This window comes from Cucurbita moschata, unplaced genomic scaffold, assembly GCF_002738365.1.
Source record: "Cucurbita moschata cultivar Rifu unplaced genomic scaffold, Cmos_1.0 Cmo_Scf00078, whole genome shotgun sequence".
Lineage (NCBI taxonomy): Eukaryota > Viridiplantae > Streptophyta > Magnoliopsida > Cucurbitales > Cucurbitaceae > Cucurbita > Cucurbita moschata.
The window spans coordinates 298290-370378 of record NW_019268594.1 but is presented as its reverse complement, the minus strand read 5'-3'; the positions used below and the strand labels follow the sequence as shown (position 1 = coordinate 370378).

The following is a 72089-nucleotide window of genomic DNA, read 5'->3' as shown; positions in this document are numbered from 1 at the left end:
TTGGACTCCTCTCGTTTGAATGTAGTCTTTAATTCATTCATATACAGGTCATTTACTCAGGTGTCACAATATATTACGAAAAGCATCGGAGACTGTCTACTTTTAACCGTGCTTATCTTCCTCCTTTTATAAGATATTATTAAAAAAAACTTCAAAAGATGTCTATTTTGTAAGGTTATCATAATTTTTTGAAAAATAACTTTTTATAAAATATTATTAAAAAAAACTTTGAAAGATGTCTACTTTTTTTTAAGGTTATCAGAATATTTAAAAAAATATGAACTTTTTATAAAAACAAATTATTTAAAAAGTTTATTACATTTTTGCTAATTAAAACACCAAAAAAATAAAAACGAACATAAAAATAGAATAATTGCCTTATGAATCATGATATTGGAGAAAAAAAAAAAAAAAACTCTACCAACCTACTAAAAAAGATAGATATTCGAGAGGAGATTTGGGTGACTAAAAAAGACAAAGGCTAAATGATGAAAATCGGATGAAATTTAAAGACACGCTCAAATTAAATATAAAATAAAATCTAAATATAAATTGATGTTATTTAAATTTGGGAAATAATTTCGGATACGATTACAAAACGAAATACAAAAGACTAAAAATATAAAGACGGACTAATGCTCTGGAATGACCTCCTTTGTATCCACGCAGCTCTCGAATGCTCCTCCACCTCGACTAGGAGACGGTGAGCACTTCAAATAAAAAAAAAAAGGAAAATGAGTGAGTATAAAAATATTTAGTAAGCAACCTATTTATAGGTTCTCATTGGATCGTTAATCCATTAGGTATCCACAAAATTTACTTTGGACTTTAAGAAGTTCAGGTCTAGTTTGTACTATTTTTAAGCCTCTAAGGTGAATTTGACTATTTTTAAGCCTCTAAGGTGAATTTGAAGTTTGAGCATTACTTTAGCTATTCACGCACCGACTTAAGGATCAAAGGAGGTGTCTTACCTTTACTTGAAATGTAAGGGGTATCATATTGTTAAACGTAGAAGGTTATATCTATACATAGTAGGAGAATCCTCTATTCTTAGAGCTGCGTCTCTTGGTTTGTTACCGTGGATCAAGACCCGAATATAATCTTCATTGTACACATCTCCTATATATATATATGGTATCAGAGCCAAAGTTTATTCATTAACAATGTCTACCATGTCTTCTTCTTCCTCCTCCTCCTCCCCATCTACCATCTCCAACACGATCTCATCTACCATGACGTCGACCTTTACTCCAATCCCTCTCCACCACGCTGTCACAATTCGTCTCATCAAGAACAACTTCATCATATCGCGCGCCCAGCTCCTCCCACACCTACGGAGTATGAAACTTATGGGGTACCTCGATGACACCATTGGCAGACTTGCCAAGCTGGTCCCTTCCTCAATCGCTGCTGGTGCTGACCTAGTCTTTAATCCGGACTATGATGGGTGGTATGATCAAGATAAACAGTTCCTTAGTGGTCTTCTCTCCTCATGTATGAGGAGATTCTTTGCGATGTGGTTGCCGCGACTATGTCCAAGGAGCGCGTGAGATACCCTCTAGCGGATGTTTTTGTAGTCAACTCGTACTCGCACTGTTTAGATCCGTGTTGAGCTCGCCACATCCAAGAAATACGATCTGTCTACTGCAGATTATTTTTGCAAGATCGAAGGGCTAACCTGTTAAGTTTTAATGAATAACTAAGCCAGAAACATAAACAATTGGAGTTTCAAGTGATGATATTATCGAATACTCGATTTTTATAGCTTTAGAAATAACCATAAATAGAAACTAACCACAAATATTGCAGAATAGTTAAACTAAATACCTAAAAAATAATGTAACTATCCAAATGAAACGATATTTATTTAACTATTTTTGACATATTCAAATTGTTCTAACAATTCCTCCCTTCAACTTATTCTTGTTTGCCAAGAGTTAGTTAAGTCAGAAAAACTCTGCACAAAGTTCTTTATGCAACTTCTGAAATGCTTCTAATTTTAGAGGCTTTGTCAACAAATCAACAAGTTGATTTTGAGTACCACAAAATAATAAATTAACTATTTTTCTTTTGTAAGATCTCTAGGAAAGTGAAATCTAACTCTTATGTATTTGGAACGTCCATATAGAACTGGATTTTTGGATAGCTTAATAGTTGAAATAGTATCACACATTAGCTTTGTTCATTCTATTTGAGAGTGACCAATCTCTTTGTGTATCCTCTTCAACCAAACAACTTGATATGCACAGGAAATAGCAGCAACAAACTCAACTTCTGTTGTTGATAAGGTGACTATAGGTTGCTTACGAGAAGACCAAGCTACTGCTCCTCCACTTATCATAAACACATAGCCTGAAGTACTTTTGTTATCTTCCATGTCTCTGGCATAATCACTATCAGTAAATCCAATTAAATCACTAACTCCTCTTTTCTATAAAATACACCATAATCTATCGTACCTAAAACCCTTTTAGCTATTGCAAAATGTTGTTGTGTTGGACATGTCATAAAGCGACTAATCAAACTTACAACAAACATAAGATCAGGACGAGTAGCTGTGAGATACATTAGACATCCTACTATTTGTTTATACAAAGTTACATCTACTTTTGCACAATTTTCATCTTTGCCAATATTCTGTCATGGAACATGGGATTGCAAACAGAATTGTAATTCACTATGTCAAATCGATTTAAAACTTTAGTAACATACTTTCTTTGACATATAAAAATATCATCTAATCATATCAAACTCTTTCTTCATGGAACGTTTAAACTCCTCCAATAATTCTTCATTGTTGATAACTCTCCATAAGTAGAGTTATATCAAGTCTTTATAGTTAATTTTGCACTTATACTCACTATTTTCTCATTAATTGCTTCATTTATTCTAATTAGTATACATGAAATAGTCAATTATGATTTAATATGAAAAGAAGTTCAATTTGCATAAATCGAGCTTAATTGTATACTTAATTGAGTTATTTAGTAAAATTCCATAACATTTATTCTGAACCATGATGCTGTAGCAAATCGGGAAACATCCTAGGTAGACGATTTTATCCTCTCTCTGTCCTAAATGAGAAGAAACAAGCATTATAAAAGGAAAAGAATACCTAAAATAGAGAGACCACACTTTGGGAGAAAAATCGAATTAGACAGCAGCCTACTCAGTCCTAAATGAGAAGAAACAAGCATTATAAAAGGGAAAGGATACCTAAAATAGAGAGAGCCACACTTTGGGAGAAAAATCGAATTAGACAGCCTCTGCTCTGAAATGAGAGAGAAAAATCGAATTAGACAGCCTCTGCTCTGAAATGAGAGAAGAAGAGAACCCTAATCCAGCAGCTGTTGACAGTAGAAAGAAAAGGAGACCAATAAAGATTGATTAGGTCAAAGAGGTGGACCTGAGAGCCCGAAGGGAACTTCCATTGACGAACGGCAACAAAGCGATATAACTCTCTATTTCCTTATTCTCTTTTCTTATTCCATTAATTTTACATGATTGAGATGCAGATTCCTGTTTAATTCAGTTTGTATGGAGAGCTAAACTTTATAGGGGAGGTGAGAGAGTTTTATATAGTTTAAGTACGTTGACGTTTCAATTTTAGTTTATTAAAGAGTTGTTATTAATGATTTACATGTGTGTTTAATTAGCTATTTTACATACATAGTTGTTCTCTTATTCGGAAGAAGAGGGGGAGCAATGAAATCCTCTTTAATACTTTAATTCCATTGCAAGGGGACTTGAAGGGTAATAGAAGGGTTGGGAATAATTCTCAAAAACTCCACAACTTATCTATTTAATCTCTCTTAGCCAAACCTTCCTCATTATAGTTGATTTTCTCATCATTTTCTGTTCTTCGGCAGTAGTGGCACTCTCTTTAATTTTGTTTAAGTAGTCAAAATCACCAACACTCACTTGAATGTTACCCAAAAACTCACTTAATTTCCAGCGATAAAATTAACCAAAAAGATAGGTTCTTTGTCGAATTGATAATTTACTTATTACTTGCTACTTGTAAGAGTGTATACTTGCACTTATTCTTTTGAATTTTACATCATTTTATTATATACATCCACGAGCGATCAATCGTCTCCAGTAAATAAAGATCATCAATATAAATGCTTACAATAAGAATTTTACCCCCCTTCCTCTTGATGAAGAGTGTCTGCTCACTGAAACTGCTTTTGAATCCTTCCTTGATGAAGTAGAAATTTATTTGATTAAACCAGGTTCTAGGTATTTGTTTTAATCCATAAAAAGCTTCTTGGAGTTTGTACACATCTCCTCACTCCCCTTTTTCTCATAGCCTTTTGGTTGTTCAACAAAAATATCTTCTTTTAACTCAGCCATATAAAAAAGTTGATTTGACATCTAACTGATAGAGTTTCATATCTTTTTGGGCTGCAAAAGCAATGATCATTCTCACAGTATCCATTTGGCCACAGGTGCGTATACTTCCGTATAATCAATTACATGCTCTTGTGTGGTAGCCTTTTCCAACCAATCTTCCATATAATCAATTCCATGCTTTTCGGATAAGCCTTCACCGGAATTATAATCTACTAACCATACAGGTAGATGTCGATTTCTCCCCTCCGTTATTTTCAAATCTGGTGCAACAGCTACGAGAAAATTGTTTTCAATAACTGGTTCAATTGTTTCAGCAACCGGTTCTGTCTTTTCTTCCGTGATTTCCCCTTCTTCAGTTTCAGCAACTCGTTCAATTGTTTCAACAACCAGTTCAGTCGTTTCCTCCGTGATTTCTCCTTCTCCGGCTGTGTTCTCATCAATTTCAATATTTTCCCCAGTCCAATTTTGTTTCACCTTAAAAAAAGTTTCCAATCTCATTCACGATCTTCCTCGAAAGCTACATTACGACTTACTATAATTTTATTTGTAGTTGGATTAAACATTCTATAGCCTTTGGATTCACTGCTGACTCCAAATAAAACACATGTTACACTTTTATCTTTAAGTTTGCTTCTCTTGATATCTAGAATATGAACATGTCCCACACATCCAAAAACTTTGAAATAATCTACTGATGGTTTCACTCTATTCCAAGTATCTTCTAGTGTCATTCTTTTACTGCAAAAGTGGGTGATCGATTCAAAATGTGAATCATCCACTTGACTGCTTCAGGCTAGAAATTTTTAGGCACTTTCTTCTTTGTGAGCATAGCCCTTACCAAGTTCATCACAGTGCAATTTTTGCGTTCAACCACTCCATTTTGCTATGGGGTATAAGCTGTGGTCAATTGTCTCTTCACTCCATGCTGTTTGTAGAAATCATTGAATTCTGCAGAGTTGAACCTCCTCTATCTGTCTTTAAACATTTTACAGGCATTCCAATTTCCTTTTCCACCATTGTTTTGAAACATTTGAAATAATAAAATGTTTCTAATTTTTGTACGAGAAAATAACTTCATGCCTTCCTTGAAAAATCATCTATAAAGCACAATAAGTATCTTTTCTGGCTACTTGAAGCTGGTGAAATCGGACCGCATAGATCTGCATGAACAAGACCCAATTTTTCTGTTGCTCTCCATTTACCCATTTTTGGAGCTGCCTTTCATACATCCCTCACAGGTGATGTTTGAAGCTACAATTTGCGACAGACCTTTCACCATGTTTTTGTGTTTCAAGGTGCATAAGCCTTTGTAGCTGAGATGACCATAACGATGGTGCCAAAGTGTTGACTGATCGGAGGCATCTTCCTTCATTTGTTGTGGCAAATGGTTCAATACGCAAAATAAGATTTGCGCTCATAATTGACTCTGTTATTATTATTATGACTCTGTTATTATTATTATTATTTTTTTGTGGATGATAAATGCTACATACACCATCTTTGAACAAGACTGCTACTTCTTTTTCTTGTAGTTATCCAACGCTTAAGAGATTACTTTTGAGTTCAGGTACCCAATACACATTACTAATAGTGTAACGAACCCCATGCAAAGTTAATTTCACTGCACCCTTTCCCATAACTTTCATACTTGTATTATTTCCAAGCTTGACTATATGGAAAAATGTCTTGTCTAAGGTTGAAAACATACCTTCACTTGCACACATATGGTTTGAGTCCAGAATCTAAGAACCAAGCATCACTCCGTTTTGCTTCATATCTTTCCATATGAGCCATTTAATTCCTTATTCATCTTTGGACATTTATATTGAAAATGACCTAAGTCATGACACCTATAACATTCAACAGTTGCTCTATTGTAATTTGATCTCCCTCTTATGCGTCCTCTGCCCTTGTAAGTTCCTCTTCCTCTATTACTTATTTCCGTTCGACCTTCGACTTTTAAAACTTGCTCCTCTCCATTAATATTGGATCTTTGAAATTTTTGTTCATGCACCAAGAATGAACTTTGTAATTCATCAATGAACATGTTATCAGTATCTTTGGATTCCTCAATGGATACTACAACATAAGTAAATTTTTCAAGCAGGTACGCAGAATTTTTTCTACAATTTTCTTGGCTGGCATATTTTCTCCATTGCTTCTCATCTTGTTGAAGATTATTATTACTCTTGCAAAATAATCTGTGATACTTTCATCCTTCTTCATCTCTAGGATCTCAAATTTTCTCCTTAATACATTAGAAAAAGATTTCTTCACTTTTTGGTTTCCACCAAATTTTCACTTCATTGGGTCTCAAACAATCTTGGCTGTGCGACAATTCAAGATTTGTTCAAAAACAGTACAATCAATTTCCTGGAAGAGGTAATGCTTTACTTGGTGATCTTTGAGTCTAGCATCATCAAGGTGACCCTTTTGTGCCTCAGTCAGTATTGTTCCTTGCTCTGGTTCTGAAAAACCAATCTCTACCACACTCCATAGACCCTTTGCTCTAAGCAAATTTTCCATCAGCTTACTCCAATGATCATAGTGACCATCAAAGTGAGCGATTTTCGTTAGAGTTTTGTCTTCACTAATACTCTCTCTATTTGATCACTAAAAAATTACTACTCTACAAAGCCCAATGGTGACTCTGATACCAATGGTCATGTTTTGACCGAAGAATTACTAAGCAGAAACATAAACAACTGTAGTTTCAAGTGAAGATATTATAGCTTTACAAATAACAAGAAATACAAACTCACCAAAATCTTGCAAAATAGTTAACTAAATACCTAAAAATACTTTAACTATCCAAGCTGGCCGTCGCCGGTGGTGCCTCGCAAGATGATGACATGATCGCGTATCTCCTTGTTGGTCTCGGCCCTAACTATGATCCCTTCGTCACCTTGATGACTACCAAGAGTGAAGCCCTCATGCTTGATGATGTGTTTGCACATCTAATGGTGTTTGAAGTTCGCCAGCTACAACACCAAGTGAACTTCAGTTAAATCCTGGATCTTCGGTCAATTAGGTTTGTCATGGTGGTTAGCAAAAGAACTGTGGACGTGGGGATCATGGTCGTGACCATTCTTGAGGTGTCGCGCCCTCTCGTCTGGCTGGTATTCATCGTGACCCTTCTGCTTATCCTTCCTACCAGATCTGTGGAAAAGTGGGGTATACTGTCGTTCGCTGCTGGTATAGGATGGATGAGTCTTATCAAGATGAACCTCCTTCTGTGGCACTGGCGACTACTTCCTCCTACAAGATTGATCCAAATTGGTACAGTGACACAGACGCCACTGATCTTATCCCTAGTAACCTAGATCGCCTCGCTGTGCGTGAACGCTATCATGGAGGTGAACAAGTTCAAGTCGGCAATGAAGCAGGTTTGCAGATTTTGCATACTGGTCATTATTCAATTAATACTGCTACTCGTCCTCTTGCATTGCCTAATATTTTGCTTGTGCCTGAAATTTTCAAACTTCTTCTTTCCATTTATAAATTTTCCTATAATAATGACATATTCTTTGAATACCACCTTGGTATTTTTCTATTATGAATCGACGATCGAGGAAAAGTCTTCTGGACAGGAGGTGAGTTTGGTCTCTATCCTATCAAGCCATATGATGTCGATGATCTCAAGCTCGGTTTAGTGAGAGCAGATCTACTAGTCACTCCCAATGACATGCACGTCTTGAACATCCTTCATCTCAAGTAGTGAAGTCAATTTTTCATCTCAATAATATTTCGTGTGCTAGTGAGTCACCTTTGCCAGTTTGTAATGCATGTCAGTTAGCAAAAACTCATCAGTTACCATATACTAGTTCTTTTCATCGGTCTTCGTCACCTTTGAAACTGATTTTTTCTGATGTTTGGGGTCCTACACCTCCATTTTTTTGGGGGCTTTAAATATTATATAAGCTTCATTGACAATTTTAGTAAATTTTCGTGGATCTATTTGATGCATGATCATACATAAGCTCCTCGTATACTTTTGCATTTCCAAGCTCATGTTGAGCGCATCCTGGATACAAAAATCAAGTGTGTCCAGTCTAATTGGGGCAGAAAATATCAGAAAATTCATAACATATTTTTTTGTTCCATTGGAATTGCTCATCATGTTTCGTTCCCTCACACACATGAATAAAATGGGTCTGCTGAACGCAAGCACCATCATATTGTTGAAACTGGCCTAGCCCTTCTAGCTCATGCTGATGTACCTATTAAATTTTGGGATGACGCGTTTCTTACAGCCACATATCTCACAAATCATCTTCCTACTTGTGTCATCGATAAGAAATGCCCCCTAGAGTGTCTTTTTCATACTTCACAAAATTACTCCTTATTAAAGTTTTTGGGTGTGCTTGTTGGCCTCATCTTCGCCCTTATAACAAACAAAAGCTCTCTTTTCGATCCAAGGAATGTGTCTTTATAGGCTACAATTTTTTTACATAAAGGGTATAAGTGCCTTGACACCTATTCAAGTTACCCGTTACTCTACATACATTCAATTTTGTTTCACCTCAAAAAAATTCCAATCTCATTCACGATCCTCCTCGAAAGCTACATTATGGCTTACTATAATTTTATATGTAGTTGGATCAAACATTCTATAGCCTTTGGATTCGCTGCTAACTCCAAATAAAACACATGTTACATCTTTATCTTCAAGTTTACTTCTCTTGGCATCTGGAATAAGAATATGTCCCACACATCCAAAAACTTTGAAATAATCTACTGATGGTTTCACTCCATTTCAAGTATCTTCTGGTGTCATGTCTTTTACTGCAAGAGTGGGTGATCGATTCAAAATGTGAATCGTTCACTTGACTGCTTTAGGCTAGAAATTTTTAGGCACTTTCTTCTCTATCAGTATAGCTCTTACCAAGTTCATCACAGTGCGATTTTTGCGTTCAACCACTCTATTTTGCTGTGGGCTATAAGATGTGGTCAATTGCTTCTTCACTCCATGCTGTTTGCAAAAATCATTGAATTCTACAGAGTTGAATTCTCCTCCTCTATCTGTCATTAAACATTTTATAGGCATTCCAATTTCCTTTTCCACCGTTGTTTTGAAACATTTGAAATGATAAAATGTTATTTTTGTACTAAAAAATAACTCCATGCCTTCCTTGAAAAATATCTTGAATGTGTACCATATTCTCATATTTTATTACAATTCCAAAACATAATTCCTCTAATTCGAACTTATTGGGATGACCCTTTTTCTTTCCATCGACGATTCCTCACTTACGAACATACTTATAGCGTTGAGATCAATTAGATTGTGATATAGGAAAAACAATTAGATTGTGATATGTAGGAAAAACAAATATTTCTTACTCGATGTGATAGTGTTTTCAAACTGTATTTGTGACACTCTATTTTTATACTAAAATATAATTGTTACTACATGGATAACATGACAGTAAAATATGGATATCTTAATTTAAAATAGTTCATAAATGATGCTATGAATTTAATGTTTGAAATAAAATTCTTAAAACAAAACGAAAACAAGTAACATAAAATTTAAATAAAATAAAGAAAATATTGAAACAATGACTTAGATCTTACTTAAGAGCTGCAAAATAGATATAAATGTAGCTACCTTGACACTACTTACATAACCTTTGTCACGACGTCGCCGTTATTGGTACAAAAGTGTCTTACCTTTACCTAAAATGTAGGCTGACGAATATTTTAAGAACTCTTGAGTAATAACTCAATTGTTTAGGGCATTAAATGCAAAAAAACATGCAACATAGTTGGACCTGTCATTTTAACCTATCATAGTATGAACTTATGCTGCTCTCATGTTTGGGTAAGCATGGATGTGTACTTCTCTACACATGACCCATGCATGCGAGCATGGCTTCATAAGGCAGGATCACACACCCCCTGGGGGCCTGACTCATCAGACTAGCACTCGTTAACGGGCTCTATGTTGAACACTATAGAAAGAAATGACCCACATAATATCATGGTGAACATAATGATGTACATCATAAGTTATAATGTATGCATATGTTCTCTTCATAATGGGAAATATCCCAATGCACATGTCACACAAATATGCATGAGCCATAGCTTACAACCATGACATAATGTATGATGCAAGACAAACGGTAACGACCCAAAGTTTTCTATTTAATTTAATGTCGTCACTGTATACATATCATAAAAATTGAATGCGGAAATATTTCGTTTAAACTTTCATAAATCATCACCTCCATCTTAAGAGAAAACACCTTAAAAATAGGACACAACAAAAGACTAAATAAAATAATAAACATTTAAATTAAAAACATCATATTCTAGCCTATGTCTAAGAAAATAAATACGACTACCTTATGTGTGTGCCATGGTCTCAACTTGCGATGCCGTCGTCAACCATAGAGGAATGTTTTGCCTTAACTTGAAATAGAGGTAGCACACGACTTGAGTATTTACAGCAATACTTAATAATTGACCCCCACTATCGGAGGTTAAATGCAAGAACATGTGAATGTAATGAGGGGACTTATCATATCAGTCTGTTTTCCTACGGCACTATATACTCTACACACAGTCCATACGTGCGAGTATAGGCTCACCAGTCGGTTCGCACACCATTGGGCCCCTTTTCTTGTCGGGCGAGCCTGCTTTGGTGGCTCCTTATGCTAGACACCCATTAGAATTAGTAACCGTCACGACAGCATTATGTAAAACATAATGATACTTCACCTACCTAATGGTTTACGCGTCTGTGACCTCGTGATGACATAGGGGTATCCTCCAATGCATGAGCACACATAATGCATGAAGTCCCAATATTTTTCCGTTTTCAACATTATTAAATATAAATCCACTATCGTTTTTCATTCATATCATATCATTTCTAATTTTTCAATGCTCATATCATACATAATTCTAACGGGGTTATATTTCATGCCATTTATCGCGATTTCATGTCATTCATATCATGCTATATACACAAAATTTAGGAGACATAACATAACGTTCCATGATTTTAACATAGCATTTCATCACACATATCATACCATAACATATCGCATCACAATATATCATATCATAAATATGTCAATTTATCACATATCTCCTACCATAACATATTTTATATCCTATCCCAAATATATATATATATATATATATATATATATATATATATATATATATATATATATACACATCATTCACATGTCGTATCATAATCATATCAAATCGTAAACACTTCATGGTCATATCGTTCTCTAATATATCATAGCCTTAATGTCCTTATACATATCACAATTATATCGTTACATGAATGTATCTTAGTCATAACGTTATAGGAATGTCCTAACACAATCGTTCTATCAATATATCATAATCTTATCCCTTTCTACCCTTAATCTAATCGTATTCTTTTATCAGTCGATTATGACCATATAGTTTTTATCAATCTCTTATATCCATAGCATTTCGATACGTAACCTAACCTTAACATGACATGAACATATCTTACTCCTACTATTACATTATGTTTAGTGCATCATTCTCATATCCTATCTCAAACATATCATTGATCACATTGTATCGTAAGTATTATCATACAATTCACATATTATAACATATACATAACATATCATAAGCATATCGATCCACAAACAATTTACACATATCAATATATATGACATGTGCAGAACTACGGGGCACGTGTCAACATCAAATATAATCATGTCGATAGTAAGACCACTTACTTAATTAGCTTAGGTTGGTGTCACCAATTTGTAATTAATGAAAATTTAATTTTGTCCTTTGTATTCAAGTCAATCTATGTGAACCCATAATATCAATTTCAAGTTAAAGTCTCTATGTTTTAGGATGATCTAGTGTTAGGTTTTATTGGATGAGTAAAGCTGGGAATGTTTAAATATTGGTTATTTTTCTCTCTCTTTTACCCAATTTAAGCCATAAAAGAATGGTTCTTCTTACATGGAAAAAAGACATATTATAATGAAAACTCCTTTTGTTTTTATATTTTTTTGGGGCCACTCAAATTATGGATGGGCTATAGTCTTCTCTGCTTTTCTCCGGTATTCTAAATCCTAAATCCTAAACTCTAACCTAAAATATCATACATATAATAAGTATATGGAAGGAGTACGCGTCATCACACATAATACAATTCATCCAATCAAACTGATAGAAGCCACTTACTTGATTGTCCTATACTAGAATCACTCAACTCCAAAGAGTAAAAAACATAGAGATTAATACCAAAAACTTTATTCCGAACCTAAATGAGCTGCTTAAGCCGAGTGTGAGCCGCACACAGGGAATTGAACAGATAAGCGAGCTGAGATGAGTCACCACTGAGCGGCTAAATCACGCACACCGCACATGGGTTACGAAGAAAGCATGCAAGTTGTGAGTCGAGTCATTGGGTGGATCGAGAGTGCATGCGGGTCAACTTTCGCAATATGCTGGATTGGCCAAAGACACGTTATGGGACGGGCTCGTGAGTGAAGATTGGGCTACAAATAGACTCTTTCTTAGAGTTGTATCAATTACCACCCTAAATTTTTACAAGAAAATCAATTTAAACTCTTTCTTAGAATTTGGTTTTAAAATTGTTAAGGCATAACTTTTACATGCCTATACAACTTAAATATAAAAGATTTGAGTAATTTTTTCTGGAAAAAAAAAAACTATATAAATAGGAACAATCTTCCATTAAATTTGAGTGATTTTTTGTTTGCTCTTCTTCCTCTATTTTTCTCTACTTGATAAATTTTCTTTATACTTTCGTGGAATCACGTGACTATGTTCGATTGCATTTATCTTCAATTAATTATATGAAAGTTGCAACATATGTTTCTAGATTTAACCTTTTAAATTTTGTATAGGATAGAATTAAGCTATATTCTCAACAAAATTACACTATTTACTATTATATAATAAAACTAAATGCAAAAGTTAAAAATTAACTCGTAAATAATTATAATAAAAAAGACACTTTCCTAAAGTAAACATTCCTATTCTTATTCCTATCTTTAATGTAAATAATATAAAGAGAACTTTATCTTTCAAGAAAATTACTATAAAAGGAGTATGCCTCTAAAGGGTTAGTAGGCATTGGCTATCAAATACAACCCCTTTTGGCCAAACAACTCAACAAAAGAGTAAGCTAAACATTTCTGATGGATCAAGTGTGTCCTCCTTGTAGGTTCTTCCTATCACATATTTTTGTAATTATTTTGAAGTTGTTTCCAAATGGTTTAATAGAGCGGTTTGTAAACTTTGAGGTTGTTGTTCGAATTATCTATGAATATAAATAATATTGATTTTCTTTCCGACTAAATAATAACATAGATAGACAATTTTCCTATAAAATAAGTGATTTTTTTTTTTTGGAGAATAATAATATTATTTAGATTTTTTTTAATTGATTTTAACTAAAATCAAGTGAAAATAATTATCACTTCTTATGAATTTTTATTTAAAAAAAAAAATTATATCGTGTGAATATGCTTGCATTGAGATGTATTAACAAATTTAACATGAATATTTGTTTTAAATAGGAAAAAGTAGATGGCCATGCTCAAGTAATAGAAATGGAGAATCCCAACGTCAAAGCACAAAAGATTCAAGTTGGGAGTCCAAGAATTTTAAATTTCAATCCTTCACGAGTTTGGGTTGATGTCGATGATGATATAGTTGTTTTGGTTCCTATGGTCGGTTAAAAATATATACATGTATTAATATAAAATATATGAAATTACTAATAGGGTAGTATCCAACTACCACTTTTAATTATTGAATTTTCCGATGCTCTTGCACTATTTATGCTAAACTACTACGTTCTAATTCACCCCATCAATTTCATTAAGAATTTATGTTTTATGTCATTTGAATTATATTGTAACGATCCGAAATTTTCTACTTAATTTAAGGTCACCACTGTATACATATCATCAACATTAAATGCGAAAATACTTCATTTAAACTTTCATAAAACGTCACTTTCATCTTAAAACACAGTCATAGACGTATGTGTTTTGAAAATACCTTTAAAAACGACACAACAAAAGACTAAATAAAATAAATAAACGTTTGAATTAAAAACTTCCTATTCTAGCCTAAGTCTAACAAAATAAATACGACTACCCTATGCATGTGTCATGGTCTCGAGTTGCGATGTCGTCGTCAGTCGTACAGGAATGCCTTGTAATACACAAACTCCGACGAGAAACTTAAAACCTAATTTTTTCCCTTGAAGTTAAACTTCCGAAATTTTATTGAGGATCTTAGAGACCAAATTTTGAGATGAGGTAGAAGAGAAAAATGCTTAGGAATATCTATGAAACTAAAGAAAAATATATAGAGAAAAAATGGCCAAAGTCAACCCAGAGGGGTAATTTGGTCATTTTTCCATCTTCCTCCTTTAAGAACCTGAAAGGGAGGTTAGTAAACGATGAATAAAAGAAAAGAAATAAAAATGTGAAGGAAAGAGAGGAAAAGAAAAGAAAAAAAAAAAAAAAGTTCTCTGAGAGGAGAAGTAACTGCCACTTCCGATTCGATCATGAGGAGTCCAATTCCAGCTGAGATTTCTTCACAAATTCTTTATAGAACCTATCGAAAGCATTCTGGATCATTGAGTCGTCCAATACCGTCAAGGAACGAGGAAAATTCGTAGGTAAGTTCTTGTACCTTTATTTTCGAATTTTCCTCAGATTTGTGTGAAATATTGAGAGTTAGATTCTAAAATTTGAATATGTTAATTTAGAGAGGATTGCGCTCATTATCCGTGAAGTAGGTCTTGATCAATTCAGATCAAAAATAGGAATTTCGGCTTTCACCAAAGGAGGTAAGTATTGATGTTTCTTGACAACTTTGGACTAAGTTTATTACCTCTGTGGTTAGAAATAAATTACAAGAAAAATACCTACATGTGGAGGGATATGAGATCTACAAATCTTGTGAAGAAATTATGTTAATTCGAGTTGTGTAGAAAGAAATACGAAAATATAAAAAAAAAATAGAAAATAATTGGTTTTTTGGTTAATCGAAGAGATGAGAGGAAGGAGACGAATGACGGAGAGACGTGTGTCAGGCAAAGAGAGGGCCGCGCATCGCCGGAATGATGAGACACGTGTCAACGTGTAATGGCAGAGAAATATTGCGTCAGGTAGGGTTTAAAGGCTGGTGCCCGCTACCAGATCCGTGAACCCGCGTGCGACCCGAACCCGTCAACCGACCTGACTCCGCATTCGCCACGCATCAGAGTGGGAAAAACCATAGGTATCCTCCAGAATCGAACGCACACCGTGGCTCTCAGTGGACCAGTTAGCCCTCGCCACATGGCGACCCCTCAGCGCGCGACTCCATCCTCTCAGCGTGTCCGCACACGCGCGTTGGAAATCCCTAGCTCTTAATTAGCCAAAAAGTAAGCTTTGAAGGGCACGCTTCATTCTTGTAAGTAACCACACAGAATTAGGAAGTAATACTTGTAGGGTGCACTTGACTTTGCATACATCCCTAGCTCTTAATTAGCCAAAAAGTAAGCTTTGAAGGGCACGCTTCATTCTTGTAAGTAACCACACAGAATTAGGAAGTAATACTTGTAGGGTGCACTTGACTTTGCATACATGAAGGGCACGCTTCATTCTTGTAAGTAACCACACAGAATTAGGAAGTAATACTTGTAGGGTGCACTTGGCTTTGCATACATGCTAGAGCAAATTACCCCTAAGAGGCTAGATCTAATGATCCTTTGTACTAGGGAAATTAAATATATACTTGTTGTACTTGCTGCCTTAATGAGATTTCGTACTCGATGTTTGTATGTGTAACACCCGCTCATCGTCAACGCGATTCACAGGAGCTACCACTGACATCGATAATAAACTCTGACAACCAATCATAAATTTCAAAATATTTCTAAAAACATCCCGTAAAAACATTTAAAACCAGTACTATTTAAAACTTAAAACGACCAAAGTAAGACATGGATTCCTAAATAGTCTCTAGCCCGCTGGTCTCGTCCTCGTCCTCGGTTGGCCTGCATCAACTAAATCTGGAAAGAAAAGTTAAAAATAATTTTGATGAGTAATTAAATTACCCAATAAGTAGTGAGCTTATTTTTCATGAGTTCATAACTAATCTTTCCAGGTGTTTTTAAGTTTTATTAGCCATTGACTCCTAGTTTCTCTTACTAGAGTCATCCGTTTATTAATGAGGTATCTCAGCTACCGCCAGCTTAGGTTACTGACTCTCTCTCGATATGCTTATCTAAAATTTTCGGACTCGTATGTAAGACTCGCTCTCGGCCAAATACAGCCCGTCTACTAATTTCTCGGGCGACCTGTTTATCTCATATACCAACGGTCAGGAGTACTCATGCTCCCTGACTTAACACACAGTGCGTTGGGTCAGGAACTCCGCGGGAATTAGTAGACTATCGTACTCATATAAATAAGCTATGGCTCAACAACCAATAAGCATATCCTAGAGTCATAACCTTTCCATTAACATGCATAACATACTCATTTACTGCATGCTTTCATACATTTATCATGTTCAACATATAGAACATTCTAGTAATCATTTATATCATGCTTACATCACAGGCAAGCAATCACGATATACAATAAACATTCAATATCATCAAAGCTCATTTTAACATACTAAGCTCTTAATCAGGTAAACAAGATACTCACATGTTGTCAACAAGTTAAGAACTAGTTCAAGGATGGATATGCTACTTACTTGGTTTCGAATCCCTTTCTCCCTGAATGTACGTTTAATAGGGTATTTCAACACAATTTCCTTCAATTAGACCTATATTTCACCATTTACAAGGTAAGTATAGGTCAATCTAGATAGAACAGGTCAAAACGAATCGAACAGGACAAACCGGAGGCCGAAATGAGGTCTTACGCGCCCTCACGCTCTCGGTGTGTTTGTCCCACGCGCCAGGAGAACTCCCAGTCGCAAGCCCATTTGCGGCTCCTCACGCGCCCTACGTGTAGTGCACACGCTCCTTCTTCTTCCTTGCATTTTCTCAAATTTTCCCAACTTTTCTATTAACACCGATTATGTCCTGAAGCCATATTCCACCCCTACAGCCCGAATTTCATCCCGACTTCCACTACAACTTTATAGATCTCCTTATTACAATTCTAACAAGTCATATTTCATAACTTATTACCCAGTATAGACCAAGATATCAGAATTTAAAGATTCGGTCAAATGGGTTTTCTTACTTTCGAATAAACGCGTAATATGGCTTATCCCTTTGAGCTTCCAACACTGAGGAATTTCTCAAGCTTGCGCCCCGACAGGAAATCCCCAAACCATGAGGAATTTCGAAAGAGTCACCAATTTCAACTCTCTTCCCCTGTTTACTGTTTTTCCTTATTTTCTGTTCTTAGTTTTTAATCCCAGAACCATCCGCACCACCTCACACTTCCCTCTTTCTTTCTTTTTCCCCTTTAAACTACCTGTCCATTCCTCCTTTCTTCGTGGCAGCCGCTTCAGAAGCTACTGTCTTTCTTTCTTTTATTTTTATTTTTATTTTTTTTATTAATGAATTCATTTATTTACTTATTTCATAATTATCTTTATAATAATAATTATCAACACAAAAACGTACCTACCTAAACACATATTATTTTTATTTTTGGGTTATTACAATATGCTTGTTGGACTATCTTACTACTACTTTTATCTATTCATACTATATTGGTGGATGGGAGGATTTGTGTATCTGTGCTCTAGGTGTTGATGGATATTACCGCCCCGTTGAGCTTGTATGACTGAATGCATTGTTAATCATACATAAACTCCTGTTGAATGATTGTGTGAACTTATGATATGAATGATAAGTTGTATTGTTGTGTTATGCCTAGGGTGTACTATTGTAGGGATTGAGTTGGGTTTAGATGGGGGACCCTCTTGATGTTACGGTCAGTGGTGTCGTGAGGGACGCTTAGAGGGAGAGACCCTTTAACCTTGGATTGTTATGGACTTGGAAGTCTTGATTGAGTGAACCTGGAAGCCAGGGCCCCAAACTCAATAGTTTTAACTACCCTTGAGACATAGAGAATCACGTTAGAACCACCTCTTAGCCAACAGTAGCTGGTATAGCGTTCGAGTATACTCCACTTTCCTTCCTACTCCAGTGTGGTACTGTTGAGCTAGGCGAGACACCAGTTAGGGAGGTGTTACTCTTCCCTTCCTACTTTGGTGTGGTACTGTTGAGCTTGGTGAGACGTCTGTTAGGGAAGTGTTACTCAGTGGTAGATCGACTACTTTGCATGGGGATCTGTCTTATGGTAAGATGTTGATCGCGAGGGTGGGTCAAGGTTGCCTGCATGATGAATCCGTCCTGTGGAAGGACGTTGACCATGCAGTGACTAATTCTAGCTGGGTTGTACGAGGGGTACATGTAGTTATGAGGGAGCACCTCATCCTCAAACGCTGAATACCGCTTTAAAGGTTAAGTCCTTCCACCCCAAACCTGAGAATACTGAGACTCTAGGGTCTAGAGCATAGTTGGTGGTTCTCTCCAAAACTTGGATGCGATTAAAAGCCTACAAGTAGGTTGCTTACTCATTATATTTTTATACTCACCTCGTTTCCCCTTTTTTTTCAGGTACCAGTCAAGGTGGGGAGGTGTTCGAGAGCTACACTATCATAGAGGGGGGTCGTTTCGAAGCATCAGTCCCATGTCGGTCTTTTAGAGTCTTTTGTATATTTCATTTTATATTTGAAATTTCTTTTTTAATAATTTATAAAACAATTAAATGGTATTTTTATCTTTTACTTTAGTTTTCTTTTCTTTTTGTTTGTTTTCGATTTCTTCTTTTGGGTCATGGTCCAAGTTTCGAAGCCTCGAAAATTGGGTTGTGACATGTCTTGTCTTAACCTGAAATAGAAGTAGCAGGTGGCTTGAGTATTTTAAATCATATCATGCACATAATATATCATATATCATAACGTGCACATAACATTTCAACATACAAGCTTAGGCCAACTAAATAAGTGTCTACTACGATAACATACATCAAGTATCAGAGTGCAGATACACAAAATTCCCTTCTCCAATCTAGCATGACAATATACAAGCAGTATAAAAGCGAACAATTCAACATACAAGGTTCAATTCATCCACATCCAAATATAAGAGCATATAATCATGTGATTAACCAATACTCCTAAGTACAAGTTATATCGGGCTAGCCCTAGGATTGGTTTTACTAGTATGCATGCAAATCTAAGCGATCCCTACAAGTATTATTGACTTCTCCAAACGATCCCTACAAGTATTACTTCCTAGAAGTCAGTGTGGTTACTTACAAGTCTGGCGAGTGCCTTTCCGAGTACGATTTCAAGTCAAGGTGTCCAAAAATTCCAAATTTTTGATTGAAGGGCCAAGTTCACATTAAATAAGGATGGCATTGAAATCGAGATGAAAAATTGATGAATGAGAATCAGACAAACCGAAAACAGGGCTTAATAGTCTTCACAACCTACTTCTCTAATATAATTTTCTTATATTTTCGGTAATCATAGGGCTTAATATTCATGTTTAAACTTGTGGAAAAGTGTGTATTCTTACCAAAAATGTCAACTTCAAATACATAGGTTGCGACGTGATTCTTGGACGAGTGTCAACACGAGACTTGTGTGAATCCTTTGCTAGACCACCATATACAAATATTAGATCCTAAAACTATCTCCTGTTCTTGGAGAAAAATCAGAAACTAGAGACTCCCAAGGGTGTGGTAATAAGGCAATCCTAATCTTCAGCCCAACGATCCAAGCTTTTGTTGAAGCAAGAACCCTTCAATCAAAGTAATTAACACCTCCCCATACGAATTTTGGATCAACCAAGAGATAAGACTAGAATTAGATTAACTCTTACGATCGAAGATCTAGAAGCAAGATTTGGAAATCTTGTTCTAAATTGAGTCACTCTACAATTGAACTTGATCAAGGCTTGATTGAATGGCTCGGGTGCAATTCTACCGCAAGAATTGCTTGAAACTTAGAAATGGCAAATATGATGCTCGGATTTCTAAGGAAAATGTCTCAATTTGAGATCTGAATTATATTCATCCACGAATCTGAATTTTACGTAACATATTGTGGGTATTTATAGTCTCCCGACAAAAGATTTTTGTGGACGGGATTTATTCCCGTTCCCCTTTAATCTCTACAAAAGAATTGACCATTTGACTTTTACATAATGTATAAAACTAAAAATAAATTGTTTTAATAAATGTTGATGTGCTTGAGTAGCTAATGCAATAGGTTCAAAATCAACTTAGCTCTGTAGGTTTGAATTTTTTGAATCGACATTTTTTTTAATCTTGGCAAAGGTCCATTTGGAACACAGTTATTTTTTGGAATCTTCGGCATTGACATTTTTTTAATCTTCTTGGTAATAGGTTCATTTGGAACACGGTGATTTTTTTTAATCGACATTTTTTGGAATCTTCTTGGCGTCGACATTTTTTTGAATCTTCTTGGGTCCATTTGGAACACCGTGATTCTTATTTTTTGAATCGACATTTTTTGGAATCTTCTTGGCATCGACATTTTTTTGAATCTTCTTGGCAATAGGTCCATTTGGAACACCGTGATTCTTATCATCTTCGTCCTCGAATCAGAATCTGTTGTTGACATTTTTTAATCGACATTTTTTTTAATCTTCTTGGCATCGACATGTTTTTTAATCTTCTTGGCAATAGGTCCATTTGGAACACCGGGATTCTTATCATCTTCCCCCTCTTCAAAAGGATTCGTCCTCGAATCAGAAAGTCGAATTCATCCTTGAATAAAAAAAAATCATCACCTTATAGGAGTATACAATTTTTTTTCCTTCACCTCCTTTTGCAATGTTTTGATCAAATTTTCACTCACAAAAATATTAGAACATTTAGTTTCTTTGCATTTTAAACATTTGCTACAAAACTTATGGATATCGTGCTTTATCTTCGGCCAAAAGAAGTGTTTATGCAACATCTTATAAACTGTATTAATCCTGAGATGTCCCATTAAGTCTCCACCATGTGCTTCTCTCAAAAGCAAATCTTTTAGAGAGCATTTAAGAATACAAAGCATAAAAAATTTATGAAACAAATAATAATCATCCATAGCTTTTTTTTACAAGACAAGATGTATAAGTAGCTCTAAAATCTTGGACATCTCTATATAATTCGGTAATATGCTCAAGTCTAAGAATTTTTGCACTAAGAGAAGTAAAGAGATCATACCTTCTAGATAATACATCAGCTACCATATTATCATTACCTTGCTTATATTTGATAACATACAAAAATATTTCAATAAATTCCACCCACTTTGCATGTCTACGATTCAGTTTGCTTTGACCCTTCACATACTTAAAGCTTTCATGATCAAAATGGATCACAAATTCTCTAGGCCATAAGTAGTGTGGCCACACATGCAATATATGAACTAAAGGAAATAATTCTTTATCATAGGTAGTATTTTTGAATGTTGGCCCATTTAATTTTTCACTAAAATATATTAAGTGCTTTCCACCTTGAATTAAAACAACACTTATGCTCAAACCACATACATCACCTTCAATTTTATTAGTTTTATCAAAACTAGCCCAAACAAATAATGGTTGACTTAATTTCTTCTTAAGAAAATTGGATGCATTCTCTTGCATTTCTCCCCATTTAAAAACAACTTTCTTTTTCACTAAGTCATTCAATAGTTCAGTTATGGTTCTAAAATTATTTATAAATCTCTTATAGAGGTTAGCTAACTCATGAAAACTCTGAACTTTACGTGCACTTTTTGTTGTTGGCAAATCCATAATGAATTTAGCTTTGTTTTTATCTAATGCTGCTCTACTTTTACCAAGAGAGTGACTACACATATTAAAATTAAATTTCTATTTTCTATGTGTAATCAAAACTAATTTAACATGCGTTCACATGCTCAAGCAAAATCTTCAATAAATTATAATACCATCAATATAAGCAACAACATGTTTTCTCATATAACATGTTTTCTCATATATTTTCTCAAAACATTATATATTAAGTGCATAGGAATACTAGGAGCATTAGTTAACCTAGAAGCATAACAAGTCATTCATACAATCCAAACTTAATATTGAAAGTTGTTTTCCATTCATCTACTACGTGCATTCTAATTTGATGATATCCAGATTTCAAAATAATTTTTATAAATAGACACGAATCATTCCATAAATCAAGCACATCATCTAACCTAGGAATAGGATGTCGATACTTTACCGTGATTTTGTTGATGACTCTATTATCCATGCATATGCGCCAAGTTCCATCTTTCTTTGGCAACAATAAGTCTCGTATAGAACATCGACTCAAACATTTTCGTACATACCCTTCTCCATGAGCTCCTCCACTTGCCTTTGAATTTCTTTTATCTCGGTTGGATTGACTCGATAAGCTGGCTTATAAGGAATAACAGTCCGTGGAATGAAATCTATTTTATGTTCAGTACCTCTAATGGGATGTATTTCTTTATCTTGAAACATGTCTTCAAATTCCTGTAAAAGAGATTGAAAAACACTAGGCAAAGCCAAGTTGTTATAGTTAGAGACAAAAAATCCTCTATTGTACATAAGTACAAAGATCGAGTTTTGTGAAAACCTTCTCACCTCTCTGCAACTGTAGCCAAATAACTATCTCTCTTCCCTTTTTTCTTCGATTTCATCTCTTTTTTATTTTTTCTTTTCTCTTTGATTTTTCTCTATTTTTTCACTCAACTTTTGTTTTTCTTTTAACTCTTTTTCCTCAAACTCTTTCTTTCTTTCCTCCAACTCTAATTGAAATACCTATTCAAATAGCCATCATACATCACCCTCCTATCAAATTGCCATAGTCGGCCAAGCAATATATCTCCAGCTTGCAGTGGTAACACATCACAGAGAACTTCATCTTTATATTTTTCCAGAGTAAAAGATATTAAAGCTTGAGAAACTACCTTCATTGTTCCACTGTCATTGAGCCATTAGAGCTTGTAAGGTTTAGGATGATCTTGGGTTCGAATTTGCAACCTTTTGATCAACATGGTACTTACAACATTGATGCAACTTCCACTATCAATGACAAGATTACAAGCAGTCCCCTTGACTAAATACCGCGTGTGGAACAGGTTGTCCCTTTGATCATCAGCATCATTCTCCGTAACTTGAGTTTTAACAAGTCTTCTTGTTATAAGTGCCAAATGAATCCCATCTTCCAGTTCCTCCTCATTCTTCTGGACTTCTTCAACTAGATCATTGATCTCCCCTCCATTTTCCTCATCTTGGTTCATGATTGTACAAACAATAGTGAAATATGTTTAGGACCTCAGACACTTAACTCACTGATTTTACACTCAGGAACACTCGTGTTTATACACACAAAGGTAGGCTGTTTGAGAAAGTGACTAAATTATGATCAAGGTAGGCTAATATATGGGTAAAGCAATTCTGATAGTAGCAAGCTATTCAAGGAAATCAAGATAAGTTAATTATGAAATAACAACAAAATAAAACAAGAAGTGAACAAACAAACAAGAGACAGAGATATTTTGGGATAGAATTGCACACTGAAAAATAAAATAAAAAATTCAAAAAAGAAAGGACGTGAAGATTTTAAGAACGATCTAACTCTCCTTTTTACAGAATTCGGGAAATTTAGAAGTTATCTTCAAGCATAGATTATGAGAAAAAAAATATATCAAACACAACGGTTCTAGATTTAGATGGATTAAGAAAAAGATGTGAATCTAAGTTTATTTGATATTCAAATAAACATGCAAATGATCTAAATAAAAATGATAAAGATCATTTATAATCACGAACAAATATGATAATATTTTTTTATTTATCTTTTTTTTTTGTTTTTTTCAAGATCTCAACCTGATCTTTGGAAAGAAAATGAGATCAAAGTGAAAAGTTAATGAATAATGGTGGAAATGACCGGAAGAAAATAAATGGACAGATTTAAAGAAAAGATAAACAGAAATGAAAGATAAAATCAAATTCTAGAGTCGACCACAAAGATGTAAACCTGGCTATGATACCAATTTGATAAGAAACCATAATCCTCAGTCCAACGATCCAAGTTTTTGTTGAAGCAATAACCCTTAAATCAAAGTAATTAACACCTCCTTATACGAATTTTGGATCAACCAAGAGATAAGGTTAGAATTAGATTACCTCTTACGATCAAAGATCTAGAAGCAAGATTTGAAAATCTTGTTCTAAATTGAGTCACTCCACAATCGAAGTTGATCAAGGCTTGATTGAATGGCTCGGGTGCAATTCTACCACAAAAATTGCTTGAAACTTAGAAATGACAAATATGATGCTCGGATTTCTAAGGGAAACATCTCAATTTGAGATCTAAATTACATTCATCCACGAATCTGAATTTTACATAACATATTATGGGTATTTATAGTCTCCCACAAAAGACGTTTGTAGACAGGATTTATTTCCGATCCCCTTTAATCTTCACAAAAAAATAAGTCAAATTGACCCTTTGACTTTTACATAATTTATGAAATTAAAAATAGTTTTTTCAGTGCTTCACTGGCTAATGCAATAGGTTCAAAATCAATTTGAGCAGACAATATCTGCTAGCCTTATTCAAGCTTATCAAAAATCTTTAAAATATATTTATTTTGCTACACAAAAACCTTTTAACCATGCTTATCTTCAACTTTTTATCAAATATCATCAAGAACCTTAAAAAAAAAATTAAGGTTATCTTTTTTTTTTAATTTTAATTATCAACCTTTTTACAAAACATTGTTTCTGAAAAAACTTTTAGAGGAAACAAAAGAATAAGAAATCCTTCAAACACTATAAACTCTTTTTCTTACTTCTAAGGGCTACGAGAGGAGGGAAATGTGCAAAGCGCCCGACTATAAACTCTTTTTCTTACTTCTAAAGTCTCTCGGCTTTCCAAGTCTTTTTGTTTGTTCTCCGCCTTTTCTATGATGTAGTAAGAACAAAATAGCTCTAAGAGATCGTAGCCTTTATATCTATTCAAGCGCTTTCGTTTCCTCGCTGAGTATATGATTGCAATAAAATTGATTCTATTTTTGTTTCAAAGTGTTGAATACCCAATGAGATCCAAAGATTACGGAAATGATACATACTTGATAACTTGTGTGTATAAAATGGTGCATATAGAAATAGGTGTATGAAATTGATGTTCTCACTCTTAAAAAACCCTTTTTAAGTTCATTTTTTAAATTTCAAATGTTGGATGGCCTAAAAACATTTTCAAATATTCACCTTTTCAAGTAGTTCTATATTATCATCCATCCAAAAAAAATATGAATACAAAACTCATTATTTTGCAACCAAGCCTTTAAAATTTCATATCAAAGTCGATGCCTAAAGAATTTTTATTCAAAAGACAATTTGAAATGCATATGGAATGTTAAGATGTGCTTCTTTATCTGCTTCCTATTCCTTCTAATATTTTTGCGAGTGAAGTCACTATAAGTAAGGCAAATTTGATCAAAACATTGCACGAGGAGGTGAAGGAGAGAATTGAAAAACAAAATTTCAAAGTTGCTTCAAGAATTAACAAAGAACGGAAGGAAATAATTTTTCAACTCGGTGACTGGATTTAGATACATTTTCGCAAATAGTGATTTCCATCTCAAAAAGTTACATTAGGAGGGAATAAACCTTATCAAGTCGTTGAGAGAATTAATAAGAATGTATATAAAATTAATATTCTCGAAAAATTTTCAGTACATTCTATTTTCAATGTTGCTCACTTGAGAATTTTTTAATGTAGATGATGATTTTTCTGAGATTCGAGGACGAATCCTTCTGAAGAAGGGGAAGATGATAAAAATCACGGTGATAAGAAGATTTAAAAATGTCAAGAATGAAGATTCGAACACAGTTCAAAAACCAATAGATTTCAAGCTTGTCTCCTTAGCCACTCAAACATTGATACTTTTGTTAGAAGAATTTGTTATTTTTTCTTTTTCATTTTTGTAATGGTTGGTCAAATTGACTTCGTTTGGAGATGAAAGGGGATTAGGATTAAATTCCTGCCACAAACGTGTCGGAGATTATAAATACCCACAAATTATTATGTAAAAATCAAATTCGTTGACAAATGAAATTGAGATCTCAAATTGAGACGTTTCCCTTGAAAATCCGAGCACCAATTTTGCCATTTCTAAGTTTCAAGTCATTGTTGTGGTAGAATTGCATCCAAGTCATTCAATCAAGCCTTGATCAAATTCGATTGTAAAGTGACTCAATTTAGAACAAGGTTTCCAAATCTTGCGTAAGAGGAAATTTAATTTAGTATTATCTCTTAGTTGATCCGAATTAGGTGTTAATTACTTTGATTCAAGGGTTTTTGCTTCAACAAGAGCTTAGATCATTGGGCTGAGTATTAAGGTTGTCTTATTACCACCTCTTCAATATTCTCAAGAACAACATTCGTGAAAGATAGCTAGTAAGCTCGAGATTGCGAGAATTTTAAGAAGTACGAAAATGGGTAAGAATTTGGTACATTTATGTGAAATGGGAAATTCTCCCTCCGCACTTATCTCGTTAGATGAAATCAAATTTGTTAAGTTTTGTGGTGAAATGGAATATAGTTGATGAAGGGGTGAAAATCTCTTGAACACCCTAAATGGATAAGGGGGAAGATCGAATGTTTGGGAATTCCAAGTTGGTGAATATCCTTCTTCCCCGAGTGATATCTTCGTAACTCGATAGCCACGATTCCAAAAAACCTAACTCAATAGTTAGGAATCGGGATTTTGAGTTTCAAAAGGACACAAACCGAGCTCCTAACCATGTTTGAAATTAGTAAGAAGCCACTCCTGACTTTTCTCACACTATATTTATAGGATCACTCTAAAGTTAACTTTTATTTAATACTAAGTAAATAGGAAGGATTTAATAGTTCAACCACCAAGAAATGACCTAACATGAACACTTTACTCCGTAAGATCTAATAGGACCTAGAAATCAAGCAATTAATTAAATTGACCCAACAAAACGATTCTGCTAAGCATGAAATTTGAATGTATGGTGTTAGACTTTGATTTTATGATGTATTCTAAATTTGAAATGAGCACGAGCATGTTTAGGGCTTACACTATAATTAAGGACAAAATGATGAAAATGGTCATGTTAAGCCTTTTACTACCTTTTATGACCAGAATAAACTTCGAATGGCATGAAATTTGTAGTACCTATTTATGATGCTTGAATGAATTAATCAAGAGTTTGTTACGTTTAAGCATGAAATCAATATGTATGCTTTGAAATGGGGCAACTATGAGTAAGTAAAACACTCTGTCTTGATTGTGCACTCAACTTTTATGTTGAACACTTTATAGCCTCAACCATAAACTTAAAGACCTATGCTTTAGCTCTAAAAGTATAACGAGCTAAGTAGATTGAATCCATCATGACATCATCAGAATCATACGTTCAACACTGAATTTAAAGAAGATCACAAGCTTTGATCGAAAAAAATGATGGTTTATTAGCAAAGTGGATATGAGAAATCACGAAGAGAATATGGATATCCCTTCACTAATTTGTGGTCATTCAAGTGTTATGAATCACGACTCTCCCTAATGGTATGATATTGTCCACTTTAAGCATAAGTTTTCATAGTTTTGCTTTGGGCTTCTCCAAAAGGCCTCGTAACAATGGAGATGTATTCATCACTTATAACCCTATTATCATTCCCTAAATTAACTAACGTGGGACTTCCTCCCAACAATCTTCAACACCAACCTATATATGGCAACACCAGCCATATATGAGCAACAAAATCCTTTTCGGTTGATCTTGATTACAATATGATAGCTACTCCTATCTCCTTCATAAACGAATATGGACACATTTTTATCATAATAAAATCAAATTCTTCGTATGAGCTATCAACATTTTTTATATATGTAAATTAGAACATGATTTCATGGCTGTTTGTTCATTGCTTGTCAATTTTTCTTGTCGCCTTAACAACGATCTTATTGGTCATTATATGTTCTGACAAAGATAAGATTTATGATGCATTTTTTATAGGTTAGGAGAACGTGCTCATGGATCGAATTGGATCGAGATAATTTTTAAACCTAACTTAATTATTAGAATGGTAAAAGTTTTTACTCAAGTAACCCTAGTTAAATAATAAACTCAATCCAATCGATCATAAATTTGAAATTAGTCAATTATTTAACTTTTTATTTTTAGTAAAAGAATTTATCTTCAAACATTAAGTTGATGAACATTGGAACTCAAGATTTTATTTTTAAGAATTTTTGGAGAATGAATAATAAATAAACAATTACTTACTAAATAAAACTATAAGAAATATAAGTATATATTACCATAAACAAATAAATAAATAAAAATTAAAAATTAACGATAAATTAGAATTAGCCCATAAATTTTTGTTTATTTAACCCAACTTTAGAATTTTTTAAATCACTCTTCTTTTTTAATAAAATTGCAATATTTAAAATCATTTTTGGAATTATGTTGATGGATAAATGGTTTCATTTTTAGAATATTTCAAGCCATATTTAATTAATAAATTCACTCTCCAAAGTTTTAACAAAAAAAAGTACCATTATTAGTGCATTTTTATCATCCACAAATACTTTAAAAGTTAGATCAAAGATAAAATATTAAAAAAAAAACAAAGAATTGCTTTTATTGAGAGTCGAACTCAAGACCTCCCGCTTACTAAACGGGTGCTCTAACCAACTGAGCTATGAAAGCTATGTGCTTAACTACGTAACTTTTAATAAAACACTTATTGGTTGACTTCTATTAAACCCTCCCACCACAAAAATTTAACTTTTTTTAATAAATGATTTTACGAGATAAACATTTTTGAAAATAAATAATTTTCCCTAAAGAGAACACTTTCATTTAAATACTCCATCGACTATAAATCTTCCCACATGTTGTTATTTCTAATCTAAACTTTGATATCGTTGCAAAACTTGTATATCGAAGGCAACAAACCACTCTAGTAGAAGCTCCAAACTCCATCCATCTCGAACTCAAAAGTGCATGATAAAGGACGACCACCTGAACACAGACCCACAAGTATAACCACCTACGAACATGGATGCTCCGACCAGAATAGAAACATCGAGAACTCGTCATCGCTATGATAGAGATACAAAGGTTAATTTGAAAGCATGCCTTCTCTTTATATTCATTGCCCCGGCTGTTAAAATAAAGCAACACTCTATTTCTGGTTCCTCCTCTCAACAAGAAAAAATGCCTCACCAAAATGTTTACAACACATGAAAATCCCCTCATAACTCCCTCTAAATACATAACAAAATCAAATGTTTATCCAAAAGCAATCAATTGTTTTTCTTTCCCTGTGCATCTACAGATTAGATATATCTTCTCTACCAAACAACATTCCGTATAGCAGAACTTTTTTTCAGAGGAAACTATCCATTCTTTCCACCCCTTCATTCAACCTCAAGTTACCTTCTCGGTTGCGTTATAGGCTGCACCGTCCTCATTCATTATCCATGGCTTTAGTAACCCCAACTTCGGCGGGTCGAAGTACTCGCTCGTAAAGCGTGTATCCTTTCTATTGACATAAACAACACAATTAACAGTTAACACCTTCATTTCTCTGAACAATCTCCTAAAAACATTAATTTCTTAAATACTCCATTATCATATTGTTCATAATACATATTCTCTTATATAACAAAGTTTTATACATTTGCAGTTGTTCACTAAAGAAACCTCACCCTTTTTCTACACTTTCCACTTTAAAAAATACTTTGCTAACCCCGCAAGCTACTGAAATCTAAACTTTTAAAACAGTATTCTCTGGCTACCCAATTATTTTCACACATCATAAACTCATAAACCAAATAGAAGCAACATATACTCGAGGTTAGGCGATTCGTTCTTCTATACAACCAAAACTATGAAGACACAAGCTTAGACTCCCCAAAATTATGCTATACAAATCCATGCTTATATAATGGTGAGCTAAATATCCCTTAAAACATTTGAGTTCATAGCCTTTTCTTTTTACTCAAAGTTTGCCCTTAATGATTACACCAGATTCTCAAAATTCTAGAAACAAATAAAGACTTCAATATCTACCATCAGTATCTCAGAAAATTTTTCATCCACATTTAAATGTATAGGAAACAAAAATCTTAAGACAACTTACAACCAATTCTCTTGTACTAGTGCTACAAAAAAAATTCTTGAAGCAAATGGCTCTTGTTAGTAAGTAATTGGTCAGAGAAAATGTTCAGAGTTCCCATTTTATCAATTTCCTTTGTGAATAAAAAAATTATCTTGCCTACAATTCATCATCGTATAATATTCATTGGCAACTTAAATGCATATGAAGAATTTGAAATATAATGATAGTAAAAAGTAAAAAGCACACAGAAAACAATAATCATGACCATGAGACATACCTTCAATACAGCTGCAACGGTACCAGGAGGCTTAGAGCCATCTGGAACTTGAAAAACTGCATTGTGCTTATGTGGATCAAATGGCTCATTTGTAGGATCAAACATTTCAACTCCAAACTTTTTTAACACCTGCAATCAACATAATATAGATAAACTTTATTGCCCACGAATGCCATGAAGAGATCAAAGTGACATGAGTTCTTCCTTTGTTAAATTCAAGGAACTTGACAACTAAAATCAACCAATTATTTTTATGATGAAATAGATTCAAATGAACTGCAAACCTCAGGAACATTTTATACACAAGATACGTTACCTCAGACAGCTGTTTCTCAGTCATTTCAACGCCTTCAAGAAGGGTTTTCAATAAGCGTACTGCCTCAGAAAAGCCATTACTTGAATCAATCTTTGAAAAACTTTCCTTAACTACAGATGAAGCTCGTCCTAGATTGTCTGCAACGTCCAGTAAACTCTTTGCAAAATTCTATTACATACAAATAAAAGATGTTAGGAGAGAGTTTTGCAAGTGAATATTAATGTATTGCCCCAAATATCAAAGATAAGAAACAGGCCAAATAGAAAATAAGACCTGTATAGCAAACTTCTTTGAATTCTCAGCTTCACGCCTCGTCCTGGCCATTACATTCTCCATCTCGGCATAAGTGCGAATAACTTTATCTTGCATTTCTTCAATCTCTTTGTGCTTTAACTTCAAAAGCTCTTCCTTCTCAGCTACAACTTTCACCAGATCATCCATGGAAAGATCGTCATCGCTCTCGGAATCTGAATCAGAAAACAGAGTTTGTTACTACTTCTCCATTAAAGGCAGGCACTGAAAACCAACATCCGGATATTAAACCTGATTCTCTGGTTTGACCATTAGTTTCAGCCGTCGGCTCTGCAGCAGTTGCAGAGCCGCCACTACTTGGTACCGTATTACCATTTTCCTTATTAGAAGTCTCATGGGATGCAGATATTGATAATCCAAATTTTTGAAGGAAAAATGAATGATGTAATGCTGATTCCTGCACGGAAAAAGAATAAAACTGCAACTGAACGTCCTCTAATTTGAGTAATATACAAAGATCCAACAAATAACCAAAAAACTAAGCAATAAATTCCATTGATCTCGAAATAACGATAAAGGCAAACTAGTTCCAAGCTGCACGACTTTTAAACACTCTCCGAGTAAAGAACATATACTAAAAAATACACCAGAAATCATAAATTAACAAATCCAAGAAACCCAGCAGCTGAACTAAGATGGAGGGGAGGTCCAATGCATATAATAAAAGTGCTACCAAAATCATCATAAAACTCATAAAAAAGGGAAGACAATCCGATTAACAAATGCATATACTAAAAATGCTCCCAAAATCATTCTAAAACTCATAAAAAGGGAAGACAATCGGATTACCAAAAATCATTCTAAGACTCTTAAAAAAGGGAAGACAATCGGATTACCAAGTGCATATAATAAAAATGCTACCAAAATCATTCTAACACTCATAAAAAAGTGAAGACAATCTGATTACTACGTTGCTGTTACATAGGAAATTCTGAGAAAACCCGAAACCCGTAGCTAAACCCCTGTAGCAGAAAGCAGAAAGCAAAAGCAAGTAACAGACAGGCATTGAAATCGGACCTTGTTGGATGATTCGTTTGCAAGATAGTGTAAGCGATTTGTGAGGAGAAGTGGAAAGCGTATGGTTTGATGGGACTGCGAGGCCGACGAGAGCAGCGAGCCCTGGAAAATGGTACGGGAGACGGCGCGAGAGAAAAGCTTGGAGACGAACATAGCTAACAATGAAGGGGAAGAAAACTGGAAAAAAGGAAGAACAGATTGAAAGCTATTTATCACAAAGCAAAGAAGAGGAAACGAGGAAGGATGAAGAGAAGCATTGGAGAGAGAATTTGGAGTAAGGGTTTTGCGGAGGGTTAGAGGTACGGGTGTACATCTAACCCGACAACCCGGACCAACCCAACCCGAATTATAGGGGTTGGGTTGGGTTGTTTTTTCTAGACCCGGAGTATGTCGGTTCGGTTTTCGGTTCATAGGATAAAAAACTCGGGTTAGACCCGAATCTGAATAAATTTATAGGTAACATTGAGAATTCACTCTTATGTTAAAATATTTTTCATGCTCGGGTTCGATTCAAGCCGAATTTAATTTGTTTGTTATTTTTATTACTTTATTATTTTTTAGTTTGAAGGTATTTTTATTTTATATATAAATATATATATAATTTCTTTAAATTAATCATTTATATTGTTTTTTAATTTTATAATCTATCCTTACCTTTTCTTTTTGTTCGGATTCCTTTCTATCATTTTTTAATTTCATAATCTATCTTTGTATTTTAATTTTTATTAAATAATGTTGAGATGTTACTATTTCTCTTTATTGGTGTCGATGAATTTTTTTTTTTTTAATAATTATAAATTGATTTGTGTTTGTAAACTTTTAATATTTTTTATCGAAGATTATATCGAATAAGTATGAATTGTGAATAAATAAAAAAAATTTTAAAAACTTAAAAAAAAAGTTAGCAACCGGAGAACCCAACCCGAAAATAGAGGGTTGGGTTGTGAAAATTTTTGGGTCAGGTTGGGTTACCAATCCAACCAACCCGAACTTTTGAGTTGGGTCAAAAAAATCTCCCAACCTGACCCAACCCGAACCATGTACACCCCTAGTTAGAGGGAAGTTAAACGACGTCGTGGTATATGGCTTGCGGAACACGTCATTCATATTAGATATTAGTAAATGACTAAAATGCTCCTAATAATTAAACGTAAGAGTTATGCATCTTAATGATTCGAATGGGTCTAGAAGCTTAATATGACTTGTGCTCACTTTAAGGCCTTGAATGTTATCAAGCATCATGATCCAGATGTGTTACAAGTTTTATGTTACCTTTATGGTTAGCTCGTGTTTTTCAAATAATCAGGAAGCTACCCTAAGTCAAGAAAAGTAATTAAGCTTTAAGATAATCGTTGATTTTTCAACTTATTATGAGGTTATCCTAAATAAAAACAAAAAAAAAAAAAAGCTCAAAGTTACTTTTTGATTTTCACCTAACACGGATGCTATTTCAAGATAAGTTTTAGGATAACTCTTCTGGATGTTACCCTAATTCAAAATGAGTTTAATGTTAGCTCTTGGTTTTTAAGCAACCAGGCGGTTACCCTAACTCAAGATGAGCTCAAAGTTAGCTTTTGATTTTCAAGTAATCAGTACCTCAAGATAAACTTTAGGATAATTCTTGGTTTTCAAGTATCCCGAGGCTGCCCTAACTCAAGATCAGCTCAAGGCTAGCCCTTGATTTTCAAGTAATTAGAATGCTACCCCAAGATAAGCTTCAAGTAGCTTTTGATTTTCAAGTAATTAATATACTATTCCAAGGCTAAGCAGACAAGAAATAAGCTTTATGGTTAGCTTTTGATTTTTAAGTAATCACGAGACTACCTTTAAGGCCATAGATCAAGTCAAGTAAGCATATCACCTACCCATGTTCTAAAGTAGCTCTAAACAAGCCGTAAATACTCTGAGACATGAAGATTATTAGGTACCACTCAAGAAACAAGAACTAAGGACAAGGACAAAAACAAGACAAGAAATAAGTATGGTATTCTAGTATCCACAAAGGATATAATTAAGAGCCTACAAGTAGGCTACTTATCGAGTCTTTGTACTCACTCTTTGTTTTATATATTTTTTTAGGTAACTAAAGAGTTGGTCGAGATGAGAGTGGACTCTAGAGCAGGCAGCATAGACAAGTTATACCCTAGTCTCCAACCTCTTTTTGTATTAATATTTTTTGCGTTTAAAAACTAAATATCTATAAACTTTATTTTAATATAATGTAAATATTTATATATGTCTTATATCTTAAATCTTTTTGTCTTTATTTGAATTTTTTTTTTTGTTCTATTGAGTCGACCCCAATCATGATCCATACTTCGAATAAGCTTAAAAATTGGTTCGTGACAAAAAAATACCATGTTGACTTTTTTTTCTCTCTCTCGTATTTGATTTTGCCATTCAGAGTTCATTATTATAGTTAGTAAAACTCACTGCAATAGAAAAAAATTGCAGTCCTTAGTTCGTTAGCTCATAGACGTAGAGGCTTAAAAAATATTTATGAAAAAAACTCAGAATGAAAATATGTATTATAGATGTATTTTAATTTGTGAAGTTTTAAACATCTAGCGTTTGTAGTCCAACGGTTAGGATAATTGCCTTCCAAGCAATAGACCCGGGTTCGACTCCCGGCAAACGCAAATTAAATCTGTTTTCATGAATTTCATATTTTGTTTTTGTTTCCCAAAAAATATGTGGAAGCTTTGGTCGTGGGCCTTTCTTAATGGGCCAGCTTATAGCTTACAAGTAGACATACTTTTATCATGTTGCGGCCCAGCCCAGAAGTTGCTGGTAAGAAGACAAGAAATATTTCATTAAACTTTTTACTACTAGAATTGAGGTGGAGGAATTTTGAGTATGATTTTGGGTTTTAATTGACTGAAGTTGACTCGAGTTATGAGTCAAGTTAGGCGGGTTCTCACAAATGCATCACCCAAGTCCTAAACTTTCCGTGTCACTTAGACTACTAGGTAATACTCTATTATCACGACTCGATTTTCGACGTATTAAAATATGGATCCTCACAATGATTGGATTATAAAAAAAGACGACAAACATTTTTAAATTTTAAAATGAAAGACATAAAAAAAAAAGTAAATAAATATATTTTAACAACACAATTTAAATACATATATTTGCATGCCTGCTATGTAAGATATAAAGTTCATTCACAAATGGGAGAGTTATAAAAAGCATGCACAAACAAACAAACAAAAAAAAATACTCAATAAGCAACCCATCGTAGGCTCTCGTCAAACTTATTCTTATACATGGAATATGATGCTATGTGCTCATAACTACTCCTAGAGTTAGCCAAACTGATGCTCAATGTCTGTACTGACTTATTTAGATCTCTATCAACCAAAACCCTACACATTCCTCTTATATTGAGTGCTTTAATACCGGTGTGAAGTGCACCTCAAGTCAATATGCCCCTCAACCTTCACACTCACAAGATCAGGCTTGGGGTAAGTTTAGTAAGTATGGAGGAACCTTTTTACTTTACCGTAATATCCGTACCTAGCTATTTACTGAGTTGAAACAGGAGAATTCTCTTTAATGGTGTTAGGTTATAATTACATGTTACCTCGCCTTTTTAGGAAGAAAGAGTAACTGGCTTGTCACATAGCCCTTTTGGGCAGAGACAGTAACTGACCTATTCACAGTAAACTACTTACCGTGTCGCTCTTCCAAGTGGAGATAGTAACTAATCGGGCTCCTCCATTAGGCACAACCGAAACTACCTCAATAACATACTCACTATGACTCCTGTAACTCACTAAGGGTGACAATTGAAGTTATATGTACCAAATAGACCCTAACACATAATTTCATATCGTCATAGGATCACTCTCATTACTCTCGTACGTATATAGTTTCGAATCATTAATGCAGTCTTCATTTCATTTATCCAAGTCTATATTTATTAGACAAATGAGTTTGTTAATCTTGGAGAAATTATATTTTAGAAAAGTTTTTTAATTTAATAATTTCAATGCAATTCCAAATAAGAAGTCACTTGGAATCTCAAAAGATATTAAGTTCTACAACTTCACCCATAAAAAAGTATCCTTTTATTATGGAACTTTCAAATCGTGAAGACTAAGAAGGGGACAAGATTACCGAGGAAAGTGAGGAGGGGTGCCGTACGCCTTGGGCCTGCAATCCTTCTTTGTTTTAATATTATTATTTTTTATTTTAATAATATGGTGTGGGCTTCTTTGTTTTAATATTATTATTTTTTATTGTAATAAAAATAATATGGTGTGGGCTTCTTTGTTTTAATTTATTATTTTTTATTGCAATAAAATGGTGTGGGCTTATGGACGGTGAGTTTTGTAGCACACCACACACAACTATGCACCAAAAGGGAAAGATTTGCTTTACCTCTACTCATACTCTTTGTAATGGATCCCTTATTCTACTCATATCTTTTTATTTTTAAATTAAATATACATATACATGATTAATCCTTTATTTTTAAATTAAATATATATATACATGGTTAATCTTGATACACACTTCAAAGTAAAAATTATATCACAATTTTAAAACTTTTTTTTTTTTTTAAATTGCAAGTCTTATAAAATGTAGATGAACATTTTCCGTGTAAATTTAATTTATTAACAAAATCACGAACGATAATAAAATAATAAAACTAACTTATCCTATTTTAATAAAACAGATCTACACTTCTAATATTCCCTTTCTAATATTCCCTTGAAAGCTTCTGAGCGAGCTACATGAACTTAAGCTAATTAGACTCGAGAAACTCGAGTTCAAAATAATTAAGTAAGCTCCCCGCTTTAAAGTCTTTGCATATTAAGGGGCTAGGCTAGGTCAACATTCTTTAACTCATCACTTCATAACAAATTTTTTTTAAAGAAGTAAAATAAAATAAAATAAAGAACAAAATTTCATTGAACTTGATTGAGCCAATCAATTTAGATTTCAATTTTATGAAATTGAATGAAGTAATGAAATCAATCCCCTTCCCAAAATCATTCTAAAAAAATGGTGTATAAACTAAACCAATAAGTTTCCTAAAGCCAATAACAACCCAACTAGCAGAAATAAAAAAGGTAAAAATATCAATTTTCCTCTCAAAATAAAGACGAACACATGGAACAAACTATTTAATACAATATCCTATACACGATATCATTACAAGAATACTGAAAGTATTTCCCAATGAAACAAAATTCTATGCCATACATATATATAAACCCAATTTTAAAGCAGCAGCATATATACCTGAAACTCAAGCTCCAATAAACAGAAAAGAATGCATACCAACTGCTTTATTAAATATAAAAATGATTTAAAGAATGAATGCGGATGGAAAATAATAAAGCTAACAATGCTTTCTCAGTAGACTACAGTAATAATTATACATTACATCAAAACTTCATACTAGTGTTAAAACATTTCAAGTTCAAGAAGACCTTGAATTGATAATAATGTTAAAAGCAGAGCTTTGTATACCTGAATGTTCAAGCTTGAATTTACCGGCTCATTCAGTCATAGGGATTTCTGAAGTTCTTCAGAAGATCTGGGACATCATATCCCAACATGTCGTCGACAGACTGAATCATTTTTGGTTTCAACCTCTCGAATTTGTAGAAGGAGTAACCACTTAATGTCTCACGGAATTGTTCTACATTTGGAAAGTCTCCGGCGGGTAAGTGATGTTCCCTTTGTACCTGTAATGTGGTTTTAAGTATACCATTCACTGGGAGTTAAAACCTTCAACAATAATTAAAACGAAATACCTTTCCAAATTCCTCGTCCAAATTGTCGATGAGTCGCTGTTGGGTCTTGGCTTTGCCGATCATGGAAGGCATCTCCTTCCTGAGATGGCTTATGATGTAGGCATGAATTTTAGCAGCTCTTGCACGCTTGACAAATTCATTAATCTGTCAGAAGCCGACGTTATCAGAAACTACTTTCTTCTTTCCATGGGGAGAGAGGGCATAAGGGGCATTTTCGAGGAGATTTTCAATTCCATGAAACTTTGTATTACACAAATAAATACCATTTCGATCAGAAAAATATGGATAGTAGACTTGGAAAACTCACTTTTCGATCACATGCCTTCTTTGGTATATCCTTCAAATCAGAAAGAAGATCTTCCTGTTCTTTTTCGAAGAGCTCTTTTCCAAGTGGACCTGTAGCAGCTACGTTAACTGGTTTGTCATTAAACGATCTGTCACAAAGAAACATGTGGATTATGTATTGGTCAACATAAGAATCGTATAGAAGAAATTATCAAGACACCGAAATGTACATTAAATGGACATATATTAAACATGAAGCATTAAATGTTAGAGCTAGATATATTAAACATGAAGCATTAAATGTTAGAGCTAGACTATCTTGGAACAATTATCAACTATATGTGAATTAGCAAGATGCATCATAGTCGACTATTCATTTAGAAACCATTTTGCATTGAATGAGGCCAAACCATATCAACGCTTTTGTCGATATACATGAGAATACTTTTAAAAAGAAAAAAAAAAAAAAAAATCCACTAGTATCATATATAAGCAAGGGACCGCACCCCATATACACACGTACAACCTCGGGAGTATTCAGAACCTTCCCAAGCGACCACATTAATGCTCCATAAACCCTCATCAACTGAAATGTCCAAAAGAGTTAATTAGATTCACTAAGACCATATATTTCATCCCGTAAAATAGTAAACCAGAATAAAGATAGAAAGCTAATAATAAGTTACTTGTTGTGTGTCAACTTGGTCTGCCTTGTTCAAGACTACTCGAATCTTGTCATCATGTCCACGTAATGATGATATAACCCGCTTGAATTCATCACTAATATCAAGTTTATGGGGATCAAATAGAAGTAGAATAAGATCGCACTTAGCAGCAAACCATGATGTTACAGATGTGAACTCATAAGCTCGCTGTGTGCGTTGCTTTTCTCCAGACAAAACTCCAGGAGTATCCACAAATGTAATATGTTCTAGCAGCTTCAGAAAAAAGAACAATTTTGAGGCCATGAAAAGAGTATTAAAATCGATATCCATAATAACAACAGAATACATTCTTACAGGATGTGGCATTTGTGAACACTCAAATTTTGATAGAAAAGAAGTTCCAAATGTTGTGAGACCATTAAATGGCATGTCTGCTTGGACGGCAACCGTATTTCCAGGAATGCTTCTCTCATCAGGTCCAGACTAAAAAGGAGCAAACAACAGTGAATTAAGTCCAAAGACCAAACTATCACTATTCTTATGTAAATTACGAATTTGAAAAAGAAAAGAAAACGTCAAAATCGACATTCATCTTTGATACCCAGAAAATCTTCAGAGAAATGTAAGACAAAATTCTCACAACAAAATCAACAAGAATGAACAGAATAATTGAAATGAAAAACATGTTTTACTAAAAAAACAAATGCAGTGTCAGCATTTCATGAGTAATTAACGCAAATTTGGATGAAGAGACAAAATGCAATTAAATCCAAAACTTAGGGGCTAAATCATTGAGTTTGAAAACTCAGAACCTAAATGCTACCGGACCCAAACCCCAAGGATCAAAACTATATTTTTCCCTAGAAATAATCAGCTTTGCATGGAAAGTGAGGAATTTGGAACCTGTAAAAACAGATTGTCAAGTTGAATAAAATTGCTAGCTTGGCAGATTATATGAAAATACAAGATTTTGTTTCCATGATCATTCCAGCATTAGTCAACCCATACCGCCTCAGCAAGGGGAGAGTGGATTTAAAAAAAAGAAGCCCTTACCATAACAACAACAAATCTGTCAGTTGTAGGCTCTGGTCCAATGTGGGCTCCTATTAAAAGTGAATAAAATGGGAAAGAAAGTTAGATCAATATCAGATGTTCAAGAAACTCACATTCTCTCTCTCTTTCCCCCCCTCTCTCTCTCTCACACACACACTCACACACGTAGGCCCCTGTTAAAAGTAAGCAAAAATAATTGGTGTGTGGGGGAGTGGGGCTATAGTTCTGGCCATCCCTTGCCCTCTCACTCGTGGAACCTCAAACTTGGGACAACTGCTTTGGGAAAGTACTTTGTAACTCTCAACATAACAAATACAATATCTCACCTGGATAACTTCCTTTCAGCAGATGCTTGATAAATGTTGTTTTGCCAGTCGAGTATTGACCCAAAAGCATAACCATTGGTTTAGCATCGAAGTCACTATTTGTCTGAGTCATAGGACAAGCCAACATAACTATATAATCACATTGCAAACCATGATCCACCATAACATGAATGCCAAGTAAAAATAATATTTTTAAAAGATATAATTTCACACATCTGTAATGAAATATACAATTAATATGAAAAAACATACATGATACTCACCAGTAACGGGGAAACAAAATCATTAAATCGATAACTAACTTCTAAGGGTTTCAGCTTCTGGATATACAGCCTTTTCAAACCATCAGTGACAGATGTAACGGAAGAAAGAGGTATCTGAAACAGAATTTTGGAGGGGGAGTCATAAGGCCAGACACCAAGGCTAGAATGACTACAGTAACTAACAACTGCTACATAGATGATTATATGATCAACATAAAACCAATGAAATGTTAATGATCATAAACCTTTTTAGATGACTTCGATGTAAACCAACTAGCTGAAGCAGGAGACTGCCCTTTAGAGTTGCCTGCAAAGCATCATCAATTGCCAAGTTAAGAAAGGAAAGAAAAAGTATGAATGAGCCTCCTCCTTTCATTAATTGCAAAGATAAAGTTGCTACCATTTGTCTCATTGTCATTTGACTTCCGTTTACTGGCTTTCTTCTGTGTGATAGACAAATAAAAAAGTTAGATCTTTGAACATAATTACGAAAGGTGTGCCTTCCTAATCCTATGTCCTACAGTATTCACTTCATATTAGCAAATAAACTTCTAGCTTCAGCCACATGAGATGGCCCATGGTCCAAAGGTTAGTACAATGCTCACCCAGATCAAAGTCAGCTTTGATCGACCCAACTAATCCATTCAATATATAACTCAAGAGAGCTTAAATTTCAAGGAGTTTAAATAAAAAATTCCCCAACTATTCCTTTATTGACATGGTGGTGGGGCATGATGATGATTTAAAGACTTACTAGAGCTGACATAAGAGGTATTTTGGCAAGGAATGAAAGAGCAGGGGACACTTAATTGTGAGCTCGCATGTTCTCCATCAACAAACTAAATGCCTGCTTGGAATTATTTTTTAAGTGTTTAGAAGCAACTTTTTAGTACTTACACTTTTTAAAACACTTAGAAAATCATTTTAAACAAGCTATAAGATTTTTAGATTTGGTTCTAGCTAGTTTGTTTCAACGTTTACACATTCCATATCATATTCGAGAGTGCATTTCAATCACCTTTGTGGTTGAAGAGGTTGGCCTGAGTTTAAAAGGTATTATCTAATTTTGGTTGTGGCAGATCATTGGTCTAGGTATGTCAACTGCATCTTAATGTGCCTTCCTTTTACAATCAATGTATTGAAAAACATGCCTTAAACGTGCCTCACAAGAAAAGGCCCCTTAGTGCAAGAACGTCCTACACCCCATAGCCTCGTAACTCTTTTTTTGGGTATTTATTAACAAAGAATTTGAGAAGTATCCTCCAAAACACCCTAATTTACCCTTTTCCCCTTTGGTTTTGTTGTTTTCAAACAGTAAGAATGGGTCAATACATCATGGTTGGGGTGAAACCTCAAGTGGCTGGTCACTGCTACATTTTAAAGCAAACCTCTCAAACTTAGAGACGGTGGCACTTTCTTATTTGAGTACATTAGATGATTTTTCCTTTCTGAGAATTAAGGGTACATGGACTTGGTATGGAGAAAATCCAACAGATGTTTTCCCCAAGATTTTCCAATCATCTACTTCAAATCACAATTGACACTCATGCAACTTCTCATAGGATTTGGAAGTAACAGTACTTAAGTTTTATTTATTTATTATATTACTATTATCTTATGGCCCTGGCTAAGGACCTTGGTACTCACTTGTGCTTGCTGTAATTGGTATGTTTAAGGTGGAAAGGATATAGATATATAAAACACAGGCCATCTATTCTTGTGGTTATTTCATCATATTCCTCAACTCCTCAACCATTTGGCAGAAGCTAAGAAGTTTTTTTGGTTGCCCTTCTGTCACCCCTTGCTCCCTAGAAAATTTCCACATTTTCTTTAATGAAGTACTGATTTTCGGTTTTAGAAAATAAAGGAGTGTTGTAGTTTAGGCTTTAAGTGCTTTTTGGGGGGCACATAGCTAATAAAGAATGGAAAATTTTCAACAAAGCAAAGATCTCTAAATGATTCATCAGTCGTGGAATGTGCTACTGCATACCCTCTTCTCCAAAAATGTTGCACGTCCCTTTCCCCAAAAAATGAAATGATGGAGAAATTTGGATAAAATTTTACTCTAATATAATGTTACCAAACTACTAATTATAAGCTTTTATCCTATGAATTTTCTTGTCAATCAAAAGTAGGGTCAAACAACTCTCCCATCAGAAGAGTGGAGGTGCACACAAGCTGAACTGACCACTTGCGGATTAAAAAAAAAACTACTAATAAAAAAAATTAGTTCTTTCAACAATTCATATAGACTACAGCAGAAGCATACTCACAGCTAATATGACATCCAGACCCTCCATTCTAGGAGGATTCAAGCTCTGCAAATCAACTGCATGAGCAATTACTTCAAATCAAAAGGCTAAGATTATAGGACAGAAGCATAGTAAATTGAACAGTATAGAAAAGTTACGAACACTTTGATTATAGGGGGTTGGGATATAACGCGGCCATAAAATAGTAATGATTGAAAAATATATGCACTCGGGCTAGGAGACTGACCATCTTTGTTAGAAGTCAATACATCATGAGTTACTTCCACTCCAGATTGCGCCAAAGAAACAAGCTAAGCACAATAGAAACGTATTACTTTAGAACATAAGCTGACATTTTCAATCTACATACTCAAAAAATTTAACAACCTGCATTGCAGTAATGAACTCATTGAGCCCAAGATATCCTTGCCGTTTGGAATCTGCAATTGCCCACACCTTTGAACAAAATGTTATACAGGACATCATCCTCATAATAAAGAAAGTGAAAAGTGAAGGTAAAACCATATATCTTTTTACCCCAAGTTCACGTGATCATCAACATTAAGTCAATTTTCACCTCACGTTGTCAGAACAAGGAGCTACGTTAGTTACATAACACAAGAAACTAATCAGAACTTTCTACAATGTGTTTATAGAGTAGTGAGATTGAATAACTGTGAGCGACCAGCAACGAAAGAAACACCGAAAAGCGAGAGCCGAAGAACAAACATCGCAAACGAAAAAATGCCAGAGCCAACGAAATGGAGAAAAACACGAAAGGAAGCCGAACCTGTTTGAGATCTTGCCGAGGCAAGGTCGACATAGAAAAGAACTTAATAGCATCAGTCCCCGTAACACGCCCGTCTCCATCTGAAATTAAACAGCGCATGAATCAGGAATCCAATATTGACTCATAAAAGAAACAGACAACCGACAAAACAACTCAAAGAAAAGCAAATACCGGAATCGGCGTAATCAAACCATTCTTGATAAAACTTCTGTTGCTCTCGGGAGCAGGAACCAGCAGGATTGGAAGCGATTTCCATGAAAGCTGATCAGAGAAGAGCGGTTACCTCCCGTAAACTGTTTCCTCCCCGCTTGATTCCGTTCTTCCAGTTCAAGGCGAATTCCGAGATAACGAAAAGAAGAAACAAAAATGGAAGGTGAATTGAATGCAAAACGCATAAGAAATGATTCCGGAGTTCTCTCCCTTTCGGTTCGTCCCTCTTTTGAGAGGAGAGAGAGAGAGAGAGAGAGAGAGAGAGAAGGGAGAAGGAACTGGAACGGAATCGGAGAGAGAGAGAGCGAGAGAGAGAGAGAGAGAGGCGAAGGAAATGGGAATTGGAGTTTTCTTTAACCTGCGACGAAGATGTAAATGTAATGATAGTCGGGAATTGGAGTGGCCTCCACGTGGCAGCCACAACTATTGTGAACTTCTCCCTTCTTTCCATGCCATTCTTTTTACATAATTTTTTTACATTTGCCCATACTTGTGTGTATGTAACATATTTATTGGTAAATTAATGGATACCCTGTTTGAAGTTGGAGATTTGTATCAATTAGCCCCTTGTGAGTGTACGGGTATATTGATTTGAGGTGCACGAGTGATCTCGGCATAGGTAAAACATAGACTACATAGTACCCAAAATCCTTCGATTATAAACTCTGAGGGGGTTGGAGCACTCAACATTGGAGGGATGTATATAGTTTTGGTAAGTAGAGACCTGAATAGATTGGAATAGACATTGAGTCTCAGTTTGGCTAACTCTAGGGATAGTTATGAGCACAAAGCTTTAGATTTTGTATATAAGAAAACGTTTCGACAAGAGTCTACAAGCAGGTTGTTTACTGAGTACTTTATACTCACTCTTACTACATTTCATGTTTTCAGGTGAGCCGTAGAGCACTGGTCATGGTGGTGGTGTGTTGGGTCATGTAGTTGTGGGAAGAACCTCGTTGACCTGAGTCTTTTGTTTATTTGTACATGATTTTTGTAACCCTTCCATTTGTAAATGATCTTTGTATTTTAAATAGCATGCGTGTGAATGTCTGTATTTAACTTAATGTCTTTTAGTTTAAAAGCGAAAAAAAATTTATCATCTTTTTATAACTCGTTCCATCGACAGTTTTGTATCAACCCCTTAGGTTATTAGGTCCTGTAGACCATTTTATTTTTGGAGTGTCAGTTCGATTTTCCATAGCTCGGCTCGTAGTCACGTCTCACTTTGGTCAGGTATAAATAAAAGTGGTTATGTAGCAAGTAGTAAATAGGAAGGATATCACGTTTTATGGTTAAAGTTTCCATGCAATGTCAGTTACATATTGATAAGGATCACAGTGTTCCAACTGAACCTATTACATGATCCAAAACCAAGAATATTCAACAAATATTCATTTTTCATCTACTTGGATAGACTCAGTTCAACCATTATTTCATGTGTTACAAACTAATTCAATTAAGGAAGGACCATTTTAAACTTCAGATGTGAATATTTGCACGGTTGAAGTAGCGGATGAAGTTGCTATAAATTTCACTCGATCATAACTTGTTAGAAAACTTTATTTATTATTTTTAATTTCATAATTCAAAAGAGTGGGAAGTTATTTGTCAATTTCTTTTTTGTGGCGAATTAAAGGGAGTGAGAGTAAACTATGACTACTAACTTGTTCAGTAAGTGAGAGTAAATTATGGTCACTAACTTTAGTGAGCATTTGAAGAATTGAAAGTTATTTTGAGGAGAAACTATAAATACCACAAATTACAAGGTAAAAGACAACTTTTTTATGAATGAAATTGAGATCTCAAATTGAGACTTTGAATTTGAGCATCATTTTTGTCATTTATAAGTTTAAAGAAATTCTTGTAGTAGATTGCATCTGAGCCATTCAATCAAGTCTTGATCAAGTTCAATGGTGGGGTGACTCAATTTAGAATAAGATTTCAAATCTTGCTTCTAGATCCTTGATCTTAAGAGGTAATCTAATTCTAGCTTCATCTCTTGTTTGATTCGAATTTTTTATAAGGAGGTGTTTATTTATTTGATTTAAGTATTTTTGCTTCATCAAAAGCTTGGATCGTTGAACTGAGAATTAGGGTTGCCTTAATATCTTTTACTTTGTGAAAATATAAACATGAAATTCTTTGTGATGTGCTACCAATGCTTGTTGGAGACATTGCTTGGGCGACCTTGGCAATTTGATAGGAAGGTCATGTATGATGATTATTTGAATAGGTATTCTTTCATAAAAAAAAATGGTAGAAAAGCCACTCTTGTTCTTTTGAGTTCTGCAGATGTATTTGCTGATCAATTAAAGTTTGAGAAAAAAAGAAAGAGTTCGAGGAAGAAGAATTGAGAGAAAAAAATAGAGAAAAGAAGAATGAAATTGAAAAAAAAAGGAAAGAAAGTGAGTTGTTTGGCTAAAGTTGAAGAGGTTAGAAGGACAATATTTTCACAAAAAAACTATCGTTGTACTTATGCACAAGGAAGGATAACAACTTGTCTTTGCTTAGTATGTTTCAATATCTTTACAGGAATTTGAGAATGTGTTCCAAGATGAAGTACCTAAAGAATTACCTCCCATTAGAGGTATTGATCATAAAATAGACTTAATTCCGGGGGCAGTCATTCCTAATAGGCCAGCTTTTAGAGCCAACCTAACTGAGACTAAAGAAATTTAGAGGCAAGTAGAGGAGCTCATGGAGAAGGGCTATATACGAGAAAGTTTGAGTCCATGTTCTGTACCAGTCTTATTGGTGCCAAAGAAAGATGGAACATGGCGCATGTCTGTGGATTATAGAGTCATCAACAAAATCATTGTAAAGTATCAACATCCTATTCCTAGGCTAGACGATATGCTTGACGAATTGCATAGTTCATATCTATTTACAAAGATTGATTTGAAATCTAGATATCATCAAATTAAAATGCATGTAGGAGAGATGAATGAAAAACAACTTTCAAAACTAAGTTTGGATGGTATAGCTGGCTTGTTATACCTTTTGGGTTGACTAGTGCTCCTAGAACATTTATGTGCCTAATGAATCATGTTTGGAGAGAATATTTGGAAAAGCATGTTGTTGCATATTTTGATGATATTTGCTCATTTTAATAGTTTTTACATGGAAACAGTTAACTTTCTTGGCTTATTTGTAAAAATGGGGTAGAAGTAAATGAAGAGAAAGTTAAAGTAATGGGATTGACCTTTGATTTAGTTATTTGAATTAAATTTGATTTACTTATTTGATTTAGATTTTCTTGTTTTCTTCTAACGCTATATAATAGCCATTTTCATTCTTTAATAGAATGTGAGATTTCTCCTAATTCTTCTGATCTTTCTAGTTTTCTCTCTATTCTTAACATTTGGTATCAGAGTCATACCCTAGACTTAGCCAAGTTAAAATTAGAAGCAGCAGTACGTGTGTCATAATAAAAATAGGTTGATGAAGAGTTCATTTGTGCAGCCTGCAATTCCGAAATTTGATGGGTACTATGATCATTGGGCGATGCTCATGGAAAACTTTTTGCGTTCAAAGGAGTACTGGGGTTTGGTGGAGAATGGGATTCCTACAACAACAGAAGACATCATTTTCACATATACCCAGAAGAAGCACATTAAAGATCAGAAGTTGAAAGATTTGAAAGCAAATAATTATCTATTTCAAGCATTAGATCGTTCGATCTTGGAGACAATCCTTAATAAGGATACAACAAAGAACATATGGGATTCTATGAAACAGAAATATCAAGGTTCGACACGAGTAAAGCGTGCACATTTGCAAGCTCTTCGGAAGGAGTTTGAAATGCTTCACATGAAGGCAGAAGAATATGTGAATGAGTACTTTGCTTGGACCCTTAGCATAGCCAACCAGATGAAACTAAATGGTGACAAAAAAAGAAAATGTTGAAGTAGTTAAAAAGATTATGAGATCTATGACTCCCAAGTTTGATTTTATTGTGTATTTCATTGAGTCTAAGGATACAACCATCTTAAACATTGATGAGTTGCAAAGCAGCCTGCTTGTGCATGAACAACGCATGAGTTCTCATGTTGAAGAAAAACACGCTTTGAAGATCACTCATGGTGAACAATCTGGAGGAAGGGGTCAAGGTTGTGGAAGTTTTAGAGGCAGAGGAAGGGGACGAGACAAACAAACCTTCAACAAGGCCACAGTGTAGTTGATATGAACCAAGAGACATCAATCATACAATATACTTCAATGAAGATGTGAAGAAAATATTGTTGAAATTATCAAAAGATATTTCAATTCATGCCACATTGAAGAAGAATGAAGTTTCATGTTATAAATTTTGGGTAGATTACAAGAAAATGAAATTATTAAACTCATTCCAAGAGTTGTAACATTCATACTTAATGGCCATAATTAACCATTATGTAATTATAACCTAGAGTAAATAAAAAGTTAAAATACATTAATAAAATACAATAACTCTAAATTACTCTAAATTGTAATTCACCCAAAATTTATAACATGAAACTTCATTTTTCTTCAATGGGGCATGAATTGAAATATATTTTGATAATTTCAACAGTATTTTCTTCGCATCTTCATTGAAATATATTCTATGATTGATGTCTCTTGGTTCATATCAGTAGTGCTATAAGTGTCACAAGCTAGGACATTTTCAATGGGAATGTCAAAGCAGGGAGAAGGAGGCAAACTATGCAGAGACTCAAGAAGAGATGTTGCTGATGACTTACGTGAATATGAATAAGATTAATAGAGAAGATATGTGGTTCCTTGACTTGGGATGTAACAATCATGTGTGGGAAGAAGGAATATTTTTCAGATTTTGATGGAAGTTTCAGAGATTCAGTGAAGCTGGGCAACAACTCAAGCATGGTCGTAACAGGAAAGGGTAATGTTCGGCTGCAAGTGAATGGAATCATACAGATAATCACAGGAGTGTTCTATGTGCCAGAGCAGAAGAACAATTTGTTGAGTATTGGGAAATTGCAAGCAAAGGGGCTTACCATTTTGTTTCAAAATGGAATGTGCAAGGTGTTTCATCCTAAGAGAAGCTTGATCATGGAGACAAAGATGTCTTTGAATCGAATGTTCGTACTGCATGCTATATCTCAGCCTGTAGCATCCACTTGTTTCAATACAATCACAGAAGATATTGAGCAACTTTGACATATAGATATGGACATTTGGGCTTTAAGGGATTAAAGACTCTTCAGCAAAAGAAGATGGTGGATGGTTTACTACAGCTCAAGTCTCCATTGAGACTGTGTAAAAATTGCCTGGTGGATAATCAACAAAGACATTCGTTTCCAAAAAGGAGCACATGACGAGCTTCGAAAATTCTCCAATTGGTGCATGCTGATATTTGTGGACCAATCAAACCCATCTCAAACAGCAAGAAAAGGTACTTGATTACTTTCACAGATGACTTCAACAGAAAAACATGGGTTTATTTCTTAATAGAAAAATCAGAAGCCTTCGCTGTATTTAAAAACTTTAAGATTCATGTTGAGAAAGAAACAAATTCATTTATTAAAGTCTTGCGAACTGATCGAGGAGGAGAGTTTACATCACAGGAATTCACCAATTTTTGTGATGTAAATGGTATACAAAGACAACTGACAGCTGCATACACGCCATAGCAGAATGTAGTTGCGGAACGAAAAAAATAGAACTATTATGAATATGGTTCGTAGTATGATTTCAGAAAAGAAAATTCCGAAAAGTTTCTTGCCTGAAGCAGTCAACTAGACTGTGCATGTACTAAATCGAAGTCCAACATTGGCTGTCAAAAATAAAACTCCAGAAGAAGCTTGGAGTGGAGTCAAACCTTCCGTTGAGCATTTTAGAGTTTTTTGGTGTATCTCTCATGTTCATGTGCCTGACAACAAAAGAACTAAGTTGGATGATAAGAGTTTGAGTTGTGTTTTGCTGGGAGCAAGAGAAGAGTCAAAGGCTTACAGACTCTATGATCCAACTTCACAAAAGATCATAATAAGTAGGAACGTTGTATTTGAGGAAGATAAGAGTTGGGACTGGGATAAAATGTATGAAGAATCCATTATGTGCAATATGGAATGGGGTGATCAAGAAGAGGCAACAAATGTGTTTGATGAAAATGAAGAAGGGAGCGAATCTGATATAGAAGCTGCAGAGGAAAATACTATAGAGAAAAATAGTGCAAAGGAAAATATTTCCTCTCCTTCTTTGACTGAAGCAAGCTCTCTTAGCTTGAATAATGGGAGGAATAGGAGATCACCAGTCTGGATGAGAGACTATGCAACAGGAGTAGATCTTTCTGAAGAAGATAATGAAGCTCACTTGACCATGTTTACCACTACTGATCATATAAACTTTGAAGAGTGAGAAATGGAGGCAAGTCATGGATTTGGAAATGGAAGAAATAAACAGTAATGACACATGAGAATTGATGGGGTTACCTGAGGGCGGAAAGAAGGTTGGAGTAAAACGGAAAGAGGACTATTGAGAGTCTGTTCTGACATAAATATAAACTGATTACTATTTGTATTTAGTTTAAGGGAGGAATTGTTAGGTTTGTTTTAGATTTGATTTAGTATTTAGATTTGAATTAGATTTGAGTTATTTGATTTAGATTTCCTTATTTGAATGTATTCTGTAATACTATAGTCAATTTCATTCTTCAACAGAACGTGAGATTTCTCCCAATTCTTCTGATCTTTCCAGTTTTCTCTTTGTTCTTAACATTCACAAAAAAAATGCAAGTGAAGTTCGTAATTTTTATAGGTTAGTTAGCTTATATAGGAGATTTATAAAAGATTTTAGCACCATAGTTGCACCATTGAATAGTTGCACCATTGAATGACTTAGTGAAAAAGAACGTTGTTTTTAAATGGTGAGATATGCAAGAGAATGCATTCAATGAGCTTAAGAAGAAATTAACCAATGCACCATTGCTTGTCTTGCCTACCTTCGATAAAACTTTTGAAATTGAGTGTAATGCAAGTGGTTTGGGCATAAGTGCTTTTTTTGATTCTAAATAGAAAACCCTTAATATATTTTAGTGAAAAACTATATGGGCAGCATTGAACTAGCTTAACTATGATAAAGAGTTGTTTGTTTTAGTTCGCACATTGCAAGTGTGACAACACTACTTATGGCCTAAAGAATTTGTGATCCACTCTTATCCTGAAGACTGAAGTATCTTAAGGGTCAAAGAAAAATGAACCATAGGCATGCAAAGTGGGTGGAGTTTATTGAAACATTTCCGTATGTCATCAAATATAAACATGGTGGTGGCTTGAACACTCCTTGACCGAAGATGGAGCATGATGTTCATAAGTTTTGTAGCCAATGTTTTAAATGCAAAGAAGCTAAATCTAAATCACAACCAAATGGATTGCATACTCCTTTAAATGTACCTAACGAGCCTTTGACTAATATATCTATGGATTTTGTTCTTGGTTTGACGCACACTAAAAAAAAGGTAAAAATAGTATTTTTGTTGTGGTAGACAAATTTAGTAAAATGACTCATTTTATTGAATGTAACCAAAAAGATGATGATGTAAACATGTTGCTGACTTATTTTTTAGGGGAGTAGTAAGATTACATGAAATCCCTAAAATAATTGTGAGGGATACCGATATTAAAATTTTAAGTCACTTTTGGGAAGTATTGCGGTAAATTGGGTACCAAGTTGTTTTCAGATACATGTCATCCTCAGCTGATGGGCAAACTGAGGTGGTTAATAGAACATTAGGAGCATTGCTTAGGGCTATTATTTCTAAGAATATCAAGTCTTGGGACGAATGTTTGCCATTTGTAGAGTTTGCATATAATAGAACAATTCATAGTACCACTCATTGTTCTCCTTTTGAAGTTATTTATGGATTTAATCCACTTACGCCTCTTGATTTGTTTCCTATTCTTTCTAATATTTTTGTGAGTGAAGCAGCCATAAGTAAGGCAGATTTGATCAAAACATTGTCTAGAGAGGTGAAGGAGATAATTGAGAAACAAAATTTCAAATCTGCTTCAAGAATTTACAAATGACAAAAGGAAATCCGTTCTCAACCCGGTGACTGGGTTTGGATACATTTTCCCAAGGAGCGATTCTCATCTCAAAGGAAGACAAAGTTATATTCAAGAGGGGGTGACTCTTGTAAAGTCCTTGAAAGAATTAATAACAATGCCTATAAAATTGATCTTCCTGGAGAATTTTCAGTACATTCTACTTTAAATGTTGTTGACTTGAGTTTTTTTGATGGAGGTGATGATTTTCCTGATTCGAAGACGAATTCTTTTGAAGAGGGGAAAGATGATAAAAGATGATAAAGATCATAATGTTCTAAATGTTTCAACTGGACCTATTACACGATCCAAGGCCAAGAAGATTCAACAAGCATTCATTCTTAATCTACAAAATTTGATAAGCTCGGTTCAACTATTATTTCATGTGTTACAAGCTGATTCGAATGAGGAAGGACCATTTGGAGCTTCAGAAGTGAATATTTTCACGGTTGAAGTAGCGGATGAAGTTGTTATAAATTGCACTTGATTGATAACTTGTTAGAAAACTTTACTTAATATTTTTAATTTCATAGTTCTTGTAGTGGGCAAAAGTGTAACACCCGCTCATTGACAATGCGATTAACAGTCAGGTAAAATACAAAAAAAACCAGTTATGTTTAAAACATTATTAACCAACAAAAATCTTAAACAACGAAAAACATAATTACATAAACAGACCCAGTCTCTAGCCCGTTGGTCTCGTCCTCAGTTGGCCTGCATCATCTAAATCTGGAAAGAAAAGTTATAATAATTTTGATGAGTAATTAGATTTCCCAGTAAGTAGCTAGATTATCTTTCATGAGTTCATAACTAATTTTTTCAAGTGTTTTTAAGTTTTATTCGCCATTGACTCCTAGTTTCTCTTACTAGGGTCATCTGTTCATTAATGAGGTATCTCAGCTACCTCCAACTTAGGTTACTGACTCCCTCTCAATATGCTTATCTAGGATTGTTGGACTCGTATGTAAGACTCGCTCTCAGTCAAATACGGCCCGTCTACAAATTTCTCTGGCGGCCTATTTATCTCATATACCAACGGTCGGGAGTACTCATGCTCCCTGACTTAGCACACAATGCGTTGGTCAGGAACTCCGTAGGAATTAGTAGACTACAATACTCATATAAATAGGCTATGGCACACAATCTATAAGCATATCCTAGAGTCATAACCTTTCCATTAACATGCTTAGCATACTCACATTTGATGCATGCTTTCATATGTTTATAATCGACACATAGAACATTTTAGTAATCCTTTATAACATGCTTACATCATAGGCAAGCAGTCACAATATACAACTAGACAATCAATAATCAATATCATCACAACACATAACAACATATTAAGCTCTTAATTAGGTAAACAACATACTCACATGTTGTAAAACAAGTTAAGAACTAGTTCAAAGATCGATATGCTACTTACTTGGTTTCGAATTCCTTTTTCCCTTGGATGTACATTTAATAGGTATTTCAACACAATTCCTTTCTATCAGACCTTTATTTCACCAATTTCATGATAAGAATAGACCAATTTTGATAGGACAGGTCTAAAGGAGTCGAACAGGACAAACCGGGAGCCAAAATAACTTCACATGTGCCCTCATGCGCCAGCACAAGTTCGGGGTGATTTTCTCACGCGCCTGGTTCGCGCACAGTCGCGCCCTCACTCGCGACCTCCCACACGCCTTGCGTGTACCACACGTGCTTCTTCTTCTTCCTTTGGTTTCCTGCGATTTTTCAACTTTTCTATTAATGCCCGTTATGTCCCGAAGCCATATTCCATCTCTACAGCTTGGATTTCGTTCTGACTTATTCCACAACTTTATAGATCTCCTAATTACGGCTCTAACAAGCCCTATTTCATAATTTATTATGTAATATGAACCAAGATATCCAGATTTAAAGATTCGGTGATATGGGTTTTTCATTACCTTCGAATAAACGTTCGGTCCAGCTCGTGGCCGTGTCCCCTTCCTCAAAGGATTCCTTAGCAACAATCTCTCTTTCCTTAATCTTGATTGACAACCAAATTTAAGCAAACCAAACTTGAAATCTCAGAATTTTTTTCCTGCTCTGTTTTCTGGGTTTTCGTCTCTTCGCTTCTCTTCGTTTTTAAATCCTAATTAACTCCCTATCTTGCTTCCAGACCAACTAGCAAACCCTTTATCATTCCAACACCTGTAGCCCACGCGTCCATTCCCCTTTATCCTCCTTTACAGCATCCGTGTCCCCTTCTGTGTTTTACAGCAGCTGGTTGACGCGGCTCCTTTACATCTGCAACATACTTCCTCAGCATCGAAACATGGAAAACATTATGTAAAGCATCCAACGCTGGTGGTAATGCCATCCTATAGGCTACTGGGCCAACTCTTTCGAGAATCTCAAAAGGTCCAATAAAACGTGGGCTAAGCTTCCCCTTCTTACCAAATCGCAAAACACCACGAACTGGTGCAATCTTCAGGAACACATGGTCCCCCACCTCAAACTCTAGGTCCTTTTTTCTAATATCAGCATAACTCTTCTGACGACTTTGGGTGGTCAAAATTCTCTTCCTAATCTTCTGAATCGCCTCATTGGTCGTTCGTAGCAAATCTGGACCTAACAGCTGTTTACTACCTACCTCCTCCCAATAAATCGGAGTTCGACACCTCCGTCCATAAAGTGCTTCAAAAGGAGTCATCTGAATGGTTACCTGATAACCATTCAGATGACTCCTTTTGATGATAACTATTGTTATAGGCAAATTCTACCAAATATAGGTAGGTGTCCCAACTGCCAACAAAATCAAGTACACATGCACGCAACATGTCCTCGAGAATTTGATTTAATCTCTCTGTCTGTCCATCTGTCTGAGGATGGAACGTTGTACTAAACTTCAGTTGTGTACCAAGGGCTTCCTGAAGACTCTTCCAGAATCGAGAGGTAAACCGTGTATCCCTATCTAACACAACAGAAACTGCTACACCATGCAACCTTACAATCTTCTTTAAATACAATTGTGCCCACTTGTCAACCGAATACGTAGACTTCCCTGGTATAAAATGCGCTGTCTTAGTTAATCTATCCCCAACAACCCATATCACTATAAACTCTAATTGGGTTGTAGGTAGTCTTGTAATGAAATCCATGGTCACCTCTTCCCATTTCTACTGGGGCATATTTAAAGGTTGCAATAATCCAGCAGGTTCATGTCTAGGTGCCTTAACTTGTTGACAAGTTAAACACCTACTCACACATTCAGCAACATCTTTCTTCATCTTAGGCCACCAAAAGCATGTTTTCAAATCCTGATACATCTTTGTGGTACCTGGATGCACGGTATAGGGAGACTCATGTGCCTTAGATAGAATCTTCCTCTTGATCTCTACATCGTTTGACACACAAATTCGATTCCGTCACTTCAAACATCCATCACCCGTTATCAAGAAATCCTTGATTTGTTCAGTCTCAAGTTGCTTCACAACTTTTGAAAAATAAGGGTCCCTCTGCTGACCCTGAATAATTTGTTGCTGCAATGTCGGACAGATAGTCATTAGAGCTAGTTGAGCTGCCGCTTTCCTGACCAACACAGCTATCTGAGCTTGTTCAAACTCCATTTGAATGTTGGGTTGTCTCGTCAACATTGCAGATGAGTGAGCTGTCTTATGACTCAAGGCATTAGCTACCACATTAGCTTTACCAGGGTGATGTAGGATCTCCACATCATAATCTTTCACTAACTCCAACCATCGACGTTGTTTCATGTTGAGTTCTTTCTGGGTGAACAAATATTTGAGACTCTTATGATCTGTATATACTTGTATCCTCTCACCGTACAGATAATGTCTCCATATCTTCAGAGCAAACACCACAACAGCTAACTCTAAGTCATGAGTTGGGTAGTTGCGTTCATAATCCTTCAACTGTCGAGAGACATAAGCAATAACTCTCCCGTTCTGCATAACTTCGCACCCCAACCCATGCTTAGAGGCATCACTATAAATTACTAGATTCTCAGTACCGTCAGATACAATAAGCACTGGGGCTGACACTAGTCTTTCCTTGAGTTCCTGGAAACTACTTTCACAAGCTCGACTCCAATCAAATTTCTTTCCTTTTCGAGTTAATTGAGTCAGTGGTGCTGCAATCTTTGCGAAGTCCTTAATAAATCGCCTGTAATATTGGGCTAAACCTAGGAAACTTCTCACCTCAGTAACTGTAGTTGGTCGAGCCCAACCTATAACTGCCTCCACCTTTGCTAGATCAACTGTTATACCATCCTTGGATACCACATGACCAAGGAATACTACATTCTGAAGCCAAAAATCACATTTTGAGAACTTGGCATACAATCTTTGTTCACGTAGAGCCAACAAAACCTTCCTCAAATGTTCTGCATGTTCATCGTTTGTCTTGGAATAATCCAAGATATCATCAATGAACACAATGACAAAAGAATCCAAAAAATCTTGGAATACCTGATTCATCAGCTCCATAAACACTGCAGGGGCATTAGTCAAGCCAAAGGACATCACGACAAACTCATAATGCCCATACCGAGTACGAAAAGCCGTCTTCGGTATGTCCTCTTCTTTGACACTTATCTGGTGATAACCAGAACGAAGATTAATCTTCGAAAATACCGCTACCCCTTGAAGCTGGTCAAACAAGTCTTCAATTCGAGACAAGGGATACTTATTTTTAATGGTTACCTTATTTAGCTCCCTATAATCAAAACAGAGACGGAGTGTACCGTCCTTCTTCTTCACGAACAACACTGGAGCTCCCCACGGTGACACACTAGGTCATATGAATCCCTGGTTCAACAACTCCTATAATTGCAACTTCAACTCTTTCAATTCCGCGGAAGCCATCCTATAAGGAGCTTTAGAGATAGGTGTCGTCCTTGGTTCTAGTTTAATACCAAAGTTGACTTCTCGCTCTGGTGATAAACCAGGTAACTCATCAGGGAAGACATCTAGGAACTCATTCACCACAGGTACAGTTGATACATCTGTATCAACTCATCTCACTTCTACCACACTAGCCAAGAATGCTACAGCACCGTGACCAATCAACTTCTTAGCCTTTAAAGCAGTAATCGTCTTGGGAACACTTCCCAGCTTCGTACCCTGAAACCGAAAGCTTTTTCCCATCGAGGGGTGAAAAACTATCTCCTTCTTATAACAATCGATACTGGCATGATGAGCAGATAGTCAATCCATGCCTAAAATAGTATCGTAATCATACATATCTCTAGCACCATTAACAACACGTCTGATGGTTGGCTGGATACTTCTACTTTATCTAGTTTCACATTTTCACGGGTCATCAATATGACTCCTGAAGGTGTAGAAACTAAAACCTCATAACCTAAAGGCTCTACTTCAAGTCGAGATTGACAAACAGACGATAATGATATAAAAGAATGCGTCGAGCCAGAATCAAATATAGTATAAGCAAAGTAGCCATAAATGGGTACATGTCACCACCGTCCTGGCATCCTCTGCTGCCCTGCTTGTCGTGGTAAAGGCTTTACTTCAAGCCTGAGGCTGTCCCCCAACACTCGACTGACCTCCTCCTCCTCCTGGACCAGATCACTCGGGGTGTATCACATTAGGATTCTTTGCACTACGACATACTCTAGTGAGATGACCAGTCTTACCATAGTTATAATATGTCTTGTCTGCAACATTACAAGATCCTACATGAGTTAACCCGCACTTACTGCAAACTGCCTTCCCATCACATGAGGAAGGTCGACAATCAACTCGTCGCAATACCGCCTGCTGTTGCAAACCCGATGATATTTGAGTAGATTTTTGTTTATCACTTGGTCGCATTTGATTGCTAGAACCCTGATTACTCCTCGGGGTGGTAGCATCTAATTTCACCGTAGCATTATAAGCCGTAACGAAATCTTGAGAAGCATGGGTAGACACGGATCCCTGTATCTCTTGCCTCAAACCTTAGATAAAGAGATCCGTCTTCTCTTCCTCAATAGCAACCATAAGAGGAACAAATCTGGATAATCGTGTGAATTCTGCCTCATACTCCTCTACTGACATATTACCCTGTTCCAGTTGCATAAAGGCCTTTCGATTTTGCAATCTCGCTAGAGCAGGATAGTATTTCTCACAAAACTCATGTTTGAAGGCCGCCCATGTGATTGAGACTCCACCAGCCTCCATCTTCGGCTTCTTTAATTTCCACCAAAAATGGGCTGGTCCCTCCAACAAATACGTAGCAGACAGCACCTTATGATTTTCCGGGCAGTTGTAGAATGTAAACTTTGTTTCAATTCATTCTAACCACCATTCAGCTGCCTCAAGATCAGTCCCCTTTCCTCCAAAAGTTGGCGGGCCAAGTTTCAGAAAATCTCGTATGTACTCACTTTCCTCCGTCATACATTGTCGCCCATAAGTTACTACCCGTAGTGGTGTCTCTGTCACCACTACTGTACCAGGTAGCTCTGTCAACCTTGTTTGGAGGTATTGCTGTCTGAACACCTACTCCTGGTGCTTCAGACACTAACGTCGCTTGGCCAGATACAGGTGCTGTTGGAGCCGTCTGGCTTCCAAGGCCAGCAAGGGTTGCCTGTACCGCTTGATCCACTCGGCTTTGCACCGCCTGATCTACTCGACTCTCAATCAATGATTGCAATGCCTCCAAAGTAATCACAACAGTCAGTTGATCTCTAGATGCCGACTGAGCAACAGGCTCCTAAACCGCCTCTGCTGAAGCAGTTTCTTCTACAGGCTGCCCCTCATTCCCCGAGTCCACATTGGATGTACCAGGGTCTAAATTCTTAAATACCACCATATCTGTCACACACATAATTAAGTGGTCATCATCAATTCTTTTAAACTTGTCATACTATTCTTTCATACAATTTAGTCATGCATCACTTACTTGACCGAGGCGAGATACCGCTGAGTTGGACTAAAGGAATCCATATTGTTTATTCTAAACTGTCTACAGAACCTATAACCTAAGCTCTGATACCAACTTGTAACACCCGCTCATTGACAATGCGATTAACAGGAGTTACCAACAAACTCTGACAAACAATCATAAATTTTCCAAACATTTCCAAAATATTTCATAACATTAAGTAAAATACTAAAAAAAAAACCAGTTCTGTTTAAAACATTATTAACCAAAAAAAATCTTAAACAATGAAAAACATAATTACATAAACAGACCCAGACATGGATTCCCAATACTCTCTAGCCCGTTGGTCTCGTCCTCGGTTGGCCTGCATCATCTAAATCTGGAAAGAAAAGTTATAATAATTTTCAAGAGTTCATAACTAATCTTTCCAGGTGTTTTTAAGTTTTATTCGTCATTAACTCCTAGTTTCTCTTACTAGGGTCATCTGTTCATTAATGAGGTATCTCAGCTACCTCCTACTTAGGTTACTGACTCCCTCTCGATATGTTTATGTAGAATTTTTGGACTCGTATGTAAGACTCGCTCTCAGTCAAATACAGCCTGTCTACTAATTTCTCTGGCGGCCTATTTATCTCATATACCAACGGTCAGGAGTACTCATGCTCCCTGACTTAGCACACAATGCGTTGGTCAGGAACTCCGCGGGAATTAGTAGACTACAATACTCATATAAATAGGCCATGACACACAATCTATAAGCATATCCTAGAGTCATAACCTTTCCATTAACATGCTTAGCATACTCACATCTGATGCATGCTTTCATACGTTTATAATGTTCGACACATAGAATATTTTAGTAATCCTTTATAACATGCTTATATCACAGGCAAGCAGTCACAATATACAACAAGACAATCAATAATCAATATCATCACAGCACATAACAACATATTAAGCTCTTAATTAGGTAAACAACATACTCACATGTTGTAAAACAAGTTAAGAACTACAAAGATCGATATGCTACTTACTTGGTTTCAAATCCCTTTTTCCCTTAGATGTACGTTTAGTAGGTATTTTAACACAATTCCTTCCTATTAGACCTATATTTCACCAATTTCAAGATAAGTATAGACCAATTTTGATAGGACAGGTCAAAAGGAGTCGAACGGGACAAACCGGGAGCCAAAATAACTTCACACGCGCCCTCACGCGCCAAAATAACTTTTTGTTGGTTATAAACTTGTTTTTTTATACGTTTTTTTTTGGGTTAAAAAATAGTGGTTAATATTTATTTTTATTGCTTATTTCTCCATGAAAAAGGCTGGATGTATTGGAGTTAGTGGAACTCATTTTTAGGGAGTGGAATAGTAGAATGAGTGGTGGAGTGTTTGCTTATTTGTAGCAGAAATGGGTAAACTTTTTATTATAAAGAAAATGGTGCGAAGTTCTAATGACACCACAAAAAGAAGAAATAATTTGTGTGTCTTCGCTTCTTCTCCCCTGTTACGTTTTATTTCTTTCAATTGGTATCAGAGCTACAAGATCAAGATCTGTTTTCAATCATGTCTCACCTAGAGACTGAGCAGTCAAGAAGGGAGAGAGATAAAAAAATGAGACAGGACTCGAGTGACAGGAGTCAAAACACCGGTGCGATAGAAGGTGATGCCTCACATGAGGTGAGTGTACGGATTCAAGAAAAGGAGGGATCTGTCACACTCAAATAGCCAATATTGACAAAATGCAACTATGTAGCTTGGGCGATTAAGATGGAGGTATTTATGTTGGCACAAGGTGTTTGGGAGGCAATTGAGTCACCCGAAACAGTAGATAACCGTAAAGATAAGATGGCTTTAGCAGCTATTTATCAAAGTATTGGAGAAGATACGTTGCTACAGTTGAGTGCCAAAAAACGGCCAAGGAAGCCTAGATCATGCTGAAAAATATGAATCTAGGTGCGGAAAGAGTGAAAGAAGTTAGAACGCAGACTCTCTGGTGGGAGTTTGAGGCGTTGAGGATGGGTGATTCAAAAAGTATTGATGAGTATTCTGGAAAACTCACCATTATTGTCAAAAAATTGAAAGGCCTCGACAATACTATGGATGATATCCAAGTAGTTAAGAAACTTCTACAATCCACCTCTGCAAAGTTTCTTCAAATCACTTCAATGATTGTGGAGTTTAGTGATCTCAAAACGAAATCCATTGATGAGATCATTGGATCACTCAAGGCACATGAAGAAAGGTTGCAAGGGTTTGGAGAAAAAGATGAAACCGTTCTCCTCACTCATGCAGAAGGGAAGGAACGAGAGAATGCAAAATCCTCAAAGAAAGAATGGAAGGATCAAGGCAGTTCTAGAGGAGGCAGGGGACGGGGTCGTGGAAGATGGAGAGGCCATGGGAGAAGTGACTAGCATCGAGGAGATGAAGGAGAGTCACAAATTCAAAAGAAGAGATTTGACAAAAGTAAAATTAAATGTTACAGGTGTCAGAAAATGGGACACTTCGCATCATAGTGTTCCACAAAAGACGAACAACTCAACCTAATAGAGATGCAAAAGGATGAGGAGTCTTCATTGCCGATGATAGAGGCGTGTGAAATTAAAACCACACATGACAAAGAGACTAATTTTGTGATGTTGAATGAAACTATAGTGCCGCCACCAGACAATATTGGAGCTGAAAATTCCTGGTTCCTAGATACTGGAGCAAGCAACCACATGTTAGGAGAAAGGATGGTGTTTCATGAGCTCGACACATCTGTTGTTGGAAAGGTATGCTTCGATGATAACTCTGTAATAGACATTTGTGGTCAAGGAATAGTGCTCTTCAAATGCAAAACCGATGAGCACTTGATCTTATCGCAAGTTTATTACATACCTAAACTCAAAAGTAATATTATAAGTTTGGGACAATTGGTTGAGAGTGGAAATAAAATTTTCATAGAGAATAGTGTGATGAAGATATATGACAGAGCTAGGAGCCTGATTATTATGGTGACCAGACAATCCAACAGATTGTATGTAGCAAAGCTGAAGCTTGCGGATCAGATGTGTTTAATGACAAATATCAGTAACAGTGGTTGGCTCTAGCACGCGAGGTATGGACACCTGAATTTTCACTCTTTAAAGCAATTAAATGACAAGAGAATCAATCAATTATGCGATGGGTGTTTAATTGGAAAGCAGCATTGGACTCCTTTTCCCCAAACAACAACATATTGTGCGAAGGAGTCATTGGATCATGTCCATGGAGATCTATGTGGACCTATTTCGCCAATGACGTATGGAGGTAACAGATATTTTATGTTACTAGTGGATGATTTTTCACGATTTATGTGGGTGTTTATGTTAAAAAACAAGAATGAAACACTGCTGGTGTTTAAAAAGTTCAAGATCAGTGTGGAGGTAGAGAAAGGCAAGGAGATTAAGAGCTTTAGAACGGACCGTGGAGGAGAGTTTGTATCACTGCTTTTAAAGACTATTGCGAGAATGAAGGCATGAAGAGACTTCTTACTGCACCATTTTCACCACAGCAAAATGGCGTAGTAGAAAGGCGTAATCGAATGGTGGTAGAGATGGCCAGATATATGTTAAAGAGCAAAGAGATGCCTGCAAAATTTTGGGAGAAGCTATCAAAACTGCTGTGTATATTCTGAACAGATCGCCAACAAAAGGAGTTGCAAATGGCACACCGTATCAAGCTTGGTTTGACAAGATACCAAAAGTTCATCACTTAAAAATCTTCGGGTGTCTTGCTCATGCCAAGAATACATATTCACACCTTCCTAAACTTGCTGATAGGAGTGTGAAGACAATTATGTTGGGATATGAAGATGGAACCAAAGCTTACAGACTATTAGATCCACAAAAGAACAGAATTATGGTGAGCAGGGATGTGCAGTTCGAAGAGGAGAAAAAGTGGTGTTTGGGAAGAAATCTCAAACGATGATGATGTACAAAGAGGAACTTTCATCGTTCAAATTTCAGAAAAACAGATTAGAACAGAGGAGCGGAATATTGATCAAATCGAAGTTGATCCAGATGAAAGACAAAGGAAAAATTCGTTCTCAGCTTTATTAACGCCAGACAGTACCTTAAATGCATCATCGTCAAGCTCATCAACGCCGAAAAAGTTCAGGTCTCTAGAAGATATTTACAGAGAACTAAACGAAGTAGAGAAGGAAGCAGTGGACCTTTATTTTCTTTCTATAGAGGAGCCAACCTCATATGAGGAAGCTACTAAGAATGAAAACTGGAGGAATTCCATGAAGTCTGAAATTCTCTCAATTGAAAAGAATAGAATGTGGGAACTCACAGATTTGTCGAAGAATCATAAAGCAATCAGCATCAAATGGATTTTCAAGTTAAAGAAAAATCTAGATGGAGAAATCATGAAACATAAGGCGAGACTCGTGGCAAAGGGATATACATAGTAGTTTGGTGTAGATTATAGTGAAGTATTCGCACCAGTAGCCAGGTTAGAAACAGTGAGATTAATTCTTGCCTATACAACCATTAAGAACTGAGAAGCACATCACATGGATGTAAAGACAACTTTTTTGATTGGCGAGTTAGAAGAGGAGGTGTATGTTGTTCAACCAAAAGGGTTCGTTGACAAGTAAAATCCAAACATGGTGTTAAAACTACATAAAGCCTTGTATGGATTAAAACAAGCTTCGAGGGCTTGGAACTTTAAACTTGATCAATGTTTGCAGTCACTTGGTTTTGTTAGATGTCCACAGGAATATTCTCTCTACAAGAAAATTAATGGAGTTGAAGCAATGATAATCAGCACATATGTGAATGACTTAATCATAGCCGGCTCAAACAAACAAGTTATAGCTCAGTTCAAGGAAGAGATGCACCAGAAATTTGAGATGAGCGATCTTGGACTTTTGAGCTATTACTTGGGTATTGAGGTACGACAAAGCAGTGAATCAATGACTTTATGTCAGGCAGGATATGCAAGACAAATCCTAGAGAAGCTAGGAATGGGGGAGTGCAATCTTTGTTCGATTCCCATGGAACCAAGAATGAAGATGAGCAAACATGGGAATGGAGAACCTATGGTTGACAAAACACTTTACAGAAATGTTATTGGAAGCTTACGCTATCTGGTTAATACCCGGCCCGACATAGCCTACTCAGTTGGTGTGATGAGTAGATACATGGAGGCACCAACAACTTCACATCTCACAACAGTAAAACAAATATTGAGGTATGTGAAAGGTACTCTAAGTTTTGGCTGTGTTTATAAGAAGTCATCGATTGTGGAGCTGGTAGGATTTAGCGATAGTGATATGGCTGGGGATATTGATGATAGGAAGAGTACAACTGGAGTGTTGTATTTGGGAGTAAATCCAATAACCTGGGTATCACAGAAGCAGAAGGTGGTGGCTTTGTCATCATGCGAGGCTGAGTACATGGTCGCAACTGCTGGAACGTGTCAAGAAGTATGGTTGGGCAGGATTTTGAGCAGCATCAGTCAACTGCAAGTAAAACCCAAGCTTAATGTTGACAACAAGTCAGCTATTGCATTGGCGAAAAATCCAGTTTACCATGATCGAAGTAAGCACATTGATACCAGGTTCCACTTTATTCGCCAATGTGTACAAACTGAAGCTATTGAACTGGAATATGTGAAAACAGATGAACAGTTGGCGGATTTTCTGACAAAGCCTTTAGCAAGACAATGGTTCCTGGAGTTAAGAGAGAAGATTGGCTTGAAGAAAGTCGACTCAACATAGTTAAACAAGTTTAGAGGAGTGATTGTTGGTTATAAACTTGTTATTTTTATAAGTTTTTTTTGGGTTAAAAAAATAGTGGTTAATATTTATTTTTATTGCTTATTTCTCCATGAAAAAAGGTTTGAGATATTGGAGTTAGTGGAACTCATTTTTAGGAAGAGGAATAGTAGAATGAGGTGGAGTGTTTGCTTATTTGTAGCAGAAATGAGTCAACTTTTTATTATATAAAGAAAATGGTGCCAAGTTCTAATGACACCACAAAAAGAAGAAATAATTTGTGTGTCTTCGCTTCTTCTCCGCTTCTATTACGCTTTTTTTCTTTCACTTTTCTAGTTGTTTATCTTCAGACTCTTCTAACATGCTACCAAAGATTAAATTTTTTGGTGCATTAGAAATCTTATTCACCTTCGTCACTTCTTCCCAATTCCATTGCTCATTTCCAGCAAAAAGAACATCTCGGCTCACAATAACACGACTAGTGTGTGGTTGAAAAACTCTATAATCTTTGGATATAGTGCTATACCCAACAAATATACCAGCTTCTACCTTTTTGTCAATGGACCTGTGGAATGTAAGTGAAGCAAAGACACCCAAATACTCTAAGGAACTTTAAAGAATGTTTGTAAGCATACCAAACTTCAAATGGTGTCAGGTCCTTCACAGATTTTGTTGAAATTCGATTTTGCAAGCACACAACAGTGTTTGCTGCTTTTCCCCAAAAACATTTTGGAAGATCCTTCTCATGAAGCATGCATCTCGTCATCTTGATTATGAATCTATTTCTCCTTTCACTGACGTCATTCTGTTGAGGAGTGTATGGTGCTGTCAATTGATGTTCAATTCCAGCCTTTTCACAAAACCTGTTAAAAGTTTCTGAAGTGTACTTTTTGCCATAATCTGATCTTATAGTCTGAATCAAGCATGCACTTTCATTCTCAACTCTAGCTTTGAATTTCCGAAATACACCCGCAACTTCTGACTTTTGCTTCAGCAAGAAGATCCAACACATTCTTGTTAGATCATCAATAAAAACAGTGTAATAAAGATTACCGTTTAATGATGGTGTTCGCTGAGGACCACAAAGATCAGTATGAACCAGTTGCAGCTTTTTCAAGCCTCTCCATGCCTGTTTAGGAAAGGGTTGCCTATGTTGCTTCCCAAAATTACAAGCACGGCAAGGAGGCATGTCATCATCAATGTTAGCGAGTCCTTCTACCAGCTTTTTTGACTGCATCTGAAGCAAACCTCGATGATGAAAGTGTCTAAGTCTTTTGTGCCAAATCCCAGTGACACTAACTCTGGACATAAATGTCGTTGGATTTAGAGCAAAACTTTTTCCTTTCATTTTGACATTGAACAAGTCTTTGTCACTAGCATCTTTGATCAAGCACTGCTTATTCTCAAACAACACTTTATAGCCTTTATCAAGTAATTAACCAACGCTTAACAGATTTTTATCAATTTTAGGTACAAATAAAACATATGGAATAAATTTTGTACCTTCATAGCTTGTTATAGCTACTGTGCCTTTTCCCTTGACTTCCAGGTGTTCACCATTGCCAATCCTACCTCTCTTGACTTTAGTGTCTCCTAATTCCTCAAAAAACTCCTTGTCGTATGTCATGTGATTTGTGCACCCACTGTCAATCAACCAGCTCTCGCTTGATTCTTTGCCTAAGGAAGAAGTGACCATAAACAATTGATCTTCTTCTTCTTCTTCTTGATCAACTACCTGTGCATCTACTTCTTTCACCTGATCTTTGGTTTTGCATATCACAACTTCATGTCCAAGTTGATTGCATTTGGAGCAGAAGGCGTCAGGTCTTCTCCAACACTTGTATGGTGGAGGACCTTTCTTCTCACAATGGCGGCAAGGTGGATAGGATTTTTTGAAACCTCCTCCTTTTGTCTTCTGATAATTGGCAGATGGATCTCCCTTCGTCGATTGGTTTTTTAAAAATTTTCTTGTTTTTATACCTACTATTGTCTTGATGCTTGACATGTAAGGCACCTTCAATCACCCCTTCTTGCCTCATAGACCTCCTTTGCTCTTGTGCTTGTAAAGTATTCCAGAGCTCTGTAAGAGAAATCTTTGACAAGTCTTTGGTGTTCTCCAGAGTAGTAATGGTGGCCTCAAACTTCTCTGGAACAGTGACTAGCAGCTTTTCAACGATACTGGAATCATTTAACACAGAACCAAGCAATCTCACCTTGTTGGCAATGTTGAGAAGTCTATCAGAGTACTCTTTCACCGACTCTGACTCCGACTCCTTCATCTTCTGCAACTCGAAGTCCCTAATCAAATTCAGAACTTTCATTCTACAAATCTTCTCATCTCCTTCATATTTAGCCTTGAGATAATCTCAGATTTCCTTTGCTATTTTGAGGAACATTATTCGCATGAAGATCATTTGAGATATAACGGCAAATAGGCAAGCTTTTGCCTTTGATTTCCTTGTCTTCTTTTCCTTCTGTACTTTGATTTGTGCAACAGTAGGATTTGCTGGAAGCGGAGGGACCTCGTAATCCTCTTCTATTGCTTCCCAAAGATCCAAGGCCTCCAAATAAGTCTCCATATGAGCTGCCCACATTTGATAATTGTCTCCATCAAAGACTGGTGGTGCAACAACTGAAAAATTAGATTCTCCAATTTTTATCTCATAGATCCCTTAAGAAGATAGCTTTGATACCAATTGTGAGTGAAAGAGTGAGTGATTGAATGGTTGATAAGAAGATTATATTATGAAAAGCATGAATGTTCTATATATATACAAATAATACAAAAAGATATTTAGAAAATCTACCTAACATCCGTAGAAAATCTAGTAACAAACCAGTAAACAAATCAAAACAAAACTAAATCAAATTCTAACTGTAAGGAGATTTAATCAAATACTAAGTGACAGTAATCTAAACAAATACGTGATCTTTAACAGGAAGCCTGAAAGGGAAAGCCCAAAGAGGATAATGTCTGCTAGCGGTGGGCTTGAGGCGTTATAGAACCAATAAGAGCTGCAATAGAGCCTAAACCAGTTACAACTCCTGTAGAGTCTGAATCTACCCAGGATTCTGTTACAGGGTAGACACTGTGAATTCAGGTGTCTGAATAGAGGGAGGCGCCATCATAACAGGTGTAGGAGCAATCAACAACTCCACCTCCGAACATGACTATGATCCCCAAAAAACCCTTCAAATGTTAATGTTGGCTGCAGCAATCAATCAGAGAGGGGATAGCACACCAACAGGTATGTAAGGGACTTTCGGCGACTTGACCCCCCAACCTATGAGGGTAAGATCATAGGGTCTTGGCAGAAGCATGAGCCAAGGCAATTGAGATAGTATTTAGGCAAATGAACTATCTAGAGGATTAGAAACTGAATCGTGACTCTTTCATGTTGAGAGATGAAGCACATTTGTGGTGAAACTCTACAAAAATGACCCTAAGGAGGGGTGAGGAAGGAGATGAGCCCATCTATTGTCCGGAGATGAAAATGGCATTCTTCTTCAAGTATTATTCAACTATAAGCCAATACATGAATCAGGTAGCTTTCATGCCCCTGAAATAAGGGAACAGAACAGTTGAGGAGTATGATTAGAAACTTACCAGATTATCCTATTTCCCCGAGTAGGTAGACACTAAAGAAAAGAAGATTCAGAAGTTTATTGCATGTTTACATTATGAGATACAGGGCATGATAGGGGCAATAACTCTTAAAAGTTATGCAGGTGCCCTCCATGCCAGCCAATATGATGGAAATGAAATGTTATGTATATCATGTTATGTCTTGCCATGTAAAGTTAGGGATGCATATGATGATTGACATGTATATGATGCATATATGAAATATGTCATGAATGAAAAGAGAAAAGGAAATGATGTTAATGTTATGTTATGAATGAAAATCATGGGGACTTCACTCATGTATGTATGTCATGTGCATCGGGATGCTTCTACATTATGTTATGCTAGTACAGACGCTTACCTTCAATATTTATGGTCATGATATCATGCATGCCTTTCTTTTTCTGTGGTGTCCAGTGATATTAACATGTTGTGCCCACCATGTCAGGTCCACCGGGTACTATACGAGTCCACCTGGTGGGTCCACGTGCACGTATGTGGGCCGTGTGTGTTGAAGTACCACACATCAAACCCTCCCTGAAACTGAAAAGAGCCTAAGGTCATATTATGGTTTTAAAGAATAGGTCCCTATCATGTTATATGCGTGATTTCATTACTAACCCCAATAGTGGGATGACTTACGGAGTATTTCTTAAAATACTCAAGCAACTGCTACCCTTATATTTAAGGTAAAGGTAAAGGTAAAGCTCCCATGCACGAATGTAGTATGATTCAGCATCCAAGGCTTGCCCTATGATACAACCGAATACATATGTCCAAGGCTTCATACGTTCCAAGCGACATAGTCTGAATACCTACGCTCAAGGTTTCATACATTTTAAGCAGCTTAGTCTAAAAACTTGCATCTAAAGCTTGTCATGTGATACATCCTGAATACCTATGCCCAAGGCTCCATATGTTCCAAGTGGCATAGTTTGAATACCTACGATCAAAGCTTCATACATTCCAAGTAGCGTAGTTTGAGTCATGGACATGTTGTATCCAAGAAGGTCTTAGGAGTTTCTTGAGTTTTCGTGTCTAAGGACCTTGGTCTCTTATCCCTGAGTGTACCTAGCATTTTTCTTACCTTGGTAGTTGTAGAGCTTTGTGTAGTATTTTCCTTGGTTCTCAAACTTAAACATATAATTTCTAAGATTCATAATTTTTGGAAGCATAAATCGTATCATGCATTCTTAACCTCTACGTAACTTAGTAACATACATGAGTCATTTAGAATTTCATGAAGTCATAATGAGTTCTTTAGGTAATTCTAGAAGAGTGTTGAGTTTTGGAAAGAATTACTTGAGGTATTCCCTTAAGGCGTTTCTTAGGCCCTAACTTGGTTTAGGATTAAACTTGCTCTAATCAACTTGAAATCTCGAACATACCTTTATGGTCTTATGAATAGGCCTTATAAGAGGTAGTAAGTCATTTGGAGGGTGTTTAGACCTTAAAATACCTTAAAAGGTCCTAGGGCCATTTTAGCCATTTTACCTCCTAATTCTTGGTTTAACCTCTAAACATTTTCCAATGGCTTTCAAACTTTACTATCATCATAAACTAGAGCTATATACAAAGTTTCATCGCATTTGGTGGTCATTTCAATCATGAACCGAAGATAAGTTACGTTAGGAGCATTATGGTCATTTTACATTGTTTCTTGGTTTAGCTTCTTGACCTTATACAATGACCACCACTTTTAACATGCTATAATGTGCTCAACATTAAAATTTCATAGGTAGTGGAGTTCATTTATTTGGTTATTTTAACGTTACTTAAATCTTGAGAAAATTGATCAATTTAGGGCTTTAACTCTCAATTCTTACTATTTTTCTCTTATGTTACCTTAATTCATACTTAGTTTAAGGTTCATATTGAAATCCAAGTGATTCATACAAGTATTTCTTAAGAAAAGCTCAAGATGACTACTTACCTTGTCGTTCATATTCGGGACCTCCGTTCTTGAGCTTTCGGTATCCGAATTATTTTTAAATTTCTTTATTAGATTCACCTTTGAGTCTAGTTTCAGGAACCATAAAGAAATTCATGAGAACCGATTTGGAAGAGGTCCAAATTGATCAAAAAGTGTAGAAAGATCAACATACGGCTACCGTTGACTTTTATTGGTCAAAGTTTGACCTTTGACTTTCGAATTCATCTTCTTCCTATGATGCTGGAAAATCTCAATTTTTCCTTATATATATCTCTGGTTTTTCTCTTGTATAGCTCTATATAGATCATGAATGAGCTCGATTTCTTCACAAAGAGTTAGGAAGTCTCAAAGAAGTAGGGACCAATTTCATACCATTTCGTAGTTTGTAGCTTGAGTTATAACGTTTCAAAGTTCTCTAAAAAACATGTTCTTCAACAGAGTAGATATGTTTTTCGATGGAATAAATCTAGAAATATTTTGTTAGACAGTCGATTCTAGAGCTTTTTAAGACTCAATTTCTTCGTGAAAATTATTGGAAATCTCATATGGAATGGGTAGGAGTTGGTAGGAAGGAAAATGATTAACCATAGTACTCGAATTTAGAAGAAACCCGAGGAAGAAAAATTCATAATCTAAAAGCTTCAACTCAAGTTTTAGGAATTCTCATCACTCGATTCTTGTCTTAAAGCATTGCTCAAGACTTCTTATTTATAGATGAAGCTTGCACGACCATTGATTGTTTCATAATTGTGCTTAATTTTCTCTTCTTTTTTTATTTTAAACTTTATGGAATTCACATTCAAAATATCTACTCCAATGAGAGTACAACCGACATTGATTTTAAATTTCAACCGTTGGATATGAATATACAAATTATTTCGTAACAATAGAGGGTTCTATAATCCAAATATGCTTGAAGATTTTCTTTAATGATAGTTTCGTAATTAAGTGGAACTTCAAGGGTATTTTTGTAATTTTTCCTTTTTTAATTTTATTATTATTTTCTGAAAAAAAAAATCCTAACTTTTTCTAAAAATATTTTACCTCTTTGTTGGCCATTAGTCTATCACCTTGAAATTTCTTCTAAATAAGAAATTAAAAATCTAAAAAATTTCTTAAAAATTGAAAAATGACCTTTTTGTCCTTTAGCCTTACTTTTTTCCTTCTCGATCCTTCTCCAAAGGCTTTAAGTTTCGAAAATGACTTGCTTCAGACCCTTTTCCTTGCTTAAACCCTTAATGTATTTTCTTTGATCCTTTGGATCTTACATGAGCGGCTTATTCTTATTTCAGTTGTTACATTCAATTATACCCCTAATTGGTTTAGATTCTAAACTTAATCTAATCATCTTGAAATTCTAGGTAAACCTTAATATTCTTATATATAGGCGTTTCTTAAAATCAAGTTATTGAAGGTGTTTGGTCCTTGAAATATCTTAAAGGAACCATAGAGCATTACGGTCATTCTAACTATTATTGTAACTCTAACTATTATTGTGTTGAGTTACTTATCCTTATCCAATGAACATCAAGTTTCATATATAAACTATGTCATATTATGCCTAGTAATAAAATTTAGGAGAAGCAAAGTTCATTTAATGAATTATTTAAACCTTACTTGATTAAAAAAAAATGCTCAATTTAGGTCCTTAACTTATGGGTCTTGACTTACCTTGTTGTTCACGTTTTGGTTCTCAACTCTCAAGTTTCTGGTATGTGATTTACTCCAAAAAAATTTTGGTAGATCCATCTTTGATTCTAGTTTCTAA

The 72089-nt window shown here is 35.6% G+C and overlaps 2 protein-coding genes, 2 long non-coding RNA genes and 3 other non-coding genes across 9 annotated transcripts; 3 read left to right on the top strand and 4 right to left on the bottom strand.

Moving 5' to 3' along the window:
- The first annotated feature begins 7190 nt into the window (after positions 1–7190).
- Positions 7191–7328, top strand: LOC111438644. Its single transcript, XR_002709709.1, has one exon. It is a non-coding gene; the product is annotated as a small nucleolar RNA Z247 (small nucleolar RNA).
- Positions 7329–13498: 6170 nt separating this feature from the next.
- Positions 13499–14141, top strand: LOC111438627. Its single transcript, XR_002709704.1, has 2 exons — positions 13499–13563; positions 13923–14141. It is a non-coding gene; the product is annotated as an uncharacterized LOC111438627 (long non-coding RNA).
- A 2260-nt stretch (positions 14142–16401) lies between these two features.
- Positions 16402–17808, bottom strand: LOC111438623. 2 transcript variants are annotated; one of them, XR_002709702.1, is made up of 3 exons: positions 17607–17808; positions 17258–17403; positions 16402–16417 (listed from the first exon to the last, which is right to left on the bottom strand). It is a non-coding gene; the product is annotated as an uncharacterized LOC111438623 (long non-coding RNA). The 2 variants fall into 2 exon arrangements; XR_002709701.1 differs by lacking the exon at positions 16402–16417 and adding an exon at positions 17121–17181 and having other exon boundaries at positions 17291–17403.
- An 11264-nt stretch (positions 17809–29072) lies between these two features.
- TRNAT-AGU lies at positions 29073–29146 on the bottom strand. The gene has a single exon. It is a non-coding gene; the product is annotated as a tRNA-Thr (tRNA).
- A 415-nt stretch (positions 29147–29561) lies between these two features.
- Positions 29562–32740, bottom strand: LOC111438587 (grpE protein homolog 2, mitochondrial-like). Its single transcript, XM_023076450.1, has 6 exons — positions 32486–32740; positions 31700–31865; positions 31430–31623; positions 31157–31324; positions 30841–30969; positions 29562–29984 (listed from the first exon to the last, which is right to left on the bottom strand). The coding sequence occupies exons 1-6, from the start codon at positions 32636–32638 to the stop codon at positions 29910–29912; spliced, it is 885 nt and encodes a 294-aa protein (XP_022932218.1). The 5' UTR covers positions 32639–32740; the 3' UTR covers positions 29562–29909.
- Positions 32741–35052: 2312 nt separating this feature from the next.
- TRNAG-UCC lies at positions 35053–35124 on the top strand. Its single transcript has one exon. It is a non-coding gene; the product is annotated as a tRNA-Gly (tRNA).
- Positions 35125–37754: 2630 nt separating this feature from the next.
- LOC111438621 (EH domain-containing protein 1-like) lies at positions 37755–44400 on the bottom strand. Of its 2 annotated transcripts, XM_023076498.1 has the most exons (16): positions 44062–44400; positions 43891–43970; positions 43488–43556; positions 43348–43411; positions 43122–43177; positions 41249–41291; positions 41094–41155; positions 40849–40962; positions 40586–40688; positions 40260–40309; positions 39561–39689; positions 39228–39479; positions 39048–39127; positions 38564–38690; positions 38257–38400; positions 37755–38187 (listed from the first exon to the last, which is right to left on the bottom strand). In XM_023076498.1, the coding sequence occupies exons 1-16, from the start codon at positions 44144–44146 to the stop codon at positions 38002–38004; spliced, it is 1644 nt and encodes a 547-aa protein (XP_022932266.1). In that variant the 5' UTR covers positions 44147–44400; the 3' UTR covers positions 37755–38001. The 2 variants fall into 2 exon arrangements, with proteins under 2 accessions (XP_022932266.1, XP_022932267.1); XM_023076499.1 differs by lacking the exon at positions 44062–44400 and having other exon boundaries at positions 43488–43540; positions 43891–43957.
- Positions 44401–72089: the final 27689 nt, after the last annotated feature.

Excerpts from the sequence above, each read along its gene's own strand:
- LOC111438621 (XM_023076498.1), bottom strand. The coding sequence starts at position 44,146 with ATGGAAATCGCTTCCAATCCTGCTGGTTCCTGCTCCCGAGAGCAACAG. Across the intron at positions 43,178-43,347 it reads ATTGACTTCTAACAAAGATG|TTGATTTGCAGAGCTTGAAT; the intron begins GTCAGTCTCCTA and ends TTGCTCATGCAG. Across the intron at positions 40,963-41,093 it reads CATCGAAGTCATCTAAAAAG|ATACCTCTTTCTTCCGTTAC; the intron begins GTTTATGATCAT and ends ATTCTGTTTCAG.
- LOC111438587 (XM_023076450.1), bottom strand. The coding sequence starts at position 32,638 with ATGTTCGTCTCCAAGCTTTTCTCTCGCGCCGTCTCCCGTACCATTTTC. Across the intron at positions 31,866-32,485 it reads CAAACGAATCATCCAACAAG|GAATCAGCATTACATCATTC; the intron begins GTCCGATTTCAA and ends TTTTCCGTGCAG. Across the intron at positions 31,624-31,699 it reads TGGTCAAACCAGAGAATCAG|ATTCCGAGAGCGATGACGAT; the intron begins GTTTAATATCCG and ends TTTCTGATTCAG.